The following is a 67,582-nucleotide window of genomic DNA, read 5'->3' on the forward strand; positions in this document are numbered from 1 at the left end:
TTGAAGGAGTTGCTGGATCCTCATAACGGGCCGAATGAAAACTGTGGCGTTTGTGAATATGTAAGATGAGCAGGCATCTTATCTTTGTTCACGTTGGAAATATGATTGGCCTTTCTACGATCTATGGCGGACTTTACAAAGTATCTGAATAATGACTCTCCATTAGTTTAATAACAGCTGAACCTAATGTGTTATAAGTGGAATTGATTGGATGGTGGGCAATCTTGAAGTGGGGTTCTCTGATGCTGTCCAAGGTGCTGAATATTTTTCTGTAGGCATACTTATTTAATCCATTTAATCCCTCAAGTTATTTGTACTTTTGAATTTGAATGGTTTAAAACAAAAAGTTTAGTATTACACGTATCTAAATGAAAGAGCAGAATGTGTTGATTTCATGTGAACATTTGTTACATGGCTGGTGGTGTAAATTGTCACTTGACCACTGGTTTAATTCCAGTTTGCCCCTCTGAGGATAATGTCATAAAACATGTCATAATACAGATATAACTACCAAGTTCAGTACATTATAATATTTAAAGGACCTATTATTAATGTATTAAATTGCTCTGTTCAAGATGTCAATGGTTACATTTGTGCCCCGGTGGGAAACCCAGCGTCCCATGTTGAATAATTAACTTTTTTGAATCACATTGAAGTGTAGCATTAAGTAATATTCACTCATTTTTACCTTTCTCTTTTAAAAACTGCCTGAGAACATATACAATATATGGATTTTATTGTTTGTAATGTTTTCTCACCGGCTACAATTGTGACCAAATTTGGAATCAAATGGGTTAATCCTGTCTAATCAGGAGGGGAATTATATAATACTATGAACTTTACTATTCTGCTGTTAGTAACTATTATTAGACTGTATATTTATTTGTAACTGAAGATGAAACAATATTGCAGAGGAACTCAGTCGACTTTGTTTATCCTATGCACTTGATTTTGCCATAACCAAGCATTTAGCAGAAGCATGTGTTCATCATGCCAATATCAAAGCACATTGATCTAAAAGATCATCATTAAGATGTTTCATTAAGATTTATACTTCTGATTAATTTATGTTATTAAAGGTACTCTTACAGTTGTGATGATTTTCTTGTACAAATAAAGCTTATTTACAGACACATCATGCAGACAAATTGAGCATTTTTGCCACATTTATTATTATTTAAACGTTTGTGCAAGATAAAGACTGTATTTCTGGAGTCATAGCAGAGTGATCACTAAGAAGACCACATGCGTGGATGGACACTCATGAAAGCTTTTTGTTTTTCCTCTGGCAAAGATTCAGCATAATCCATGCCAAACTGCAGATCATCATTTGCATTTTGTTATTGGAAAGCATGACAAAGCAGACCGTTTCCAGGCATAAATGTGTGATTTTCTTACCAGCCTGTGTATTGTCTTTAAATGAGACCACACTGCGTCTCTGATTCAGATTATGTGTTTATAAAGGTATGAATCTGTACAACTAATCCAACATTTCATCAGTAAATTGCATTATCTATACGTCTTACAATACTGGGTGAAACAATGATTAACAAAGAGTTTAATTTGAGAGGCTTGATAAAAATGCCCAATTAAAAGCCTGGAATCAGCTGACTGCTATTGTTTTTTTGCTATTGTCTTTTTGTTTTCTTGACTACTCTTTATTTTAAAGAAAAAGAGTTGATTTCTGTAACTAAGATACAGCTCAGCTGTTTAAGAGTTATAGCATATAGCATATAGACTGACCCATCATTACACTCTAGAATCTGTTACAGCACGCTGCATACCTGTCAGCAACTTTATTTGATCCTTTGGGGTAAAAAAAAAGAAAGTATTTCACCTGCCTCTCACTGTCACAGCCATTTTGATTTATGACAGACTCCTCTTGCAGACTTGTCAGCTCAGTTACATGAAATTCACAGTTTATCTCCCATGCGCGGATGAGTAAGACTACACCAATTTAAAATGTCAATAATGATGCTCTCTATGAATGTGCACAAACAAGGACATTAAATTGATCAAAAGTGACAGTAAAGACATGTTGCAGAGGAAATGCTGTCCTTTCAAACGTTCTATTCATCAAAGAATCCTGAAAAAATGTAGCACAAAAATATTGAGCTGCACAGCTGTTTTTAACATTGACAATAATAATAAAAAGACTATACGCAAGGCAAATCTGAACAGAATGAATGATGCAAATTTCATCAAATATAAGACAAATTCAAATTTTGCTCTAAAAACTGAAGTTAGTTCAGTGTTGATTCAGTTCAGTTCAGAAACTGAAAAGTTCATCAATTATGAAACTAATTCAATTTAGCTATAAGAAGGCATTCAGTTCAATAACAGTGTCGATGTTGCAAAATTCGTTAATAATGAAACTAATTGGCTATTAAGCAACTCTAGAGAAGACAATAGCGTTACCATCCAGCTCAATCCAGTTCAAGTTTTGTTCTCATCCAAAAGTGTCAGTGCAGTCAAATCGATAAAAAAAAAAAGTGTCTTACTCAAATATAAAATTACTTTCAAACTGTCAATCATATGAGACTCTCTTTAAAAGTGCACATAGTTACAGGGGTTTTGTTTCTCTCAATCTCACATACCAAGGCCGTTAAATTACTCAAACATGTTGGAGAGAAATCGGTGCCTGCAGGGGGGACGCTTGCCTGTCTGTCCGCCGGGATGTGACTTTCACTGACAGCAAACCTTTCTGGGCGGCCCTTCAAAGAGCTGGGTATTTAAAGCACAAAGTTGGAGCTGGGCATCCTGACTGAGCTCCTCGGCAAAGACCTGGACCCCAGCTCTGAGTGCAGATATGACAGATTCAAGCTTGCGTATCAGTGGGGGAGCCGTCAGATTTGGGGCCACCTATGGAGGCAACCGTCTGTTCTCCGGAGCTAGGAGTGGTGGGGGAGGTGTTAGCATGGCTCTGTCCCGTTCTCTCGGCTTGTCGAGGGGGGGTGGAGCAGGAGCTGGAGCTGGAGCCGGTTTTGGCCTGGGAGGAGGTCTGGGTTTAGGTTTTGGGGCTGGAGCTGGTGCAGGAGCAGGACTGGGCGCTCTCGGTGGGGGATTCGGCTTGGGTGCCGGAGGAGCCAGGGCAGCGGGGATGAGGGCTGGCGTGGCTCCTCTGAGAGCCCGTCTGGGGGGCAGAGTCTTCAAAATCGGAGGCTATGGTTTCAACCCGTCCTTCATCAGCTCTACCACTGCGGTGGACGCAGGAGCCGGGCCGGTGCTCAGCATCGATCCCACACTCCCGTCGTTGGACACGGTGCAGATCACACGCATGAAAGAGAAGGGGGAGCTGCAGGCCCTCAATGACAAATTTGCATCGTTCATTGATAAGGTGAGTGAAAGTTTCAGGTGGGTTTATTTACAAGCATTTTTACAAACATCATGGATTCATTTAGGATGAGTAAAAAAGAAAAGATTCATTGAATACAATGTCACTGCTTTTACAGATAAGGTTCTAATGACTATGACTTTGTGGTTTCACAGGCCCGGTCTCTGGAGCAGCACAACGCCGTACTAAAAGCTAAGATTTCTATGTTTACTAACCCAGAGCAGGGAGGACCTGCGAGCAGTTCAATCCTTCTGACCTCTGCCATCGGAACCTATAAATCTCAGATCGACAGCCTCACCGCTACTAAAGAGGCCATCATTGCTGAGATTGAGCACTATAAAGGCATTATTGAGGATGTTCAAGCCAGGTGAATCTCTCACTGCAGCAGAAGAAATGCACATTCATGTATAAAAATATACAATCGTTCAAAAGGTTGGGGTCAGTAATATTTTTTTTTCAGTAACAATGCATTAAAATATATCGAGAGTGACAGTAAAGACATTTATAATCTTGTAAAAAAAAAAAGTTTTATGTTCTTTTGAACTTTCTATCAAACAAAACTCTATCAGAAGAATATTAAGCAGCACAACTTTTTGTTTAGCATTGATAACATTAAGAAATATTTCTGGAGCATCAGATCATGTTTCTGAAGGATGACACTGAAATTCAGCAATAAATTACATTTGAAAATGTATTAAAATAGAAAACTGTTATTTTAAATTGTAAAAATATTACTGCTTTTTTTAACTGTATTTTTTACCCCAAACACCCCAAACTTTTGATCAGTAGTTTAAATACTGTGTTGAAAAAATATAATTGATTGCCCCAACATTAAAGCTAATTTTAGAAGCACTTTCACTCAATTTAAATTTTCATTACATTTCAGTGGACATTTTTGATTATATTCTGCTTAACTGTTATTCATTTCATTCTGCCTTCTTACTGGCACTTTGTGGTTTGATTTTAATACACTACATGATTGTACCATAATGAGTAAAGGCATTTAAAGTTTCTCAAATTAGTCTGTATATCTTTGACCACCTGTGATTGTCACAGCCTTTTGGGTAAGAAAGGTCCAGTCGAGAGGACATCTGCTAATATCCCTGCACATTCTCTCCTCCTTTACTCAGGTATGATGAGGAAACCTCTCAAACTAAAACTCTGGAGCTCGATTGGACTGCATTGAAAGAGGTACGAAACATACATCATCATACATCAGGTTGTTTCCCATAGATTTACAGATGAACGAGTCTGACAATTTCTCCTCCATCAGGAAGTGGATAATCTGTACCTTTCCATCTTTGAGTTGCAAACCATCATCGGTGGTTTGGAGGATCATATTGCTCTGTCCAAGCAGGTGTATGACGCTGTGAGTCTGCAGGATACCTCCATTTATTTCAACATATACCTCAGTTTATTTCAGCACTGTTAAAATACACTGAATTTTGAATTTCCCCAATGGCCTTAGCTTGTGTATATGTCTGTCTGCTAGAAAGTGAAAGAGGTGAGAAACATTGTGACTGGTGGTGTGAAGTCAGCAGTGTCTATCTCAGTGGATAACGCAGCCCAGGCCCAGGATCTGACCTCAGCGCTGACTGAAGTCAAAGCTCACTATGAAGCCCTGGCTCAACGCAGCAAGCAGGACGCCCTCCTCTCAGTGCAGGACAGTGTATGAAACCTTTGCTCTGTTATAAGCAAGCTATACTTGAAATATTAAAGCATAGTTTTGTCATTATTTACTCACCCTCATGTTGTTCCAAACCTATATGAATTTCTGTCTTCTAGAAGAAGATATTTTGAAGAATGTCAGTAACCAAACAGTTGATGGACCCCATTGATTCCATAGTATTTAAGTCAGTGGGGTACATCAACTGTCTGGTTACCCATATTCTTCAACATATGTTATATTGTGTTCGGCAGAAGAAAGAATTTCATACAGGTTTGGAACTACATGATTGTGAATAAATGATGACAGAACTGTCATTTTTGGGTGAATTATCCCTTTAAATAACCAGATTGTATAGGCCAATAACATTAGTTAACATTAAACACTATATTATAACACATTATAAATATTTAAAACATTTAAAATATAATATATACTTTTATAATGTGGTTCTAATAAATTAATATTTAACAATTAAACTAAATCTAATTAAGTACATTGAATATAAATGTATAAATATGAATGTAAATATTAAAGATAATTAATCCTGACAAAATGTAGTCATTTTTGATTTACCTAATGCATTATTAACATATAGAATCTTGATGCTTAATATTAATATGTACATAATATGAACCTTTGGTAATGACTAATGTAAGATGTAAGGGTGACCACCTGGTTATTGCTCTGTTGCAGGACAGTAGATGTGATTTTGCTGGTCAATTTTAGTATTAGATTATATTTCTTATTGTGGTATTGTCATTTCAAAAGTTCCCAATTTCAGTGGTCACCCTATCCTCACATGACTTTATAGTCTTATACTCGATTCATCTTTAAAAAACTGCCTCCCCCAAGCGGCGAGTCCTTGTATTGCAGGTGTAACGACATAAGCACATGTTTTGGGCCAGACTGAGATCCACTTACAGCCTCTTTTCGTTTGTTCGTCTATATAGCTCACCATGATGTCCGCATCCTCTCAGCCAAGTTCTCAGACACTCACCACAGCCAAAGAGGAGCTGCGCGTTTACAAACTACAGATTGACTCTGTGCAGAGGGAGATCGACAGGCTCAAAACTCTGGTGCGTATTACTCGGGAGATTAACGCTGGGTAAAAGATGTCAGATTGCCCCCTTTTTTGGCATTCCTGTGAATAACTGCTGCCCTCTCCAATGACAGAACTTACAGATGGAGTCTCAGGTGGAGGAGGCAGAGTGTCACTCCAACTCCCACACGGAGACATACCAGGATCAAGTTCTAATTCTCAGATCTCAGCTTGATGACCTCAGAAAGGTAAACTCACTTAAGAAGACTAAATGATAACCATTATTAATTAAAGGAATAGTTCACTTTTAAAATGAAAATTCTGTCATCATATACTCACCCTCAAGTTGTTTCAAACCTGTATGAATTTCTTTCTTCTGCTGAACAGAAAGGAAGATATTTAGAAGAATGTCAGTAACCAGACAGTTTTTGGGTCCCATTGACTTCCATAGTAGGAAAAAAATATACTATGGAAGTCAATGGGACCCAAAAACTGTCTGGTTACTAACATGAGGGTGAGTATATGATGACAGAATTTTCATTTTAAAAGTGAACTATTCCTTTAAATAAAGCTGTCACTCAGACTCCACTAAATCTAAATGGGCATTTTCTTCAGCAAATTACTCATTACGGTCAAGAATATCAGGAGCTTCTCGCCAGCAAGATGTCTCTGGATGTTGAAATCACAGCTTATAAGAAACTCCTGGACAGTGAAGAGAACAGGTGAGGAGGTTTAACTTGAGATTAATGTGAGGTTTTGTTCACTCAACGATCACATCGTATCTCGTGTCTCGTGGACCAGGTTGAGATCTGGAGGTGGTGTCACCGTGCACATGTCTAAGACTGTGATCGGAGGAGGAGGAGGAGGAGGAGGAGGTCTAGGTCTGGGTGCAGGAGGTGCAGGCCTGGGTGGAGGTGCCGGTCTGGGTCTCGGAGGTGGATATGGGTTGGGCGGAGGACTAGGAGGAGGTCTTGGGGGTCTAGGACTGGGACTCGGTGGAGGACTGGGCTTTGGAGCAGGAAGTTCCTTCGGTGCAGGGAGCAGTTACATGTCCTCCAGCCTGAGCAGCAGTGCCTGTAAGTATTCATAAATACTGTCATACGTGTACACCATAATGTTATATACAAACATGTGTAGTGCGCTCCAAAGGTCTGAGGCCACATTGAAAGCTGTAGATAAACTAAAAGTTTGTAAACATTAAGAACATTATAATGTAAAATGAATGAGTTCATCTTTTCACTTAAATTGTTCTGCTTATAATTCACTTATACACCATATTAAAATAGAAAAGCTATTTTTAGTTGTAGTCTCGGGCTTTAGAACCTCACTAGCTTAACTCAAACGGTAAAAAATTGCGTTTGCAAATTCTTTGATGTGAAATGTCAAGTTCGCTTGTAGTCACATTTTCCACTGTTTTCACCCAGTGTCATCCACTGTTTACTGAAGATTCACAACCTCCACTCATCAAGCCACAGAATGCTGAGCTTCAACATAACGGGGCATAGAAAGGAAGCCTACCATCACGCTTCATGAAGAACGCCTCCCAAAAGTTCACACATTTTGACCACCGTCACATAGCCTATGTAACATAACGATGAAAGATTGTATGTTCATTTTGTATGTTCATTTTTGACGAGGGTCCAAATCCTGTATTCATTTAAACACCATATCAAAATGTCAATATTGTTTTCACAAGATTTTGTTTATTTTCATGCATCACTTCCAGCTATGGTAATAAAAATTTTAAAAATCCATCCTGGTCATTACTGAGGAAAAAACACAGTGGTCTGTAATCTTTCCATGTAATAATTTCAATCAAATCTCAATTCTAATAATGATTCATTTAATAATAATAAAGTGTCTGTAAATATATTTATGCAAGAGTATATAAAATGCTCATACACATTCTTTAAAAAATATCTATAAAAATAAATAAATATAAAACAATGTCTATACTAATTTTTATATTTAGTTTGAAAATTCCATTTACATGAACTTTTAATGAACTGAACTAGACCATATCGTTAATCATGTTCTTATCATAAGAAATATCTTGAAATGAAGATTCTTGTCAAATTTAAGCCATTGTTGTAGTAAAAAAAACAATGTTACAAGATGCCTAAAAAGCGGAAAAAAACAGACCCACACACACCACCTACAGGCTTTTTCAAATGTCATAAAGCTTAAATAATGAAACATCGCCCTACGTCTTGCAAACATTTAAAAGCCTATATTAGCTCAAGACCCTCCAAAAATGTGAGTTCGTTATAAACTCAATCACATTCTGCCCTACTTCTACATGATTCTCTGTCTGGTTGCAGTAGCATGTTTTGGGTTTTTTTAAAAAAAAAATTCACCGAATGCTAATGAAGGGGCTGCATTTCAAAGGTTTGACATTTTGTATGACTGTGTTTTGTGTTGCTGTGGGTTTGTGGTGGTCTCTTTACCGGTGTCCGGCATGATTTTGCACGGATGTGGTTAGATTCAGTTTGAAACAGGAAACACTCAGGTTCATTCTTCTCTCTCATTAGTCCTTCATTCGACTTCAAACTAAATTCATCAGAATGGAGATCGGTACTTCAGAAAAGGTAACAGCTCACCAACTCATACTCTACTCATACTCTACATAATTCAGGGGGGATGGGGAGGAGGAGGGGGGGGAGAAGTTAGTTTTGAAAGTTGTCAGATACTTTTACCACTTCATCACATTAAATGACCTGTTATAAATTAAAGAAATAAACTATTGATGGTTACATAACTCATCCTGTGGTTCAGTTAGCTGCTGATAACAAACTTATGGCAGGCTAGTTCATCGAACACTATCAAGTTCAATCATCTCACATATGAATAATTCTCTTATCGTGATTTTTGCCATTGTGTCAGAGGGGTGAGAACTGTATTTGTGGTAATGAATAGATAAAACGCTGCAATTTGTTCTCATTTCCTCACTATATGCATGTAGAAGAACATCTGTAAACCTCTGAAAGAATTCAATTAGATTGAAGAGAATTATATTTATTTTATTTTATTTTTTATTATTATTGTTGTTTAAGGCATGATTGAAGTCCAAAGCCAGCAAGGAGTTGTCCTTGCCATCGTTTCTCTGGCTTGTCTTGGTTGTGTTTACGCTCTCTGTGTGTGCTGCAGAAAAAAATCTAGTAAGTGGTCTGATATCGCAACAGCTTTAGGAAAATGCATTATCATTTTTCTCAGCTGCTTTAACTTTATCTTACATACAATTGTCTTTGTCGTCTGATTAAGTTGTATTTTTATTTTGAGATATGGAGCAAGAGGACAATGACCTGTATGACCAAGATCCTTTGTAAGTTAAATGTTTTATCTATTTATAAATGTTCACTAAATATTAATTCAACTATGTAACATAATGTATATATTAAATAATATAAATTATATATATATATATACTGTAAAAAAAAATGTGGCTGCCTTAAATTTTTAAGTACAATCAACTTCTCAAATCGTTTCAAATCAAATCACATTAAAAGTATTATTTTAAAAATGAGTTGAATCTTGTATAACTATATATATATATATATATATATATATATATATATATATATATATATTCATATATATATATACATACAAGATTCAACTCATTTTTAAAATAATACTTTTAATGTGATTTGATACGATTTGAGAAGTTGATTGTACTTAAAAATTTAAGGCAGCCACACTTTTGTACAGTATACACATATGCATATATATATATATATATATATATATATATATTTATTTATTTATTTATTTTTGCTTTCAGCAGTCTAGATGGTAATTTTGATGACAATAGACGATTTAACACAGGTAAACTACGTCCTCTTTCATCACATTCTGAAGAGAAGAACGTTTTATTTAGGACTTGAACATTAGTGTTTTTCACACATTTTCTGTCACAGGAAAGCTGAAATTCAGAATGCGCTCTTCGTTATCCATGAATGAGATTTTATTCCTATCTTGTCTTTTTTTTAGTGATTAGACCAAACCAAAGAGAGATACCTTCAACCTCAAGGTGAGGTCTTTTGAACAATAACCAATGCACTACTTGCTGTTGAGTCGTGTAGTTTTATTTACTGTTATATTCACATCCACTTTACTCTTTATCTAAAATACCATATTATTGTATGGTATGGATTGTATGGATGTTGTTGTACATAACTGAAAGCCATCAGAGGCATTAATGATTAAATGAACAAAATGAACTGTCTTTTCTGATTAGTCATGATAGAAAGATCAAAATGAAGAAAACGTTACAGATGTGCTAAATGTATTTTCACAGGCAATCAATGGCGAACATGCCTGCGAATAGTAAGGATTTCCTATTTAAATTTGCAAAGTTTGAACTCATCTCTATGGGACCAATTATTTCAATATGTTGTTGATATGTAATCATTTGGGTTATTTCAACTGTTTTCCAGCAGGTGACATCCACTGCAGTTATCAGAACCTTACAGGTGGTAAGAGTTATTGTTAATGCGATCTTAAGACGTCACTTATAAATGAATGGCATTTTTAAATATGAACATGTAGCCTAAAGTAATGCGTGTTTTTGCTTCTGCAGCAGAACACGGCATCTTGGAACCAACATATGTGTGAGTGTTGTTTTTCATAATGGTTATGTGAGGAAAACAAGTCAGATACTAATCAAAGACTTCGGTTTACAAAAGCTTAGCTTGCTCAAAATTATGCTACAGTCTATATTTGATATGCTAACATGCCTTTTTGTTTTTATAGGGACCCAATTCCAAATTCAATTTATGCAAACGACGACAATGATGCAGGTAAATGTGTGCTGATAACCATTGAGCACTGTTCGCTTTCTTCAGAAAAATTAGGTCAAGTGACACATTTTAATCTGGATACCTCTGAACCGGTGGTGTCAAAAAGCAGTTGATGATAAATGAGACAAAAATGACTATTTCAAAAGAGGCCAGAAGTCACACACTGAAAAAAAATAGACCATAGGTGCATGATACACTGCACAAATGGATGACAAGATGCTTAAAGCAGTTATTTTAATAAAAGGTCACATCACGTTCCATACAGGAGAATACGGTAATGTTTTTCCAACAAAAGACGTACAACATGACTCAGGTTGGTGTTTTCAGCAAATAATAATGTTCAAAATCACAATGTCATCCAGGGCTCAACAATAATTATTTTTAGAATTTATTTTATTTGTTTATTATTCGCTAGCTTGACCGTACTTTGTAATTGCCCTGACTTTCAATGTATATGTATATATATATTAATGTACACGTATTACCTAAGCTTTTTGTGTGCCATTACATATTACTGTACCATTACAATAAAAAAAAAACATTGTTTCTTTGTTTATTGTTGTATTTGGAATTGTTTCACCAGACAGCTGTAGTTATGAAAACATAAAAAATGAAAGTGAGGAAGGTAATATGTTCATTTTTGGTTTGGTTGATAAAATATTTCTATTTATTCATGAGACGGCACCACTCACTTTGTTCTTTCCCTTTTATACAGATTCAGAATCAGAATACGTGAACGCACCCAAAAGAATAAGATTTGTATCAGAATGAAATGAGGTGAGAATCTTTTTAATTTTGATTTTCACATTAGATCTTATTTTTATGTTGATGTGCATTTACTGTTAAGTAAAAAAAAAAAAAAAAAAAAAAAAGAGTTCTATGTTCAAACTTTTAATGTCAAATAATGTTTTGCTCTGCTGATCGATAAACAATGTTTCAATTCAGCTTTAGTGAACAAATATGGACTAGTGTTGTACAACTATTACAAGACCGTTTAAAATACTTCATGCCACAGAGGAACTAAATGTGTTAATGCATATCAAGAGCTTTTTTTAAGCCTGCTTCATAAAGGTGTGACATGAGTCAGAAGAGTAACCTGTCCTTTGTCAAAAGTTAAAACAAAAGTACGTTTTAGTGGGGGAACATTAAATACAAACAAGTCTTAAGTCTAATTTGGTGTCTGCAACTTGATAATACTTTTTCCTCCTTGTCTAAAATTGTCATTGGCTATGTTGAAAATGAAACCTCTAAAAAAAACTATCACTTCTTCTGCTGTTCTATTTCTAACATATGTTACAACAAGGAAATGTTTTGTTGGAATGAAGTCATGATTTATAAATATAAATGTATAAAATTCTTATTAGGTAAATGGAATTAGTTCTACTATGTTGCACCTAAGACACCAAAAACAGGTCCGTGAATCATTCACAAGCATCAAAAGGATTTTTTTACATTTTTATTACTGCAACTTGTCGTATTTGTATAATTACTCAAAATATAAAAGTTCTGGAGATTAAGAAGAATGAGGAGAAGTGTGATTATTTGGTAACATCTTTTGTCTTTAGCTTGCATCAGGTGCAGCCGTCTTACTGCACAGTCGACCCAACAGACCAGCCATCTGTAACAGAGAGTTCACCCCTTCTGCCACTTTCATATGCGTGTAGCCGATTTCCTGGGGAATCAAATGTATGAAGGAAATTGCAGTGTGATTCAAATAAATATTGTTTTATCGAAACTAAATGACTGAGTGCCTCTTTAAAGTTTAAAGCTTCTCATGGAGACTCTACAAGGGCAATAAATACCTTAATATATTCCAGCTTCAAATATTCTGCCATCTGAAAGGTTTTACACACTCTAAAGATGTTTCCGATTATGTCCTCCGGTGAGTATCCTAGTGACCAAAGCTGCTCAATAACCTGTAGAAAGAAGCATTAGTTTTGTCTAGTGTCTTCTGAAAAGGATACGGAATATTTTCAAGGGCAAATGTTTAGTGATACCTTGTAGGCTTCATCAATGTTGGCGTTGACGCAGTGTTCTAGCATGCTTTTAACCAGCAGAGGATGTGGCTCGTCACACACCTGCACAAGAAACACTGTACTTCACCAACACATTTTTATACTGAAATGATTTCCATGCATTAGAAAGAAAACTCAAATAAAACCTATCCAAAAAAATACCTTGAACACATTTTCACTGTTGATGTAACCAAATCCAGAATTTGTTGACTGCAAGTTATTCAGAGCCTAGATAAAAAAATAAATAAATAAATAAAAAAAAGTAAAAAGTGTGTATACAATAATCATAATAATAGTACAAAATATTAAAATGGTAGGTAAATAGAAATATATAATAAAAATATTTTTTAACAGTATTAATATCTATTAGTATCATTATTAAAGTTAATCTAAAATGCAAATAATTGATGTTATGTATATTAATATATACGTAAAACGATAATTGACCTGACCTGTCTCATGTCCCCTTGAGCGGTGAAGATGATGGCCTCAAGGCCGTCGTTGGTGACATGCAAGTTCTCCTTCTCTACCACCTCCGTGAGACGCATCATGATCTGGTCGTCTCGGAGTTTGCTGTAACGCAGAACAGCGCAGCGGGACTGGATGGGCTCTGCAACACAATGATAGGATCATCTGAAAAACCTCTCTATTATGTGTGTGCTCCAATGTACTTTTTGGAACATGTTTAAATGACTATTATTATAAATAATGTGGCACTTCGCTCACCAATGATCTTATCTGATGCATTACATGCCAGAGCAAAGCGTGTGGTTTTAGAGTAAATCTCCATGGTTCTTCTGAGAGCTTGCTGAGCTCCATCTGTCATGCTGGTTTAGAAATACAAATACTTGCATAAAGCATTTTTATACATTTAAAAAATATTTATAATATTAACTTTTAATAGTGATGCACCAACATTTTGGTCAGTGAAAATTTTCATGCCGAAAATGTCGTTTAACATGCCATGCCGCCCCTCAGTATTTAGCACTCAGGTTTCAGTCAGTATATTGATATTTAATTGTTGCGAGGAGGACGTTCTCGCACGACCCTCGGCCTTGTCCTGCTTGCCACATTAATATTTTAATGTATAGTTAAGTTTTATTTAAAGTTTGAAAAGGCAGGATATTGCAGCACAAAACCCTGAAATGTGTCAAACATAAAACAATCTTATGAATCTGATTTAAAACAAATTTAAAAAGCAGGTGAAGTAAAATAATAATAATAATATCATCGATTTCTGTGAGGTAGTACAACACAGACGCACAGAAAAAAAACTCAAATACATCAGGATTCATAAAATCTTTTAATAAAACTATTTGATTTGCTTGAATGTTTGTTTTTTGATTCATTCAAATTACTGAGTTAAATTAAAAAATATATATTAATATAATTATACAAAGAAAAACTCATTTAAAATAAGAAATTAATAACTTTTATAAATTGGTAATTTTCAGTTTTCGGCCAAGTACATCAATAATTTTCGGTTTCGGCACAGAATTTTCATGTTGGTGCATCACTGATATTTTTTCCCCCCTTAAAAATCAATATTTTTAATAAAAATACTTCTATTACCTGTCAGCCTCATCCAAGATTATGATCTTGTGGCGACCTTTAGGGAGAGTGACCTTTTGCTGGGCAAACATTTTAATCTTGTTTCTTACAACATCAATACCGCTGGAATGAGTAATATACAAACAAATATAAAGAAACACGTTAAAAAAAGAATATGATCACCCAAAATATCTGCAGAAAAGCAGTTAGAAAACAGTCATTGCTCTCCACTTACAATCCCTTCACCTGAAGTGTTTCTTACCGGTCATTTGAGGCATTCAGCTCAAGAACAGCATCTTTCATGGCCGGGCCAAGAAGAGCTCTAGCCAAACACAAAATGCTGGTAGTTTTTCCAGTACCAGGAGGACCCTAAATACAAAAGTGGTTATTGTTTTAATGCATAGTGGCATATCAAATGTAAATTCAGATGCATAGTGACATATCAAATGTAAATTCAGATACATAGTGACATATCAAATGTAAATTCAGATACATAGTGGCATATCAAATGTAAATTCAGATGCATAGTGACATATCAAATGTAAATGCAGATGGCACCTGGACGTGAAAGCATATTTTAACTTACAGCAATGATGATGTTGGGCACATTTCCTTCTCTTGCAAACACCTGCAATAATGGAGCAAAAGAGTGAACACGTCAACATTTCCAGAAGTCTATTCACTAACGTTACATCAGGCAAATTATTACAGTACGTCGCACTAACCTCCAGTCTGCTGACAGTTTCCTCATTTCCAACTATTTCATTCAACTTCAGGGGTCTGTATTTTTCAACCCTGGAATCAATAACACACTTAAATCACAATTACGTATCACAATGAACATGAAACAGCAAAAAAAAAGACGAGCTTGGCAGTTCAGTTGTTGTAAAAAAAAAAATGCTGCAGGCTCGCTATCTTTTGCGACATGCAATTAATTTAAATGCCACGACAGCGCGCTTACAAATAGCCACAAACAGTACCATGGTAGTTCATAAGCAGTCGATGATGTTTTCTGTGCAGTATCGTCCTTTTTAGGCTGTCCGTCGACTTGACTTTGTTCACTGTCTGTCTCTTTCATCTCAACATCCATGTTGACCGTCAGTAGCGCGTATTCCCGCCACGACAGGAACAAAACAGATCTGACATGTCGTCACTTCCGGCAAAGGGAGCACAGTGACTTTTTATTTATAAATTAATAGTATTATAAAATATAGCCTGGTACTTAACAAGCTAGCAAAGAAAATGGAAAAACTGATACAAGTAATTAAATAAAATTGTTTAACTTCCTTTTTACGATAATAAGTGAAATCAAGAAGCACATTAGCTAAAACAATGAAATATGAACACTTATTAATATTTAAAATGAATAAATATTTGTATTTTACACCAAAATGTTACAGAACGAACTCATTACAAAAGAGACACACTTAATTGTTTATGATTTTACGTATAACAGCTTCTGTGATGTATACTTAGAGAACATTATTAAATACATTAAATCAGTATTTTTGTAATTTTTTTATTTATTTTTGTTGTTGTTGTTTGAGGTCTTTTGAAGTGTCTTGTATAAGTGTGTTGTCTTGTTTTTTGCAATAATGCCACATAGCGTGCCACTAAAAGACAAGACTTGATTACAATAACATATATATTTTTTCCAATAATCCAAATGTATAAAAATAGTTACCTTAAGAATAAAAAAGCAGATATGAACAGGAGTGAAGGGTGAAAACTCAATTACAGTGGTGTGTGTGTGTGTGTGTGTGTGTGTGTGTGTGATCATGTTCGTCCGCATTTGTGCTCTAATACCAGGCCTTCATTTAGGTGTGGACATTTTCAGATTTATGCTGGAAGTTTTTTTTTTCTCTTTTCCCATTCATTTTTTTGTATATATCTTCAGAACAACCGAATCAAGCAGTTTTGTGTGTGTGTGTGTGTGTGTGTGTGCAGAGATGGGCATAAATACATGGAAATGTATTTAAAATACAAATACAAAATACTGTGTGGAAAAATGTATTTAAATACAAATACAAAATACTGTGTGAAAAAAGGTATTTAAATACAAATACAGTATTTTGTATTTTGAAAATACACAAAATACATGTGAAATTGGCCATCCAGTGCAGGTATAGGTCACATTGAATGAAGAAACTACATAGGCCTACTGACTTTTCATTCCTAACCTCATCTCTGCCCTCTCTGTCATTCTGTCTGTCTTTCTTTCTTTCTTTCTTTCTTTCTTTCTTTCTTTCTGGCAATTACAAATACACTTATTTAAAATAGCAGCCATTTATATACTTATTTCTGGTTACAATGTAGTCTATTACTTGTGGTGAACACTATTAAAAAATTCATACTGTAAAACTGTGGAAACCTTTTCTGCTATCTAGCAAAGAATATGGATGGGCGATATGGACAAAATCTCAATTTTACTTCACAGTAACAATATCATGGTTTCACAATTCTCAATATCAGTTTTGATTCCACAGCATAAACTGAATTTCAAACTCTTTTGAGGTTTTTTTTGTTGTTGTTGTTGCTTTTTAAGTAATTCTATGTTTATTTTATGTCAAGTTTATTTGTTTCTATAAGTTTATTAAAATTAGAAAGCGTATTAGAATTACTTAGATTCATTTGACACTATTTACACTGAAAAAAAAATATGGTAAGTGGTTGCACACAATTGATTTAGCTACATTTAAAAAAAATGCATTAATTAACTAAAATTGATTAAGTTCAACTTAATGCCATCCAAGCATCTTCTTCCGCTTATCCGGGGCCAAGTCACGGGGGCAGCAGTCTAAGCAGGGATGCCCAGACCTCCCTCTCCCTGGACAACTTCCTCCAGCTCTTCTGGGGGGACACCGAGGCATTCCCATGCCAGCCGGGAGACATAGTCCCTCCAGCATGTCCTAGGTCTTCCCCGGGGCCTCCTCCCGGTGGGACATGCCCAGAACACCTTCCCGGGAAGGCGACCAGGAGGCATCCGGAACAGATGCCCAAGCCACCTCAGCTGGCCCCTCTCGATGTGGAGGAGCAGCGGCTCTACTCTGAGCTCCTCCCGAGTGACCGAGCTTCTCACCCTATCTCTGAGGGATCGCCCAGCCACCCTGCGGAGAAAGCTCATTTCGGCCGCCTGTATCCGGGATCTTGTCCTTTCAGTCATGACCCACAGCTCATGACCATAGGTGAGAGTAGGAAAGTAGATTGACCGGTAAATCGAGAGCTTGGCCTTGCAGCTCAGCTCTTTCTTCACCACGACAGACCAGTACATCGACCGCATTACTGCAGAAGCTGCACCGATCCGTCTGTCAATCTCCCGTTCCATCCTTCCCAAGACCCCAAGATACTTGAACTCCTCCACTTGAGGCAGGAACTCTCCACCAACCTGAAGTGGGCAAGCCACCCTTTTCCGACTGAGAACCATGGCCTCGGATTTGGAGGCGCTGATTCTCATCCCAGCCGCTTCACACTCGGCTGCAAACCGTCCCAGTGCATGCTGAAGGTCCTGGTCTGATGGAGCCAGCATGACAACATCATCCGCAAAGAGCAGAGATGAGATCATGTGGTCCCCAAACCTGACCCCCTCCGGCCCCTGGCTGTGCCTAGAAATTCTGTCCATACAAATTATGAACAGAACCGTTCTGTACGTAACCGTACGCTATTTTCCCACTTTCCCACAAAGGGCAGCCCTGCCGGAGTCCAACATGCACCGGGAACAAGTCTGACTTACTGTCGGCAATGCGAACCAAGCTCCTGCTTCGGTTGTACAGGGACCGGACAGCCCTTAGCAAGGGGCCCCGGACCCCATACTCCCAGAGCACCCTCCACAGGATGCCGCGAGGGACACAGTCGAATGCCTTCTCCAAGTCCACAAAGCACATGTGGATTGGTTGGGCAAACTCCCATGAACCCTCTAGCACCCTGGAGAGGGTATAGAGCTGGTCCAGTTTTCCACGACCGGGACAAAAACCACACTGTTCCTCCTGGATCAGCCGTGTTCTCCTCTCCAGTACCCTGGCACAGACTTTTCCGGGGAGGCTGAGAAGTGTGATCCCCCTGTAGTTGGAGCACACCCTCCGGTCCCCCTTCTTAAAAAGAGGGACCACCATCCCGGTCTGCCAGTCCAAAGCCAAGACAGCCCAAAAACATCCAGAGACTTGAGGTACTCAGGGCGGATCTCATCCACCCCCGGTGCCTTGCCACCGAGGAGTTTCTTGACTACCTCGGTGACTTCAGCTTAGGTGATGGACGAGTCCACCTCTGAGCCCTCAGCCTCTGCTTCCTCAATGGAAGACGTGATGGCGGGATTGAGGAGATCCTCGAAGTATTCCTTCCACCGTCCGATGACATCCCCAGTCGAGGTCAACAGCTGCCCACCTCCACTGAAAACAGCATTAGTAGGGCACTGCATCGCCCCCCCCCCCCCCCCCCCCCCCCCCCCCTCGCTGACAGGGGATTTGGCCAAACATTCCCAACAGACCCTCACAGTATGTTTGGGTCTGCCGAGTCTGTCCAGCTTCCTCCCCTGCCATCGGATCCAACTCACCCCCAGGTGGTGATCAGTTGACAGCTCCACCCCTCTCTTCACCCGAGTGTCCAAGACATCAACTTAATGCATTTGTTTAAATGTAGCTAAAATCAGTTGTGTGCAACCACTTATGATACATTTTTTTTATTAAATTCAACAAAACATTTTTTTCAGTGTACCCCTTTTTTTATTATTATTTTTTATGTACAATAAAACTAAAGCTGAAGATTTTTGTGGTGTATCATTCATAAGTGCTTCTTTTTCCACTCCAACGTTCCAATAATTCCTGCCCACTAAAAGCTGCATGGATATATTTGCTTATAATATACATAGATAAATCTATGTAAACAATTTAGAAAAAGTTCCATCAATTCACACTTTATATCATCACTAGTTCCATATAACCCAGCCCTAACATGCAGTAATGCTTTAAACACATTTGACAAGCTAGTTGATAAAAATCAACAACCAGTCAAGACTGGCTTACGCTATTTTCCCACTTGTCTGTGCTCTTTTATTCTTTCATGTTAACTTAAGTGAATAATACACTATTTTAACTTTAATCAACAAGTAGAATTGATCATGACATTCTCACCTTATTCAAAACAAACAAACAAAAAGTCACTGATCCAATGCTGAGCTAGTGAATGTATGAACTAGTTGATGCACAAAATCAATACCCTGATAAAGAGGTTGACTGGCAAAAAGTATTTTATGTATTTTGAAAATACTAAAATACTCATCTTAAATGTATTTAAATACAAATTACATTTGATTTTTTCCAAAGGCTTTAAAATACAAAATACAAAATAGTATTTTGTATTTCAAATACGTATTTTAAATACATGTATCTGAAATACTGCCCATCCCTGTGTGTGTGTATGTGTGTGTGTGTGTGTGTGTGTGTGTGTGTGTGTGTAGATAGATAATGTAAAAAACAAAACAAAAAAAAAACATGTTTTTTAACTAAAGAAAGTTTAAATGCAGTCACACTGACCCCCAAACACTATAAAATATTGACTTGCCGGTAAAACCTGTGAAGGTTTGTTGAAACTCTGAACCTTCAGAGCATCTGTTGGCAACCTAAAGTTTCTCACACTGACAAATGGATCAGATTATCTCTTTGCATTCAAATTTAGGACAATGACACCTGAAGAGACTAAAATATGAAGACGATAATACACAATGCCTGACCCAAAAACAAGTAGATACCGATCGCAACAAGATCTGTGTCTGCATGTAGCCTACAAATGAATGCTACAGATCTGTGGAGGACATTGCATGCCAAAAATGACACAGTTCTTGCCGTGGCGAGTGACATTTTTCACCGTAAAACAATAACATGATAACATATGAAACCAGAAAAGAAAATACAATTCTGATAAGAATAATTCAATAAAATTGTTTATCATCCTCTTTCACAAGGCACACATTTTTCTACAATACAGAAATATCAAGAACACTAACAATAGTTTGAAATGAATCATTATACCTACACCAATATGTTACAGAATGCACACGGTGCTGAAACAGCAGCAGATAACAAGCCTAAAAAGTATTGGAGGAAAAAGTAAGTATAAATAAATAACTGATGACTGCTTCTGACCCAGATTGTTGGATGCATAATCCAATATATAAAGTGGGCTAGGTGTCAGTTGTCAATCACACACAAATTACAGACTAGTAAAAATGTACTATTGAAACTCAGACTAGAGCCTCTTCTTGTCTCAAACTGCTAAACTCAAAGTTAAGAGATTAATTTAACTAAAATCTGTTTGAATTCCCAACCTTCAGAGCATCTGTCGGTAAACCAAAGGTTTCTCATTTAAGTTTGTTTTAGCTTGGTGTCAGGGTTCACTCAATATCGCTTTCTGCTCGCTACTCTGCGCTTTGAGGGGTTTGGATGGAAGGATCGAAAAGTGAAGAAACACTTGTCAGGAGACTAGAATTTAGAATAAAATACATGTATATGTATTGAGACAAGAGAACAGTTTTCAGAATCTCTGTGGACACATATAGTTTGTTAATTTTTTCTCTTTATTGATTATATTAAATGTGACATTAGTCTACACTTCTGGGCAAAAAATCAAATGGGCCTAGCCAAAAATGTCAAAATATTTAGTGGTCTACAAATGGTCTCAACCATTTTAATCACAATTCAGGAAAATATCAAGAATTGCACAATTACTTTTCTGATGTTTTTCAGAGACAGCAATGGCTTAAGTATCTCTCTATAAATTACAGAAACGTCTGTCTGTCTGTGTGTGTGTGTGTGTGTGTGTCTGTCTGTCTGTCTGTGTGTCTGTTAACCACATATCTCTCGAACCGTTAGTCCGATGGATTTCAAACTTGACAGGTGTCTCGCTACGGTCACGAGTAAGTGCAGTGCCAAGTTTGACGTTGTTTGGATGAGAAATGATAAAGATATCGTTAAATATATCATTTTTATAAGGTTGTGGTTTAAAAATAAACATTCTGACACTAGAGAGTTGTATCGGTCAAAGAAGCCCCAAGAAGGTTGTGGTTTAAAAATAAACATTCTGACAATCTGTCAGCTACACTGTTTACTTCTGAATATTATAGTTTGGTTCCAAAACGTGATAAATCCATTTTGATTAATTGGAGTAAAAATGTGTTTTCTTTACCAAGAAACCAACAATTACTAAAAACACACACAAAAACTGATTTTGCACGGGCACTTTGCACTGCTCCCTGAATCAACACGCTTATTCATTTGTGGATGTTGGATGTTAACTGAATCTATATGTCAGCTATGCTGTTTCTGAATATTATATTTCATTCTGGTGCGCTTAATGTTATTGCTACTGTGTAATAGTAGCCTATGCTATTCACCAACTAAACATATCCTATTCAATGCGTTCACAGTCTCTTTCACGGGCATCATTTGTTGATTTCAAACTTGACAGGTGTCTCGCTACGGTCACGAGTAAGTGCAGTGCCAAGTTTGACGTTGTTTGGATGAGAAATGATAAAGATATCGTTAAATATATCATTTTTATAAGGTTGTGGTTTAAAAATAAACATTCTGACACTAGAGAGTTGTATCGGTCAAAGAAGCCCCAAGAAGGTTGTGGTTTAAAAATAAACATTCTGACAATCTGTCAGCTACACTGTTTACTTCTGAATATTATAGTTTGGATCCAAAACGTGATAAATCCATTTTGATTAATTTGAGTAAAAATGTGTTTTCTTTACCAAGAAACCAACAATTACTAAAAACACACACAAAAACTGATTTTGCACGGGCATTTTGCACTGCTCCCTGAATCGACACGCTTATTCATTTGTGGATGTTAACTGAATCTGTAAGTCAGCTATGCTGTTTACTTCTGAATATTATATTTCATTCTGGTGCGCTTAACGTTATCGCTACTGTGTAATAGTAGCCTATGCTATTCACCAACTAAACATATCCTATTCAATGCGTTTACAGTCTCTTTCACGGGCATCATTTGTAGTGGCCTATACACAAACTGTTTACTCAAGCGCAGCGTTTTCTCAGAGTTCACTGTGTGCTTTCTACCATGCACAAAAAAAAAATGTCACTGAACTTTTGCTGTGTAATTGTAACAATGAGCACTCAAACACACCAAACCAACAATTACTAAAAACACACACAAAAACTGATTTTGCACGGGCATTTTTTGCACTAGTTTAAGCAATTTGCTTAAATTTAGCTGATTTCGTGCCCAATAATTTGTGCTTAAGACAATCAAAAGGGTGTGACAATCAAATGTCACGATCTTGATATGAATGAAATGCTTAACTTTTATTGTTGAAGATTTATCAGTAAATTTTACAAACTATTGAAAATTCCAAATGTTCTAAGAGATGAACATTTCCCCCACTTATATTCTAAATTTTGATTCGGTTATCACCATAAAGACACTATGGCTGGTTGGTTGTGAATATCTGTGATGTTTGTTTTTGTTAAAATTGCATGCATTTTCAGTTCACGAAAATGATCTAAAAGGACTATAAACATTTCTAAGAACACATTTGTGACCCTGGATCACAAAACCAGTCACATGTCACACGGGTATATTTTGTGGCAATAGCCAACAATACATTGTATGGGTCAAAATGGGTCATATTTTTTATGCCAAAAATCATTAGAATATTAGGTTAAGATCATGTTCCATGAAGATATTTTGTAAAACATTTGTGTGTGTGTGAGTGAATGCAGCAACATTGCAAAGATAAATGGACAACTTTAAAGGGGATTTTCTCAATGTTTCGATTTTTTTGCACCCTCAGATTCTAGATTTTCAGATTTTCTAATATTTCAATATTTTTAGGCCAAATACTGTCCTATCCTAACAAACCATACATCAATGGAAAGTTTATTTATTCAGCTTTCATATGATGTATAAATCTCAATTTAAAAAAATTTACCCTTGTGACTGGTTTTGTGGTCCAGGGTCACATTTCACAGAATTGCAAAGAACTTTGTGTGAATGCTGCAGCTGCAACCTTCACGGAGTCTGTTGGAAACCCTGACGTTTCTCACGCACGTCATTCGTATGCAGAAGCTCCATGTATATAGGTCAGGGCAAAAGATCTCCTTTTGCTCAACACGCTGAAAACATGAAGGTGGTCACCGCTCTTCTCCTGGCTGCTCTGTGCTTCGAGGGGCTCAATGCAAAGTGTCCCGAGCCAGCCACTCTGACAGATGATTATGGAAGCAAACTCTGCGCCCAGATGTTCGAAGACAGCAGCTACTACTATGATGACAGCTGTACTGGCAGTTTCCTTGATGTTTATCCTGATGAAGACACCCCCATCATGCCACAGGTTTGGGACAACCGTGTTTCCTCTTTGGTGGTGGGCCGAGGCTGCTCCCTGACAGTGTGGTCTAAAACCAAGAAGCAAGGATACAAGAAGAAGTTTTCTGCTGGAATCGTATATCACCTGAAGGAATTGAAGCAAGGCCTGTTTGGAAACTGGAACGATTCCATCTCTGGATACTACTGCACGTGTTAGATGCGAAGCAAGGCCGAAGACAGAGTCCTAAAAGACATTAACATATAATGTCAATGACACAAAAGAACAGCTGTAACACTCTGTTTTCAGACACAATATACATTCTGCTCATTGTAAATCTGCTCAATGCCTGCAAGTGAATTAAACACCATGTTACTGCAGGGAATCTCTGCAAGAACGTGATGCAGAAACATTCAAGACTTGGTGCATGATTATTTTTTATTGTTTTAAATAAGCAATGGTTTTGAAAGTATTCCCAAGTTACAGTCAAGTTTTGAAACTTAACCTTTAGTTGTAAGTCAAATAAGTTAACAAAATCAGTGCTTGAAATGTGAAATTGAAGCATAATTTCAATTTTATGATTTTTTTTTTTTATTACTGGTTTCACGTCAATGAACCGCTTTGTGAACATTTTCAAAAGCATGTAAATATCAAAACCATTATACTGCACAATTCTGTAATGAATGGTGCAAAGGGAAGATAATCCATTGAGTCGTTCATGAAAGACACGTCAGATTGCATCATGTTTTCATATGTTGTGTCCTACTGTATATGAAAATGCCCCCCCACCCATAATTCAAGGTTGGATTTAACTACATTTCTCACATCTGCACTATACTTGTAGATCAATAAATCATGTCTGAAAACAGCTGCTAATGAGCCAGTTGACATTAAAGCCCTAGAGGAGCTTTGAGCCACCTGCAGTGAGCTCAACAACCAATCCTTTCTCAGATAATAATCATGAGAACTGAAACACTTAACCACCGCTTCAGTTTCTCTGCTGGAGTCACTGTCCTTATCTGGTGCGCAATATTTATTTTCACAAAAAAAAAAAAAAAATTAAAAAAAAAAAAAAAAAAAAAAAAATTAAAATAATAATAATAAAAAATAATAATAATAGAAATAATAAAAAATAATAATAAAAAAATAAAAAAATAAAAACAAAAGAAAATTAAATAAAAGAAAAATAAAATAAAATAAAATAAAACAAAACAAAACAAAACAAAACAAAACAAAATAAAATAAAATAAAATCTCAAATCTACACATCAGCTTGTACAAACCTCAAACTTCTGCTTCAAATAATAAAAAATTAGTCAAAAACATATTCTCTTTTGACAGAATCAAACTTTGGCCTCAGATGACACGAAACCCAACAAATACAAAGACTACTCCACTGCCTAGAGAGCACTAGTGAGATCAGCACTAGTGAGATCAGTTCAGAACACTGTTACAAAAAGCACTTTTTGGCAATCAGGAATCATTACGTAATGTTTATTACAGTATACAACGTGCAGAGACAGTGAAATTCAACAGTAAGCTTTAAGAAAAGTTTATTTTCAGTACACTTTTATAAAGAGCACTGTAAAAGAAAAGTTGAAATACCAAAGAATTGAATATAAACTTGGTATCCAATACAATACAGTATACTGTCAGTAAAATAAAAATAAGTAATTCAGCATCCTTGGCCAAATTGCATTACAGTATTGGTGATCATATTTGCCATACTATAGTATAACATTTTTTTTTTTATCTTGTGACATGACTTACCCTCACTCCAGGCAGTTGTCTCTCTGTTATGCAAAAATACCAAGAAGTACATGGCTACAAATCAATTGACAATTATGAGTTTGAGGATGTACAACATGTGCTACAGTATTTACATAGAATAGTGAAAGTCTCCCATCTAAAGTGTGCACTGTAAAAACCCTGTAGGCCAACTTCCCATGCATGCTCAAGAACTTGGTCAATTATATATAGCTTTGTATTTTATCAGGAACAAATGTCCTTTGACCCTGTCCCCTTAATTTTCCTTCCCCCCTTCTCTTCCTCTTTGTCTTCAAAATTAGGATTAATTTTCCTGTAGCCCAAATTATATTATCCTGAGATTCTGAGTGCATGGTGTGTCATCAGTTTACACATGGATAAATGTGTGCTATTTGAGTTCATGACACTTGAGGTAACTGTGTATTTGTGTTTTCTGAATGAGAACGGGGTTAAACCTGTGCAAAATGAGGACATTTGTGTAGAGTTTTGCAGAAAACATTGAGAAAATTGTGTGAAATGCAGGTGAAATGTGTTATTTCGAGAACTGAATGGATGGTTTGGGAAATTGGGCCAACTGAGTGTGTTAGCAATCAAGAAAAACTGTAATAGTCTCTGATCTTCACAGATTGTAAACTTTTGTTATAGGAGGGTATGGAAAACATCACTGTACCCCATACCCAAGACAAACAAAAAAAAAAGGTTGTTTCAACTTAAAAAAAGTAAGTGTTCATGCTGCCTTAAAATATTAAGTTTAGTCAACTTGAAATGTGAAGTTGTACTAAGTGACAAATTGGATACACACACACACACACACACACACACACACACACACACACACACACATATATATATATATATTCCGTGTTTACACTGGATGCGAGTGGCACAATGCGAAAGCCACTTGATGATAGACACCAGTGGCCGCGTCTACTGATCTGCTCGGTCCGCGTGGCAGCATGCAGTTTCAAATATTGAAGATTCATCATGTAGAGCAGTGCTCGAAGTGGGGCGGTACTCACCGGCATAGATATCATATAAAGGCTAGATGTCTTAAGGCGGAGTCACTTCCGGCATCACTGGCGGCCATCTTAGGACAGGACTCTGTGAATTAAGGTGAGTGAGCAGCACGCACACAAATCCTCTTATCTCGCTGAAATCTGGACAGATTTACAAACGGTTTGGTTTCTTACAAACGTTATTAACGTGGCTATAATTCTGAATGCTTAAACATTTTGAACATAATTATTCATATGTATGCAGTATAATAGCTACATCTCTGACGTTTATAACAAACCAAACCGTTTGAAAATCGGTAGAAAATTGAGCAAGTTATGGTTATTTAAAAGTACATGCACCATGTTATGAGTGAGCGAGCATCCTGTCGTAAGATGGCCGCCGTGTGCGGATGTCGAGCTCCATTGGCCAGCAGCGCGGACGAGACATCTAGCCTTTATATGATATCTATGCTCACCGGTACGCAGTACAGGTGTTGTGCCGAATTTCGACCCCCTGCCAAATTATTACCCCCCTCGTTGAAGTCAGTTCCTGATTGCCTAATCCTAACCCCACCCCTAATCCTAACCCCTCCCCCACAACTAATCCTACCAATACTAGGGGGGTAATAATTTGGCGGGGGTCAAAATTCGGCACAACAACGGCACCTTTTTCCCCCCACTTCAAGCACTGGTGTAGAGGTAAGGAATACGGCTCTCATTTACTATTAAAAACGATGTTTACCAGATGCTACGATCTTTCACAGAAGTCTCTGCGATGTACGTTTGCTATCTGGGCATACATTTTGAGACCCTTGAAACCGGAGACTGACCCCGTCAGTCAAGTCCGAAGCAAGACACACGCAAGTGCAACGCGTTATGGCAACGAAGTCTCAGACTGACAGATACATAAAAATAAAGGTGAATTTAGGCTACTATAGTTTTGCACACGTTGTCATGTCTTTTTATAATCAAATTGATTTGATTTTATTGACCACAATATTATCACTAATATTTGTTTAAAAGGGGCACTTTTGATTAATTTTGCTAAAAATAAATAAATTCACAGCTAGCCGTGGATTATCCCTTACATATAAGTTTATAAAGATATATATTTTCTGTCAAACCAATAGCTGCTAGCAGTTATCTTTGCAAGTTTCTCCGCTGACAAAAACATTTGAAAAATAACCTTGGTCGCTCACTTGTGACGTCACAGAAGGTTTTGGTTCAGTTTTCTAGCAGCACAAGCGATCTGAACAGTATTTCAAACAGAGCTGCCAACTCTCACGCACGCCACACATCCATTTTCTCACGCACAGAAAAATCGCGGAGCAAAGACGACATGGAGACCAACAGAGTAGACAGAGCAGGTTAGTTATGATATAAAAAAAATCTCAGCTCTCAGATTCTGTCACTTTTATTACGAAATTCAAACAATAAATACCGTTTTGGCGTTTGTAAATGTGACGCAACAGATCCCTGGCGGCACGTGAACCGACCATCTCTAGCTAATAGTAAATAAACACTAATGAACACTGTTGAAAGATACAGTACAACTTTACGAAATGTATATTCCTCATACATAATATTGACCAATCAATCAAACAAAGAGGTCAATAAAACAGCTGGAAAACAATTATGTCACATAACATTTACCTCATGAAAGCCATTTGATGATCATAATATAGGCTAACTGTTATAGCACGTTAGTTGGCTAGAAAAAAAGAGCTATAGAGTATTTTTCTAAATCATGTGTACTATAGGCTATTACATATTTATTATATTTTTACTTATATCATTAAATAAAGTTGTTATAAAAAAAAAACGCATTCTATTTAATTAGAGTTATTTTTAAGATTAAATAATACTGCCAGTTGATAGGGCTCTCTGTATGTTTACAGCATTAGGTGAGATGTTTTTTTCTTGAGAAAAATTAATTCCTAATATATCTTGTGTAGCCTACCTAATATTTATCCAAATGAGTCAATATTAAATCACAATAATTGAATTGACTTGAAATAATAAAAAAGCGTAGCTTACCAGAAATTGTACCATGTAAACATTGTACCATGTTGTCACTAAACCTAATAAAATTCAGTTTAGTTACTAAAATTGTTTGACAATCACAATACACTTATTGTGATGCAATCATTTTTTTTACATTTTGATTTAATGATTTAATTTGGCTGGTAACAGTGGAATTGTGTATTATTCCAATAGAATTTAATTTGAATGTTAGAATTTGACATAAAAGGTGATGCATGCATCTACAAATGCCCATATAGGTGAAAATGCCCCTGGAAATCAATTTAAGATGGCAAATATTACCCCTTAAAGGGATAGTTCGGCCGAAAATGATATTAAACCCATGATTTACTCACCCTCAAGCATTTTCGAGATGCATATGTCAATCATTTTTCAGACGAACACATTTTCAGTTATTTTAGAAAATGTCTTAGATCTTTCAGTGGTTATAATGTCAAGTTATGGGGTCCACCTCCTTCAAGTCCCAAAAATGTGCATGCATCCTTCACAAAAGTAAACAATCCGGCTCCAGGGGGATAAACGAAGGCCTTCTGAGGGTAATCCGTGCGGTTTTGTCTTAAAAATATACATATTTTAAAACTTTATAAATGAAAATAACTGGCTTCCGACAACGGTCGACACGTGTTCACGGGATGGATGCCGGCGTATGACGTAGCGTAGGAAGCGTCGTGACGTAGAACGTAGGGCTGTGCCAAAAACTCAATATCCTCTTCTCTAATATCAAAATCCTCCGACATTTTCTTTTAAATACACGTTTTTTAAATCGCAGAAATCCTGAGTGAAGTTTTGTTTTGCTCTGCTCTCTGGCTGCGCTTTCGCATTCGTTCTACGTCACGACGCTTCCTACGCTACGTCCTATGTCATACGCCGGCATCCATCCCGTGAACGCGCGTCGACCGTTGCCGGAAGCCAGTTATTTTCATTTATAAAGTTTTAAATATGTATATTTTTAAGACAAAACCGCACGGATTACCCTCAGAAGGCCTTTGTTTATCCCCCTGGAGCCGGATGGATTACTTTTGTGAAGGATGCATGCACATTTTTGGGACTTGAAGGAGGTGGACCCCATAACTTGACATTATAACCACTGAAAGATCTAAGACATTTTCTAAAATAACTGAAAATGTGTTAGTCTGAAAAATGATTGACATATGCATCTCGAAAGGCTTGAGGGTGAGTAAATCATGGGTTTAATATCATTTTTGGCTGAACTATCCCTTTAATAAAAAAAAATGTTAATTTCTGTCACTGCTGTGAACTGACCACTGCATAGAATATGAAAAATATGAATATCTTCATTAGTCAGCTGTCAACATCAGGCCTAAACCAGCCATGGCACCAAGCACAAAACAGAATCAGTAAAATGTTATCTAATTATTATCAACAAAACTTTGAAAATATTGTTCGAGACATTTTGTCATTATTGCACACCCCTAATGCATGGTCTTAAAAAAGCCTTAAATTTGACTTTAAAAATGTGCAGAAACCCTGGAAATTGCTCAAATTGTTTTATATCTCTCGATCTGTGTTTTATCTCGCAGTTACATTGTAGAGGAAGATGCTGCGCCAAGGCCTGTCCCAGAGAGAGTAGAGAAGAAAGGGAGGTTCTTTAGATGGGCTTTGTCTTGGAAATCCAAGAAAACTTCCAAAGAAGCCCAACAGAGTCAGTGCAGAAATGACAGCAGCCAACAGCCTGAGAGATGCTCTGATGGGGAAGCTGAACAGAACCGCAACACTGAACTGTACAACTCAGTGTACAGCAGGCACAGCTGTGAGTCTTCTCTCACCAGAGTGCCGGATGATGATAAAGACATTTCCAGGCAAGAGCAAAGGGGCATCAGCACTCACAACAGCAATCCTTCTCTGACTGTGCAATCTATGACTGAGGAGAGCACCAACTCCGCTTCGACATCGGATGACATTTCTTGGAAGAATGAGGATGAATTTATCCATATAAGTTCAAAGGGAAAGACAGGTCAGTTTATAGAACAAGCCCCAAAACGACTCATAAAATGTCAAAAAGTACCTCAGTTTTAACATCTTTTTCTGGACATTGTCTTTATTATCCAAATGAAAATGTGAACTGAGGATGGATTTTGGTTGTGTGAGGCACCACAATAATGTGTCCATTCTACAGCTATCTTTAATCTGCAATTTTTTTGTGGTTTATACTGTAAATGTATTATGTCCCTTTTTTTAACAGGGGACGTCTTGCAGCATTATGCAATTATGAAAAAACTGGGTAAAGGATCATTTGGATGTGTCAACGAAGGGATCCGTTTGTCTGATTCACGAAAGGTTGTTTTTTTGCACTCTTGGAAGTGGGAATTTAAATTCATTAAAAGTTACATCAAGGTTAATTACTGGAATCATGTGACCTCTGCACATATAGTTAATTAATTGTAAAACATTCTTACAAAAAAATCTTATTTTTTCTTTCCCTTGGAGAACAGGTGGCACTCAAACATGTGCTGAAGACAAACGCCATGGAAAATGTCCGTATTGTAAGTAAGCAATTCCTCTCTTCATTTTATTACTCTAATAATAGTACACAGTCACATTAATAATAGGACATTTTAACAAAATTTTGCAGTCAAAAAAGGACCATTGTCAATAGCGTACGAACTTTCGAACCAAGCAGCTTTCTGTTAGTCAGCACAGTTAATTCGCGTGACTTTACCCTCACGCAAAAATTCCCATTAAAATGACAAAATTTTGCCCTGAAAAATTTTGCCCTGAAAAACTTTGCCGGTCGACAGTAAAAGTGACCGAAACTTTAATAACTATTTCAGGGTAGCCGCGGGGTCTTAAAAGTCTTAAAAAGGTCTTAAATGTCATGTTCCTAAATTAAGGCCTTAAAAAGTCTTAAATTCCGTTGTCCAAGTCTTAATTTTTTAAACTAAGGTCTTAAATTTCATTATACTAGCCTATTTATTCAAAGTCAACCAGACTGCAATGCAATGTGAAATGGGGGAAAAAACAACAACAACGTGAAAATTCAACAGGGCTCGCATTTCGCCTCGGTATTGCGCATAATTTTAATAATTCCCGCAGGTCTGCCATTTACAATGCGGGAAATTCCCGCAAACATTGATTCACTTTAGCATGTAGGTTGTATTAGTAAATTAATCCACACAGATTATAAAATCAAATCAGTCATTTTAAAACTGTCTGCGAGACACAATTTCACAAACAGCGTGAGTGATTCAGCGGGGCTGCGTCTTCTATCTCTCGTCTCTCAAAATGGGTTGGACAAGGCAATCGTTAAGCGCGCTGCAGGCGGCGATATACACTCTCGCGTTTCGGGAGTCGGGATATGGCAAGCCGTTTTAACATTTAATCATTTCAACCGACTAGTATCTATTTTCATGCTACTAGTACTTATTTTTTAGATACTAGTATCTATTCCATTAAGTACTAGTACTTATTCATTAGCTACTAGTGCTTTTTCTTTAGGTACTAGTGCCTATTCTTTAGATACTAGTGCTTATTCTTTAGGTACTAGTACTTATTCAATAGATAATAGTACTTATTCATTAGATACTAGTACTTATTCATTAGATACTAGTAGGGGTGGGCGATATCTCGATATTTACGATATATCGAGATATTTTTTAAACTCGATATGGATTTTGACATATCGTATATATCGATATATTGTTTATATTTAATTCTGATTTCGCCACTTTGCTTGTTTGCCTTCTATGTGCTGTGCTCGCCGTTGCCGTCCTCCGCCTTCTTGCTTTTGTTCCCTCTCCCCTCGCGTGTTGTCTCATTCAACCAAGTCACATCAATCTTTCCCCGCCCAGCGAGTGCTTGAAGTGCGTCCGAAACAGCGCGCGCGCGATCAGTTGTTGTTGGTAATTTTTTGTGTAGCGTCGCCTCTCGCCGCATTGCTTTTGTTTGAGGGCGCTTAACACACTCACACTTAACATGCTCCCCTGTAGAAACGGGCCTGGCAGCTCGCGCCAGGTCTAGACACGGTGAAAGTTTCCTGATTGTGACGGATGGCCGAATTTACATGACACATTATAAATTAGCATTAGCCTACCTATTCTGCTATAGATACAGTGCCAAAAAGAAGAGAAGAGGATAAAGACAGAGGTAAAGTGATGTAATGAATGAGCAGTTTATCTAATTGCATAGTAGTAAGATACTGTAATTTAATGGCAGTTATTTTTACCTTAAACTTTATGCTAGCAGTTGTTCTGAGTTCTCCAGAGGCCTAAGACAGTGTGATTTTGTAACAATCATGTCAGTTTTTAGACGCATTTTTATAACTTTTTTTTAAATTAATGTTTTACTCTACAGTTGTGCAGTTTTTGGGGGATATATGGCATTTTTTAAATTTATTTGCCAAAATTTGTAATATTTATATACAGGTTTATTAAAAATAGTGCAATATGTATTATTTCTTTATTTTACAGTTAAATTATTATTTTTGTATACAGGGATTTTTTTTTTTTTTTAAATGTCGCAGAAACATTTTTTTCATACATGAACTGCCTACCTATTTGCACTTCAATAAATTTGGCATAATTTGGCATATTTGTTTTTGCAGTAGTTTTTGGGGGGTTATTTTTCCTGTAAAGATATCGAGATATATATCGTATATCGAGATATAGCAAAATATATCGAGATATATTTTTTGCTCCATATCGCCCAGCCCTAGATACTAGTACTTATTCATTAGATACTAGTACTTATTCATTAGATACTAGTTCTTATTTATTAGATACTAGTTCTTATTTATTAGATACTAGTACTTATTCATTAGATACTAGTTCTTATTTATTAGATACTAGTTCTTATTTATTAGATAAGAGTACTTATTCATTAGTTACTAGTACTTATTATTAGATACTAGTAAGTATTCATTAGATACTAGTGTTATGGGGGTGTGTGGAGATGAACCCAATTGCAGACAGTAGTCACAGCAACAGTTTATTGTACAAATAACAGGAAAAACAAAGCCCACGAGGGGGCAAAACAAGACAAGACAGGACTACGAGTGACTAAACTAGACTATGACTCTGACAATTAACTAGACTATAAACAAACAGCAAAAACAGAACTTTCTCTTTATACTCTTGACAGGATACTCACAAGGTTTCACAATGAATAACACGCAATGTTAGACAATGTACCGACACAGGACAGAAAACATGAGGGGATTAAATAGGGAGCAAACTAATGAGGGAAACAGGTGACAAGGGTAAAGCAATGATGACTAAACGAGGGTAAAGCAATGATGACTAAACGACGGTAACAAGTGGGCGGGGTTACGTGACGAGACAACGCAAGCACACAGCCCAAACAAATGGCCATGTGCTTACACATAAAACATGGGTCTGTCATGATCCTGCCTCAAGACGAGAAGAACTGGTACACGAAGGCAGAATCATGACAGAACCCCTCCCTTAAGGAGCGGCTTCCAGACGCTCCCTAAGGGAACATTAAACACAGGACAAGACCGACTGTGACAAAGACACAAACCAACAATACATGACAAAAACTATCAAAGGCAGACACAAATACACAATGACAGGATTAGGGTGACATAATAAAAATAATAAACAAGGAAGAGGAGGCGGAGACAACACAGAGTTCATGGGGGATTGTCCAGGGTGAATAGGAGGACTGGTGGTCTTGGGTTTACGGGGCGAGGGCTTAGGACAGGGGTTATGGGCAGGCATTGACGAAGAAACACGAGGTACAGTCTTGGTGAAAACAGTCCGGGGCTGGACAGCGACAGGGGTGACAGGGGAAACACATGGCAACTTGGCAGGAGACTTGATGGGGACAACAGGGTGCGACGACACGGGAGACAAAGCAGGGGATGAAGCGGGTGACTGTGGGACAGGACCCTGTTTGAGAGGACAGACGGACCGGAATGGTCCCTCTGGGCCGATGACTCCAGGCTGCGCTTGACTCAGAACAGGACTCGGGACAGGACTCGGGACATCAGAATCATTCATGCTTGACGCGTCAGATTCCCTTGAATCCTTCAAACCAAACCCACTTGACTCAGGGGAAGCACTGTCTGATGTCGAGGGTTTGTGACTTGAAAGTAACTTGGGTCTGGGTGGCATTTCAAGGATCTGTAAGATAGTCAGATACGGCTCGAGCAGCTAAGACAACAGGCATCTCCTTTTGGGCAGAAACTGCTTGCAGAACCTCTTTTGCGGCTAGATCGGCCACAACTCTCTCAGCAGACCCGGGCATAGCGCCTTCAGCAGCGGACTCTGGGACAACGCTTGCCGTAGCGGGCTCTGGGACAGCGTTTGTAGTCGCGGGCTCTGGGACAGCGCTTGCAGTCGCGGGCTCTGGGACAGCGCTTGCAGTCGCGGGCTCTGGGACAGCGCTTGCAGTCGCGGGCTCTGGGACAGCGCTTGGGACAGCGCTTGCAGTGGCAGGCTCTGGGACAGCGCTTGCAGTGGCGGACTCTGGGACAGCGCTTGCAGTCGCGGGCTCTGGGACAGCGCTTGCAGTAGCGGGCTCTGGGACAGCGCTTGCAGAAGCGGGCTCTGGGACAGCGCTTGCAGAAGCGGGCTCTGGGACAGCGCTTGCAGTAGCGGGCTCTGGGACAGCGGCTGGGACGCCGCTTGCAGTTGCGGGCTCTGGGACAGCGCTCTTGACTTCAGCGGCGGGTTGGAGAGCCATCGCGGACTCAGGGGGAGACAGAGACGGAGGACCAGAAGCTCCCCTCCTCCTGGGTCGCGGAGCAGAGACGGTAGCCAGACTGGTGACAGGAGAGGGAGGTGAAGCAGGAAACGTTACAGGAACTGGGGAGCTCAGCGCAGGCGAGGACGACTCCGGGCAGGAAGACTCCGATGCTGACTCCCACGACAGGTGCCTTCCACGCTTACCATGAAGATTGAAGGACGTGGAAGGTGACTTAGGAGTCGCGGCGGGACTGGGTTGGTCCCCATGTGTAGCGACGGCTAACAGACGACCCTCAGGGATCACAGGAAGTGAAGCAGAAGGTGGAGACCTCGAGGAAGAAACCTGCAGCTCCTCCCGAGAGAAACGATCCCAGAGCTGGGCATAATTCTTCAAGATCCACCCACCCTGGGACGAGAATGGAAGGTTGACCTTTCTGTCGGTGGGAGCTGACAACCAGCATTGTTCACGGAATTCCGATTGTCGCTGGAGCTGGGAGGACATACCGTCTGCTGGGTTCTTTCTTGGTCGGTACATTCTGTTATGGGGGTGTGTGGAGATGAACCCAATTGCAGACAGTAGTCACAGCAACAGTTTATTGTACAAATTAGGGCTGAACGATATGGACAAAATTTCATATCTCGATTTTCATGCCAGATATCTCGATATCGATACAATACGATATGACTACGTAAGTACTAAAAAAACAATACATTTAGAGTTTGTAAAATACACGATGATGTCTATGGAAGAGGTAATAATAATCCTTTCCATTATAATTCGACACGTTTTATTCATATCAGATACACATTGTGTAAGTAACTTCAATGTTTACTCTATTCTATTCCCAGCTCACCAGCCACTTACTTTTAAGTATTTCGGGAGAAGTGGATGAATTCACGTGTTGTAAACATAGAGGTTGTAAATCCAACAGATCCGATTCTCTGAACTGCGTCTGCGGCACAAACTAACACGGCGGCGCCCATCGCGCATACAGCTCAACTAACGCGATCGTTATAATGGTGTTTAAACAACAATATACTTCCACTTGCATGTATTTGACAATCGGAATATCAGATATTTCATGCCATAGCTAACACATTTGTGAATATTCTGAATAAAAAAGGAAAAATGACATAAAGGAAGATCATCATTCATTCAGCGCTGTTGCTGCTGCGGTGTGTCACGTGACAAGCAATGACGCGTCACCATGGAAACGCCGCCCCCCCTCTCACAATATAGTTCCCACGTCCCTGGTAGTGTGCGCGCGCTGGCTTTAGCGGTGCATTCAAGGGCTCTCGTAAAACTGATGTTTGTTGTGACTGCCAGAGTTGTATGCAGGGCGAGCGCGGAGAGGGAAAATCTATATCGTCTATATCGTTGCTTTTTTCGATAGTAATATCTTGAAAGTTCATATCTCGATATAGATACGATAACGATATATCGTTCAGCCCTAGTACAAATAACAGGAAAAACAAAGCCCACGAGGGGGCAAAACAAGACAAGACAGGACTACGAGTGACTAAACTAGACTATGACTCTGACAATTAACTAGACTATAAACAAACAGCAAAAACAGAACTTTCTCTTTATACTCTTGACAGGATACTCACAAGGTTTCACAATGAATAACATGCAATGTTAGACAATGTACCGACACAGGACAGAAAACATGAGGGGATTAAATAGGGAGCAAACTAATGAGGGAAACAGGTGACAAGGGTAAAGCAATGATGACTAAATGAGGGTAAAGCAATGATGACTAAACGAGGGTAACAAGTGGGCGGGGTTACGTGACGAGACAACGCAAGCACACAGCCCAAACAAATGGCCATGTGCTTACACATAAAACATGGGTCTGTCATGATCCTGTCTCAAGACAAGAGAAGAACTGGTACACGAAGGCAGAATCATGACAACTAGTTCTTATTTATTAGATACTAGTACTTATTCATTAGTTACTAGTACTTATTATTAGATACTAGTACTTATTCATTAGATACTAGTACCTATTAAATAGATACTAGTACTTATTCATTAGATACTAGTACTTATTCCAATAGTGACTAGTAACTATTCTTTTGTTACTAGTAACAAATAAAAAAAAATGCCATTGACTTCTATGGGGATCTGCCATTCAGATATCAACTATTCAGTTCTGACTAGTATGTATTCCAATTGTGACTAGTACATATATATTAGATACTAGTAGTTATTTATTAGGTACTAGTACTTATTTTTTAGATACTAGTACCTATTAAATAGATACTAGTACTTATTCATTAGATACTAGTACTTATTTATTAGATACTAGTACTTATTACTTAGATACTAGTATTTATAAATTAGCTACTAGTACTTATTCAATAGATACTAGTACCTATTTATTAGATACTAGTATTTATTCCGAATGTTACTAGTAAGATTTTTTATTTTACTAGTAAGATTTTTAATTGAACTCTCCAGTGGCCGTTCTGACTAGTCATAACATAAGACGAGTAAAAAAGCAGTTGTGACTAGTAAAATAAAAAATCTTACTAGTAACATTCGGAATAAATACTAGTATCTAATAAATAGGTACTAGTATCTATTGAATAAGTACTAGTAGCTAATTTATAAATACTAGTATCTAAGTAATAAGTACTAGTATCTAATAAATAAGTACTAGTATCTAATGAATAAGTACTAGTATCTAATAAATAGGTACTAGTATCTATTGAATAAGTACTAGTAGCTAATTTATAAGTACTAGTATCTAATTAATAGGTACTAGTATCTAATGAATAAGTACTAGTATCTATTGAATAAGTACTAGTATCTAATGAATAAGTACTAGTATCTATTTAATAGGTACTAGTATCTATTTAATAGGTACTAGTATCTAATGACTTAGTACTAGTATTTATTGAATACATACTAGTATCTAGTAATATGTACTAGTATCTAAAAAATAAGTACTAGTACCTAATAAATAACTACTAGTATCTAATATATATGTACTAGTCACAACTGGAATACATACTAGTCAGAACTGAATAGTTGATATCTGAATGACAGATCCCCATAGAAGTCAATGGCATTTTTTTTTTATTTGTTACTAGTAACAAAAGAATAGTTACTAGTCACTATTGGAATAAGTACTAGTATCTAATGAATAAGTACTAGTATCTATTTAATAGGTACTAGTATCTAATGAATAAGTACTAGTATCTAATAATACGTACTAGTAACTAATGAATAAGTACTAGTATCTAATAAATAAGTACTAGTATCTAATGAATAAGTACTAGTATCTATTTAATAGGTACTAGTATCTAATGAATAAGTACTAGTATCTATTGAATAAGTACTAGTATCTATTGAATAAGTACTAGTACCTAAACACTGGCGGAGCTAGGGAGCCACCCTTGGTCTAAGCTTGGCCACCCCTTTGGCCACCCCTCTCACAACTGCTGTTTCTGTCTCTTTTTTTATTGACAAAAATTGTGTTTTTTAAAACGCTGAACCGTCTCTTTAAGACCACAAAAAACGTGAGACTTTTCAGATGCACACTCCAACTTCACCTCAGAATGAGCTTCAGCAGAACATCAGACAGTGATATGCACATAGTAAATATAGAGTCAGTCTTTCTCAACTGTTTGGTTACAAGAACGTTTTGAGTAAGTCGAATAGTGTGCAGTCAACAACAAACGTAGTTCTCTTTTTTTCTCATGCTACTTTTATTTTAGAAGGTGTGTGTGAAAGCTTGTGACACTTATGTCAGATGCTGATAAAAGGGCGTTGTCCTTATTCAGTTGGCTATCTTCGGTAAAATGAGATGTTATCAGGCCAAATGTCAGTAAAACTAACTTTTCTGTCATACGGCTGACAGCCGTTGTAGGCTACTGTGCTTGCACATTACGCGCAAATGCGGCGTGCTGTAGCCGTAGTTGTCGTTAATTAACTCATGTAAGAATCAAAAAGGCGATTAAAGCTGTCAAAACTGCATGCATGTATTTGTTATACTATGCGTCACATGTGTCTGGATTAAAATATTCTGTATGTGAGATCACAATATAAGGCACAAACTGATGTAATATTTTAATGTCCAAATAAATGTGAGCACTGTGCATTGTAGAAGATATGCATTCATTTTGCGTTAATTTGTAAAGGACAAACAAAACTGGATAATTTTTAAATCCATAAAATAACTAATTTTACATTCTGGTTACATTACATTATGAAAAACATAACATTTTACATTATGTGCTGTTGACTTCCGCCTTGTTCACATTCATGGGGATTCAAAAGAGAACTTTTGTTTTCCTTTTTAATTTAGGTATGATAGAACTGTTGCAATTATTTATTTTGACAACTAATATAGAAAGTTAAACTTTTTTTGACAAACTCGGAATTGGTTGAAGAGTTCATTGATTATAAAAAACGCATTGAAGGTTGAATAATCTTTGGACTACAGTATTTATCTGCATGCTATCTCATCCATGAAGATGCAACAATGTAGAACAAGCAAGTTGAACTTTAGCTATAGTGTGTGCCCTTTTATTACTATTTAATTCATTTTAATATGAGGTGGTGGGTAATAATAAAAAATAAAAAAAAATACTCAGTATTCCATGATTCCTAATTCACTATTAACTCAATTACAATTAAGTACAAATTAACTTTATTCAGTTGTGTAGGCACTAAAACAGTCCAATACATTATAGTCAAATTATTTTTAATGAAAAAATAATTAAGATTTCTGTGCCACCCCAAACTCGTTGCTGGCCCTTGCCTGGCCACCCCTATGAAAAAATCCTGGCTCCGCCACTGTAAAACCTAAAGAATAAGCACTAGTATCTAAAGAATAGGCACTAGTACCTAAAGAAAAAGCACTAGTAGCTAATGAATAAGTACTAGTACTTAATGGAAAAGATACTAGTATCTAAAAAATAAGTACTAGTAGCATGAAAATAGAGACTAGTCGGTTGAAATGATTAAATGTTAAAACGGCTTGCCATAGTCGGGATAGACGGAATTGTCACTTGCATAATCGGGCCAGCCTTGCATCATGAGTAAGTAAAGTTTACCATTAGCACGTCTTTTTAAGTCTTACCAGTTTAAACATTCACGCGATTTTAAACTCTTCGGTACTTGCGCGCTGTCTGAGAAGTGTTTTTTTTCTCTGCACACATACATAGAGTAAAGCCGCCTCACAAACAGCTCGTGGGTAACAGAAGTTATTTTTCGTGGATTATATCGCTTTAACAGTCAAAAACATGCGAAAATCATGTCAATTTCGGTCTGGGTGAGTATCCTCGTCTAAACACAGTCGGTTATGTCTTAAATAAGCATAAATCGCACGTGACCGTATAATGAAAACAGGTTTCATTTTAAGGAATCAGGATTAATAGCCTATGTATTTAATTTAGTCAGGACTAAAATACTACCCAGGGTTATTTTACATTTGATTACTTTATTCAGTCTCTGGTATTTCTGAATACTAGTGTTAGACCTAAGCAAAAACTTTTCTCTTTATTGGTATCTTTATTCTATTGTATTTATTTGTGCTACTTTTTTCAAAGTAATTCAAAGATTGAAATCAAGCTTCCTTGAGTTGTGTAAATTCTTGAGAACAAAATTACCCCATTGTAAAAATGCAATGAGTAAGCATACATTTAGGCGAGATAAATGTATGCTTTTACCCCCCCCCCCCCCCCCCCCCCCATAAGAATCACCTTAGGGGGGATTTCCCCCCCATTTTCCAAAATGAAATTCAGGCCCTGAACAGGGTTTAGCGTAACGTCAGAGAACGTCTAATTTCTTGGAGTATTTATTTACCAAAAACATCACTTTGCAGTGTATTGTTGAATGAGTTTTTTTATAATAAATGTATTTTTAATTAAAAGATTTGTTAGTAATAGTCATTATTGGGATTTGATCTGGTGTTTTACGACTGCATAATGGGTGCGATGTAGGTCTTAATTTTCATTAAAGTGGTCTTAAAAAGGTCTTAAAAAAGTCTTAAATTGGGTTAAATTTGATCAAACCTGGGGAAACCCTGTATTTCCAGTATTTCAATTACTTAACTCTTCAAACCTAATACTTACCCAAATGCAGGACATAATTCTGTAGTAATTCATTTAAATTTAACCATGTCCCCTAATTATCTCACTTTTGTATAACTATTATCTTTCCTGTAGGGTCTATTTGGCAAATCCCTTCCAAGTGAGGTCGCTATGATGACTCTTATGAACAAAGGTCCCAGTGTTCCTCAAATAATAAAGCTGCTGGACTGGTACGCGACACCAGAGGAATATGTACTGGTCTTAGAGCAGCCCACGTCATGTGAAGATCTGAGGCACTTTATAATACAAAATGGCATACTCAAGGAATCGACGGCACGAGATGTGATGCGTCAGGTTGTCACTGCTGCAAAAATATGCAGTGAGAGGGGCGTCTTCCACAGCGACATCAAGCTGGAAAACCTGCTCATCAACCCAAACACCTTGCAGGTCAAATTAATAGACTTCGGTTGTAGCAGACGCTTGAAGAAGTCTTCTTATTCGATATTCTATGGTATGTATTATTCACAAATCTATGGTGAATAAATTGACAAAAAGCTATAAAAATACAAATTCATTGCAATGGACGAAATCTTGTTCTTTCTTCCAGGTACAGAAGATTATGCTCCCCCTGAGTTCTTCGAACATGGAAGGTATCATTGCAACCCTGCAACAGTCTATTCTTTAGGCGTACTGATGTTCGCGATGCTGTCTGGGACGTATCCTGAAAGGAACCTCCCTCAGATGTTTGATGAGCCCTGGTACACAGAAAACATTTCCAAAGGTGAGAGCATGTGGACGGGTCATACAGGAACGTTTGTTACAGCTTAAAATAATATGATCAGTTACACAAAGTATAACACTCACAATAATAACTGGACATCTCTCCCCTCTTCACAGAATGCAGGGATCTGATCTCTTCATGCATGGAGAGGGATCCAGCCAAGCGGATTAAAATGGAAAAGATCCTCCTCCACGACTGGTTCCAGGTATCGATCCTCAACTAAAAATGTTTGGAAATAAGATACCGTCATGAGAACCAGAACAAGAAACAGAAGAAACCCAGAGAGTAGGTAAAGAAAAAACCTTATGTGCCTAAAAGAAAAAAGGTAAGGAAAGGAAGTATATATGTGTATATGTATACAGGACTACACTGCAATGCATTCTGGGTAAAATAAGACATTTTCAAAACCAAAAACATGGCGGATCGAGTAAACGCATTCAACCACTCAGTGCAGTTTACCCCAGCGGGAAATATGTGTTTGTTGGAGGAGTATAACAGTTACAAGGACATTTTACTTGGGAAATTTAGCGGAGAATGTAGTAACAGGAAGAAATGTTTAGTTTGGAAAAAGATTGCTTCGACAGTTAACAGCGTTAATCCGATCGTTGAGCGGAGCGTTAAAGACGTACAGAAAAGATACAAAAACATACCATGACACAGAAGCTTTGCTGAGACCAACTGTGTCACCAACGGCATTCAGAAAAGTTCCCGTTGCATAAAATCTCAACGCAGTGCAAACCTGCGCCATTCGGCGTCTGTCCATCAACGGCTCAGGACCTTGTTCAAAATCCTGCCGCGCCACAGAGCGCCATTTACATTTTTGTCTCATATTTGTCTCAATTCGTCGTTAATGTATACTGACTTCACCCTGTCCTGCAATATACATTTAGTTTTACATTCATTTACAGAAATCAGCTGCATGGATGAAAACTGCTGATGTTATCGGATTTTCAGGTGATATTCTCAATTCATTCAGTTAACGGACAGTCAGAGGTAAAGTGTTCAGACTGCAGACTTTAGTTTGCAACAATTGTATTTAATTGAACAGTACAATCATAACATAGTACAGACATTATCTTAATTCCATAATGTCCTTAAAAAAACGCAACTTGATCCTACAGAATTAGTCAATTACAGGCCGATCTCGAATCTACCCTTTCTGTCAAAGATACCAGAAAAGGCAGTATCTTCACAACTATGTTCCTTTTTAGAAAGAAATGATATCTGCGAGGATTTCCAGTAAGGATTTAGACCGTACCATAGTACTGAGACAGCTCTCATTAGAGTCACAAATTATTTGCTCCTATCATCCGATCGTGCTTGTATCTCGCTATAAGTGTTACTCGATCTTAGTGCTGCATTTGACACTATCGACCACAACATTTTTAATTAGACTCAGAAATGATGTTGGCATTAGTGGAATTGCATTAGCATGGTTTAAGTCATACTTATCTGGCCATTATCAGTTTGTAGCAGTAAATGAAGAGATGTCTTATCGATCACAAGTTCAGTATGGCGTACCACAAAGCTCAGTCCTAGGACCTTTGCTGTTCACTCTGTACATGCTACCCTTGGGATATATCATTAATGTGCGATACCTCGAGTTGTCCTAGACGCGGCGCGGCGCTGCGCTTCTCGTCCGGTGTGCGACCTCCTTTAGACCTAAGTTAGCCTGGGGGTAAGGTGTCTTTAGAAGAAAATAAACAAAACCCTAGGTGTTTATTTGAAATAGTGGCTAAACTAACGAAAAATAAATCTTCAACCCCAGACGTTTCCAAGCAGCACAGCAGTAACTTCTTTACTAACAAGATTGATAATATCAGGCAGAAAATTATAACTATGTAACTGTCTACTACTGTATCGCATCAGGCAGTGCATTGTAGTCTCCTTGAAGAAAAAATGTCTTCATTCGTTGCTATAGGAGAGGAAGAATTTACTAATCTCGTTAAATCCTCTAAATCGACAACATGCATATTAGACCCTATACCGCTTAAGCTACTGAAAGAGATGCTTCCAGAGGTCACAGATCCTCTTCTTAATATCATTAATTCATCTTTGTCACTAGGATATGTACCGAAAACTTTTAAGCTGGCTATGATTAAACGCTTGTTAAAAAAACGCAACTTGATCCTACAGAATTAAAGGAGACATATCATGTTTTTAAATCGTTCCTTTTTACATATAAATCATACATTTGTAGTCTATTTAAAGCGGAACTGCAATGCTTGGGTCTGAATTCCTCATTATTATAGCTCCACAGGACCCTTTTTTACCCCTTTTCTGATGTGCGTCTGAGAGCAACTCGTTTTGGTGCGGTCTCTTTAAATACAATTGAGACACTTCATACCCCGCCCCCTCTCCAGGATGTAGAGGTTCAACTCCACCCCGTTCGGCCATTTTTGTAGTTTGATAGCAGAGATACGATTATCTAGAGGCACAGAAACTTTTTATTCACACGTTATTAACAAAATGTCAACAACGGAAGACTTGTCCAGCCAGCCTTACATATTCTAGCCAGAGTCGGAGCCGGAGCGAGATGAAAATGAAGACGACGAACCTGCAGAACGACGTCTTCATATCGATGTATCGCAATGGTGTGTTACTGTATTTACACATGAAACTTTGGTATTCCGACCTTTTACCACCGTGTCGATTTATTTTGATTAATATGTGCGAGGGAGAGAGAGCAAGACAGCGTCTAGTTTGGAGACGGTGTCTTGTTTACATTTTCGCCTGGCTCCGAAGAGAGAGAGTGCGTGCGCGCGACCAGGTCTCTCTCTCTCTCTCTGCTCGTTCTTTCAGTTAAACATGCCTGTCACAAGCGCGGCAGTTCATCTACATTAGACGGTGTAATGAAGCGTGTGGGTTACTACATCAAACAACCGAACATTTTAACTTACCCTCTCGTAACGTCTGCATCTTTTAGCTTGGACTACAAAATTGCAGCGAGAAATAAAAATGGCGGATTGCTCGAAGTGTTGGGCTGGAAGTCAATGTCCTTATTTGGCAGTTCCGCTGCAAATACTGTGACGTAATAGTTCACAAAACGTCATAGATAACAGAAAAATCGGAACAGGTTTAAAAATAAGGCCAAAACAGAATATAAAGATATCAACGAAGCACCTGAAGAGAATAATTTCAACTTTTCTGTACTTCTAAACACTCCAAATATACAACAAAATGCATTTAAGGGCTAAAAAAGTGGATTTAGCATGATATGTCCCCTTTAAACAATTACAGGCCGATCTTGAATCTACCCTTTCTGTCAAAGATACCAGAAAAGGCAGTATCTTCACAACTATGTTCCTTTTTAGAAAGAAATGACATCTGCGAGGATTTCCAGTAAGGATTTAGACCGTACCATAGTACTGAGACAGCTCTCATTAGAGTCACAAATGATTTTCTCCTATCATCCGATCGTGCTTGTATCTCGCTATTAGTGTTACTTGATCTTAGTGCTGCATTTGACACTATCGACCACAACATTTTTAAATAGACTCAGAAATGATGTTGGCATTAGTGGAATTGCATTAGCATGGTTTAAGTCATACTTATCTGACCATTATCAGTTTGTAGCAGTAAATGAAGAGATGTCTTATCGATCACAAGTTCAGTATGGCGTACCACAAGGCTCAGTCCTAGGACCGTTGCTGTTCACTCTGTACATGCTACCCTTGGGATATATCATTAGTGTGCGATACCTCGAGTTGTCCTAGACGCGGCGCTGCGCTTTTCGTCCGGTGTGCGACCTCCTTTAGACCTAAGTTAGCCTGGGGGTAAGGTGTCTTTAGAAGAAAATAAATAAATCCCTAGGGGCCCTATTTTAACGATCTGAACCGCAAGTGTCAAAGCGCAAGTAACTTTGTGGGCGGGTCTTGGCGCTGTTGCTATTTTCCCGGCGGGATAAATTACTCTTGCGCCAGGCGCAAATCTAAAATGGGTTGGTCTGAAGTAGCTTCATTATTCATAGGTGTGGTTTGGGCGTAACGTGAAATAAACCAATCAGAGCGTCATCTCACATTCCCGTTAAGAGCAGGCGCGCTTGTTCTAAAGCGGATTCCTATCATAACGGCGGATTTGCCAGGCGCTCGCCAGGAGCGGTTCACAGCCAAGGAGAGCAACGCTCTCGTCAGGGACGTTGGGGATGGAGAAACCCACCCAAATTAACTTCGGTTAAAAAGGCGTATGATAATTTGGGTAAATGTGTAAGCTAGATGTATGCTTTTATAATAAATTGTCTATCTATCTATCGTAATAATGTATGATTTGCAAAAATGAAAACTGCTGCTTCTGTGTAGATGAGAGAATCAAAGTGTATGCGCGTTGTGCACACGCTACATTGATTATGGCCAAGCATGCGCCCTTAAAATAGCATATGAATAACATGCGCAACGCGCCACTGACTTTAAACTATTTTTTCCTGGTTAGTGGCGCAATTGTTTTCTAAACCTGCAAAATAGCATGAAGGAACGTTTGCGCCGGAACACGCCTCCTTTTTTGCGCTGAACCGCCCAGGGAGCGCAAGTTCATTCCCTAGTTTAGCGACGTGCTTCTGTGGAGGGAAAAGCTCGCTTTGCGCTGGATGCAAGATAGGGCCCTAGGTGTTTATTTGAAATAGTGGCTAAACTAATGAAAAATAAATTTTCAACCCCAGACGTTTCCAAGCAGCACAGCAGTAACTTCTTTACTAACAAGATTGATAATATCAGGCAAAAAATGACAACTATGCAACCGTCTACTACTGTATCGCATCAGGCAGTGCATTGTAGTCTCCTTGAAGAAAAAATTTCTTCATTCGTTGCTATAGGAGAGGAAGAATTTACTAATCTCGTTAAAGGGGCGGTTCAGGATTTTCGACATCGGACCTCATTTTCAAGTGAGCCTGGTTGTTTTTCATCAGTGGAGACAGTTTTAAAAAAAATTCATCCAGTCCTTACTTTTGGATAGTTCGCCTATGCTAGGCTAGCGCGAGTCAACGGTGCACGCGTTAGCCTGCCATTAAAACAGTTTTACCCACTCCACAGTACACCAAAAGCAAATAAATTATAACGCCAGACTATCGCTGTAAATATCTGTTGAGAGAATAATGTTAGAAATCAAACTACCCTTTCATCACATTGTCAGCGGCAGGTAAATACACTTGCGTGATTGTTATGTGGACCGGCTCTCTCGGTTTCCTAGGTAACCAAATATAACTCCACCGCTGCTGTAGACTGCTTATAAATACAGGGAACAAATTATAACTAATGCAATGTGATGAAAGGGTAGATGACTAGCCTACTGTTATAGTGCCATTAGCTACTGTAGATGTAATGTAAGTGACACTATTACATGAAAAGGGTGCTCACTACTATTACAGTTGTTCCCGGGCTCCATGTATCCCCTGTAATGTTAGTATTGTGTTGTCAAAAACGCACTGTCACTGAGAAACACGGAGTTTGAGCTCCCTCCAAAGATTCTCTATTGGGTTTAGGTCTGGAGACTGGCTAGGCCACGCCAGAACCTTGATATGCTTCTTACAGAGCCACTCCTTGGTTATCCTGGCTGTGTGCTTCGGGTCATTTCATGTTGGAAGACCCAGCCTCGACCCATCTTCAATGCTCTAACTGAGGGAAGGAGGTTGTTCCCCAAAATCTCGCAATACATGGCCCCGGTCATCCTCTCCTTAATACAGTGCGGTCGCCTTGTCCCATGTGCAGAAAAACACCCCCAAAGCATGATGCTACCACCCCCATGCTTCACAGTAGGGATGGTGTTCTTGGGATGGTACTCATCATTCTTCTTCCTCCAAACACGTTTAGTGGAATTATGACCAAAAAGTTCTATTTTGGTCTCATCTGACCACATGACTTTCTCCCATGACTCCTCTGGATCATCCAAATGGTCATTGGCAAACTTAAGACGGGCCTTGACATGTGCTGGTTTAAGCAGGTGAACCTTCCGTGCCATGCATGATTTCAAACTATGACGTCTTAGTGTATTACCAACAGTAACCTTGGAAACGGTGGTCCCAGCTCTTTTCAGGTCATTGACCAGCTCCTTCCGTGTAGTTCTGGGCTCATTTCTCACCTTTCTTAGGATCATTGAGACCCCACGAGGTGAGATCTTGCATGGAGCCCCAGTCCGAGGGAGATTGACAGTCATGTTTAGCTTCTTCCATTTTCTAATGATTGCTCCAACAGTGGACCTTTTTTCACCAAGTTGCTTGGCAATTTCCCCGTAGCCCTTTCCAGCCTTGTGGAGGTGTACAATTTTGTCTGCTCTTTGGTCTTGGCCATGTTAGTAGTTGGATTCTTACTGATTGTATGGGGTGGACAGGTGTCTTTATCCAGCTAACGACCTCAAACAGGTGCATCTAATTTAGGATAATAAATGGAGTGGAGGTGGACATTTTAAAGGCAGACTACCCAGCAAACACATTTACGTTGTGGCAACGTCTCTGGCACGTTGCATTTCTTCTATGGCAACGTCGCTGTCTACGTGCTCGCAACATTGTAACAACGTAGAATTGTAAGACGTGACAGGGCTGTAGCAACGTTGTTGCGCGACATTCAGCAACTGAGGGACGACGTTCTGACAATATTTTTATATGGTGCATTTTGTTAGATAATTATATACTTTTATCGTTTATTGTTTATCTATATTTTTATTTAATAGGGCTATCAACACCTGCAAGTGTAGCCTACACTTTGAAGAGTAAAAATGACAGAAGGTTTCGTTAATTCAACTTTATTAAAACTGCATTTAATCAAATTGCACTTCCAAAAGTCATACATTTGTAAAAAAAAAAAAAAAAAAAAACCAATATACAAATTTATTTTAAGTATAATAAATAAAACATAAAAAGCAAAGGCAGATCAGAACATTTAATGAACAAAACCGGGTCTGTATGGTGGACAGTAGCCGAAAGCCGGTGTCACCGGGGAAATATCCACAAATCCAGAGGAGCAAAGAAACGAATGAGACTAAATAGCGGAAAAATCAAATGACAAACTAAACAGTGCGAGCGATGCTACATTAATCACATTAGAAATTAAAGTTGTAGGTTGTGTTTGATAGCTGAGGTAGGATAAATTAAACGCAATACTCACGTATCCTTGCTCGATGATGAATGAGAACACAATGAGCCCAACAGGTGGTTGGAATTAAAAAGTCTGATTTTCGCGCTTCAGGGCAGTGACGAGTACATTATGTAGTCCAGTGGTTGTCCTGACACCCTAGGCACAACCTTAAGCAATGGCCCTGAACGATGGTTTAATGTCAACATTGTGACAACGCTGTAACAACCTTCACTACACAACGTAGTTATAGCAACCTTTTGGCCATGTTGTTAAAACGTTGTTAGAAGGTTGGCTACGTTGCGCCAACGTGGATTTTTTATTTTTTTTAGATTATGTCTCTCACAGTGGACATGCACCTACGATGACAATTTCAGACCCCTCCATGATTTCCAAGTGGGAGAACTTGCAAAATAGCAGGGTGTTCAAATATTTATTTTCCTCACTGTATCTCGACAACGCTTTATCTGTAGATAGGTAAAGGAAGGGGAGGGAGGCCTTCACAGGGAAGAGCCTAGTTGACACTTTGGAACTGTGCTTTTGCCGCGTCCAGGCGCAGGTCCTTCATCAAATCTGGATACAGCCTGGACTGCGGTAAACCTCTGGATAAACAGAGAGACTAAAATTAGCGTAGATGCCATTCTTCTTATGATGTAAGTCAAGTCAAGTCAAGTTTATTTATATAGCGCTTTTCACAATACAGATTGTATCAAAGCAGCTTCACAGTATTAAATTAAAATAATACATCAATGTTTGTTTCTAGTGTAAAACGTCCACGTTTGGTAATGCTGATCAATAGTATTGTTGATTGATTAATTAAATTAAGTATCCCCAAATATCCCCAACTGAGCAAGCCAAAGGCAACAGTGGCAAGGAACTGAAAAACTCCATCAGGTGACCTAATGGAGAAAAAAAAAACCTTGGGAGAACCCAGGCTCAGTTGGGGGCCAGTTCTCCTCTGGCGTTTATGAACTAGAGGTCGGATTTAACTGTAAGATTAAAAGTATTATATGAATGCCTGGCTGAAGAGATGTGTCTTTAATCTAGTTTTAAACTGGGAGAGCGAGTCTGAGCAACGAACAGTATCAGGAAGACTATTCCAGAGTTTTGGAGCTAAATATGAAAATGCTCTCCCTCCTTTTGTGGACCTAGATATCCTAGGTATGACCAAAAGCCTCAAATTTAGTGATCTTAAAGAGCGCGATGGATTATAGGGCGATAGAAGATCCATTAAATAGACTGGAGCTAAGCTGTTTAGGGCTTTATAAGTCAGTAGCAATACCTTATAATTAATACAGAACTTTATAGGTAACCAATGTAGTGATGATAAAATTGGTGTTATATGATCATATTTTCTTGATCTAGTAAAATCTCTAGCGGCGGCATTTTGGACTAACTGTAGCTTGTTTATTGAGGATGCAGGACAACCAGCTAATAAAGCATTACAGTAATCTAGTCTCGAGGTCATGAATGCATGAACTAACTTTTCTGCATCAGAGACTGATAGCATGTTACGTAGCTTAGCAATGTTTCTAAGGTGGAAAAAGGCTGTTCTTGTAACATATGAAATATGATTTTCAAAAGACAGGTTGCAGTCAAGTATAACACCCAGGTCTTTTACTGTAGAGGATAAAGTAACAGGACATCCTACTATGTTAAAGTTGTATTGTGAGAGGTTTTGTGGGCGGTTTTTTGAACCGATAAGTAGTACCTCTGTCTTGTCTGGATTTAATAAAAGAAAATTGCGCGTCATCCAATCTTTTATATCTTTAACACACTCTGTCAATTTGGATAATTTAGCGTTTTCATCTGGCCGTGATGAAATATAGATTTGAGTGTCATCAGTAAGGAGTACATCAGTATTTATGGGAAGTTTTCCCGGTTCCGGCTGACCTAATCTATGCAGCCTAACATTGAATTATAAAAGTCTATAATGCGTTATGTGTATGCTAGGTCAAAGAGATGTGTTTTTAGTCTAGCTTTGAACTGACAGAGTGTGTCTGCTTCAAGGACAATGTAAGGAAGACTGTGGTGCTAAATAGGAAAAGGATCTACCGCCAGCAGTTGATTTTGATATTCTAGGTATTATCAACTGGCCGGAATTTTGAGATCGCAATAGACGGGAAGGACTATAATGCGTTAAAGTACTGGGGAGCTAAACCATTTAGTGCTTTGTAAGTATAAAGCAATATTAAAAAAATTATACGATGTTTAATAGGGAGCCAGTGCAGTGTTGACAGAACTGGGCGAATATGGTCATTCTTCCTGGTTCTGGTAAGAACTTGAGCTGCTGCGTTTTGGACCAGCTGTAATTTGTTTATTAAGCGTGCATTACAATAATCTAGCCTTGATGTCATGAACGCATGGACTAATTGTTCCGCATTTGTCAATGAGAGCATATGACGTAATTTAGATGTATTTTTAAGATGGAAAAATGCAGTTTTACAGATACTAGTCACGTGACTTTTAAATGAAAGATTGGTATCAAAGAGCACATCCAGGTTCCTAAATGACGACGAAGACTTGACAGAGCAGCCATCAATTGTTAGACAGTATTCTAGATTATTACGTGAGGAAGATTATTGTCAAATAATTAGAATCTTTGTTTTTTTCATAATTAAGTAGTAGGAAATTACTAGTCATCCAATTTTTTATATCACCTATATATTCCGTTAATTTTGTGAATTGGTAAGTTTCGTCAGGGCGTGAGGAAATATAGAGCCGAGTATCATCGGCATAACAGTGAAAACTAATTCCATGCTTCCTAATGATATTTCCCAAGGGTAGAATGTACAGAGTGAAAAGCAACGGTCCTAGTACTGAGCCTTGTGGTACTCCATACTGAACTTGTGATCGATGAGACACCTCTTCATTTACTGCTACAAACTGATAACGGTCAGATAAGTATGATTTAAACCATGTTAATGTAATTCCACTAATGCCAACATAGTTTTCAAGTCTATTTAAAAGAATGTTGTGGTCGATAGTGTCAAATGCAACACTAAGATCGAGTAACACTAATAGAGAGTTACAACCACGATCGGATGATAAGAGCAAATCATTTGTGACTCTAATGAGAGCAGTCTCAGTACTATGGTACAGTCTTAATCCTGACTGAAAATCCTCGCAGATATCATTTCTTTCTAAAAAGCAACATTGACGATACCGCCTTTTCTAGTATCTTTGACAGAAAAGGTAGATTCGAGATCGGCCTGTAATTGACTAATTCTGTAGGATCAAGTTGCGTTATTTAACAAGCGTTTTAATCATAGCCAGCTTAAAAGTTTTTGGTACGTATCTTAATGACAAAGATAAATTAATGATATTAAGAAGAGGATCTATGACCTCTAGAAGCATCTCTTTCAGTAGCTTAGTCGGTATAGGGTCTAACATACATGTTGTCGATAAGGATGATTTAACAAGTTTAACGAATTCTTCCTCTTCTATAGCAATCTATGAATAAAAAAAAACAAAACTCTATGAATCAAATTTTTCCTTAGGGACCCTAAAATTTTTCTTCAAGGAGACTACAATGCACTGCCTGATGCGATACTGTAGTAGACGGTTGCATAGTTATAATTTTCTCACTGATATTATCAATCTTGTAAGTAAAGAAGTTCATAAAGTCATTACTGCTGTGTTGCTTGGAAACGTCTGGGGTTGAAGCTTTATTTTTCGTTAGTTTAGCCACTATTTCAAATAAATACCTAGGGTGTTGTTTATTTTCTTCTAATAGGTTTGAAAAATAAGCAGATCTAGCAGCTTTTAAAGGAACACTTCGACTTTTCGGGACTTTAGCTTATTCACCGTATCCCCCAGAGTTAGATAAGTCCATACATACCTTTTTCATCTCCGTGCGTGCTTTAAGTCTGTTTGACGCACCCACCGCTAGCCTAGCTTAGCACAAAGACTGGATGTAAATGGCTACAGCTAGCATACTAATCCCAATAATTTTGGTGGTTGCTAGGTTGTTCTGGGTGGTTGCATTATAGTTTATTGTTTATGTTCCTCTATTGTACGTTGCTTTCCATAAAAGTGTCTTCTATGTAAATGTACAGAAAATATCATCAAGACAGGATTTTTATTTCTGTGCCCTATACAATATTATAGTCAGGCTAATGAAGCCTATAGGCTACAACTGACTCCCATAGTTAAAGGGTTAGTTCACCCAAAAATGAAAATTCTGTCAGTAATTACTCACCCTCATGTTGTTCCAACCCCGTAAGACCTTCGTTCATCTTCGGAACACAAATTAAGATATTTTTGATGAAATCTGAAAGCTGGGTCACTCCTCCATAGGCTTCTAAGGGACTGAAACTTGCTGGCCCAGAAAAGTTATTAAAGACATCGTTAATATAGTCCAAGTGACTACAGTGGCTCATTCTTAAGTATATCAAGCGACGAGAATACTTTTTGTGGGCAAAAAAACCCCAAAATAACGACTTTATTCCACTATTCATTTCCTTCTCTCTGGGCCTCGAGTTGGTTCACATAGTGTTTTTTGCGCAGCGCGTCTGTGTTGTACGTCACACACATGACCAGCGTCGGCCAATAGTGAGCCTACGTGGTGACGTGTAACACAGACGCGCTGCGCAAAAACACTACGTGAACCAACTCGGTAGATGTGTATAGACACTGTTTATAATATCTTCTGTAAATATAAGCTCTATCTGCATATGTGCATAAACCTGACATGTGAATGAAGTTGAGGTTTAGGTTAATCAGTGGCTTGGGTTGAATCGTATCACATCACAGCTGGGTGAAAACACTGGAGCTTGGAGCGATGATCATGACATCACTGTGAATTGTTCACTACGTCCTGCAGCGATCACTAAGTAATTTCACAATGAACTGGTCAACAAAACACATTATCATATGCTAGAAAAGTAACGACCACGAACTGCACTGAGAAACAAGAGAGAACTTTAACAGACTGTACATTTCAGGTGAACAAGCCTGCAAGAGTGCCTTGAACAGCAGCTGCAGACTGTGCTGCGTACCAGCCAATGCACCCAGGGTAAAGGTGACTGCTATTAATCTTCTGTTACCAAGCATAATTCCAACTAAATTAAGGTTTTTCCCACCTGCAGTTTATGATGTCCTATTGGATGTTTATAAAATGCATTTCAAAACTACATGGTATAATTCAGTTAAGTTAATGTTTTTTTGTTGTTGTTGTTTTTTTTAAAGGTGTGTGCATTCATTATTATGAGGATATTGTTCTTTTGTAATTTTCTACATCATCTGATACAGTAAAAAAGTACATTGGTTTAGAGGAAAACTGTTTTCAAAATTGTAATGCGGTCAAGTGATCTTTTGAATAGAAGAATCTAATTTTACAATGAATGAAATGAGCTAAATCAGAGGTCTTCAATCCTGCTTCTGGAGGGCCACTATCCTGCAGAGTTTAGTTCCAACCTGCTTCAGCACACCTCCCTTTGTATTTTCAAGCGATCCTGAAGAGATTGATGAACTGATTCAGGTGTGTTTGATTAGGGTTGGAACTAAACTCTGTAGGACAGTGGCCCTCCAGGAGCAGGATTGAAGACCTCTCAGCCCAATGATCTCCGCTGGCGCGGTCATCTGTGGTTACTGCACAATCTTATAGCACAATGCCATCTTTTTGATCTCAATGCTACTGTTTTTCCTTAATAATGCTAATATTTGACTGTCTAGACTAGTTCGGAAGACACTGACTGATGCTTTGCAACATTTAAAATCTATACTTAAACTTACAAATGTTCTGTAGAAAGACCCATGATGAAGTACTGAAACCTGGCAAAATCTGCTCATATACACTTTCTATACTTGTACAACAAATTATTAAAACAGGTTAATTTTTTTTAAATGGTGTTATATATTTGGAAGACTTAAGTGACATTAGGTCTCATCTTGCGCTAAGCAGAGGTGTAGGCAGGTCATTGTTTTTGTCATGGTAAATGGTGCTCTAATGTAGCCTATAAGTCTTTATACACTTTCCTCAAAGTAAACAACCGTAAAGCTAGTGTTTTGTTTGCTAGGTTAATCCACAGGACAAAACGAGAAGTGCCATGCACCGGGCATAGAAAAGTTGTATGCCTACATACATTTGAATGCTTTCATTTGTTTTCTAGAGTAGAAGGATATCTGGAAGACAACCAGGTAGTTGCTTATATCTATCGCCTCGATGCAAAGCAAGTATTTCAGTCGCTTCTCTTCATAACATAAGGATCACGCCCAGCATAGTGATTCTCTGTTTATATGGAAGGCATTTTCTGCCAAATTTAAATAAATAAATTAAATGATTAAAATGAAAATTAAAACCAGATTAACGATTTCAGAAAACAGTAGGCTACGCAAAATATGTGACAAAATTGAGAATGAAATTAAATCATTTCATTTTCACGTTGACAGTGCATCATCCCTGTCAAATTGAAAAATAAAATGCAATTGGTGATTTCACATTTCATTTCCACTACAGTCTCGAGGCAAGACTGCCGGTCCGTGTAACGCTTTGAATCCGTGTATCATTCGTTCAATCGTTTTTTGATTTAATATTGAAAGTAGAAAAATGAGAAAACAGTTCCTTTTTCGATTTTTCATTTTTTCCAAAAAAACGAAAAACAAGAATTCAGCTTGATTTTTCGTTTTTTCGTTCTGAGGTAGCAAAATTAATAAACAGCTGGAAAATTCGATTTCTACACGTGGGCGGGAATGAAATGCCCCTTTCCTCTGATTTGTCAGCCGAAGATCAAACTGTCCCGTCATCAGCTCTTCCTCAGTTCTGCACTGCAGAATAAGAGTCCTCCGTTGTGTGGATTCTTAACGCGTTTATTGCAACTTTTTCATGTTTTCCATCAACGAGACTATGAATGGCTCGACACAACCCGTACTGGGGAATAGACTAGACGGGGCTTTCTTCTTTGTAGACCAGAGTTCTCAAGTGCCAGGGGTTTTGCTATTTTCATATTTTCCGAACTGTAAAGTTTTTTTTTTTTTTTTATCATGAACCACGCTGAGTTTTATTCCTAAGTGACTATATAATGCATTTTACTTCAAATAATCTAAATGTTGACTTTGAAAAGTAGGCGCGTCCGAAGGCTATGCACTCTATTTTGGTTCATTTTTGGTGTGCGCCAGAAAGATGTTCAAGGAGACTGAGACGCACTAAAGTAGAACTCATGTTGTTTTCTTTATTTTTCAAAGGCATGACATTTTGTAGTCATTTTGAATGTACACAAATAAAAATATAAATTTTTACTGTTTCGAATGACAGAGTAACGAATAACGAAGTTATTTCCCCCTGCTGAGCAACAAATCCAAGTGATGGCGCCGACGCATCGCTCGCTCTCACAACATAGGCTATCAGTTCACTTCTGGCATTGCTAACTTGACATCGCAGGCTGTTCATTATTAAAATAAAACACAGTCAACCAAATATATAAAAAGTTATTCTGCTTAATTTAATTCGTCTGTTGTACAATAAAGGCTGTGCCGCACAGCAGTTATTCCAAACTCATTTCCCATGCTGTGAAGATGATGATTTAGCCTATACGTGTAGGCCTATATTGGGACTCGACTGAAGTTTAAAGCCTTCTTTACATTACTAGTTAGCATCCAAATTTTGCATTGCAAATATGGAAACTTGGGACCGAGATGCGCGAAACCAACACCGGTACAGTTTCAGTTTCGATTCAAATAGCCTAAATTTGTTTAGGCTTGGCGTTTAAAATAGGCTAAATGTTGTTTATAATAAAGGACACAGGCTATTATTATAAGCTATTAGGTTATATTTTTATTATACGTGGCTACTTATTTTTTTATTCTTGTTGTTTTCTGAATACCATTCATTTAAGGATTTGACATAGGCAAATGTCAAAGGGGAAGTAATGGTAAGGGGAAGTAAAATACGCATAGAAATAGCCTATATGTTATTAATAGTGTTTATAATGTTAATGTTGAATTTTATTTACCGGTCTTTTTCTGAATAGGCTAATAATAAAATGCGTTTGTTTCCCTCTCAACATGACCCAGTGCACTGCGCACAAGCGCACATCTTTGAGATATAAATTAATACATTTTAATAAAACACAATAAGGCCTACATTATAAAACTCAGAAGAGTATGTATTTTAATATCTCTGTTGTTCTCTGTTCTCCGGTTGTTAGATAGTCAGTCTGAATGACAGTTCATACGTTTACGTTAATATAGGCTTATATATAGTAAATGCATTATTCTTTTCTTTTTCTATAAGTGTTAAAATATTTAATTTACAACTAATTATATTGATTATCTATATCTACATTTATTATTTAAAAAAAAATTACTGGGCGATCGAGGGCGACCATGTTAGGCTAACAGCCGTCATTTACCCTGCATACCGAGCTGATGCAAAGCATAAAGTTAGGTGAATTTATATCTACACAGAAGAAAGCCCTGTCTAGTTTATTTCCCAGTACGGGTTGTGTCGAACCATTCGTTAGTCTGGTTGTTTGATGAAAAAAAAAGATTAAATGTAGTTGCAATAAACGCGTTAAGAATCCACACAACGGAGGACTCTTATTCTGCAGTGCAGAACTGAGGAAGAACTGATGACGGGACAGTTTAATCTTCGGCTGACAAATCAGAGGAAAGGGGCGTTTCATTCCCGCCCACGTGTAGAAATCGAATTTTCCAGCTGTTTATTAATTTTGCTACCTCAGAACGAAAAACGAAAAATCAAGCTGAATTCTTGTTTTTCGTTTTTTTGGAAAAAATGAAAAATCGAAAAAGGAACTGTTTTCTCATTTTTCTACTTTCAATATTAAATCAAAAAACGATTGAACGAATGATACACGGATTGCTTTGCAGTTCTTTGTTCAATTTGAAATTTAATAATCAGAAATGAGAAAACGGCCCCTTTATTCGTTTTTTCGTTTTTTCAAAAAAACGAAAAAACGAGATTTCGGCTTGATTTTTCGTTTTTTGGTTCACAGGCAAAAAACGAATAAATGACTTCAAAATTCGTTTTCCACATCTGGGCGGCCTGACACGCCCCCTTCCGCCGATTGGTCAAGCAAATCTGAGCATGTGACGTCATCAGTTGTCGCTCAGGTCAGGTCTGTTCAACAAAATAATAGTCCTCTACTATGGCTACAGATTCTTAAACTGTACAGGGCAGGTCCGGGCTTTCTTCTGTGCAACTTTACACGTTTCACAGAAATCATTACATCAGAAATATTAATTATTAGTCTGCCACCAGCCTGTTTTATTTAGCTGTGTGTGGTGAAGCTGCGCTTGACAGCGCCGAGCGGGAGAGGCTCACTGACCAATGTCCAGTCAGCAGTCAGAACTTTTCTTTTAGACGCTCCGTTTTGCCACGGGATGGTGATTGCAAATACTGTAATGCCAATCGGCTGATGGTGAAATACATTTTTACTGAAACTGTAATCATAGCCGCGACCCGTGAGAATGAGACAGATGATTGACAGGACGATAGCGGAGGCAATTAAAGGCGCAAGATAACTTATGTTAACAAAAACATAAATAAAAAAAGTGTTTAATATAAGTGACTTTGTCTTTGTTTTATTGTTTTTGTTGTTTTTAATCAAATAATTGTGAACCACAAACTGAGCCTTCGTTTTAAAGGGCAATTTCCAAATATATTTTATTTATTTGTTATAATATGCATTTTATAATACAGCATAAATAAAAACAAACACACGTAATATGTATGCCTATAGGCAAAACACCACAGTTTTTTGGTTTTGTTTGTGTGAACTTTCATCCCCAACCATATTTCTTCATGCTCCACGCTCAGCACCCCTACTTCCCATGGTAGGCCTACTAACTGTAATTAACATGTAAAATCTTTGGTATATCTATATGTAATATTTAAAAACACTTTACAGTGTGATGGAAATAAACTTTTCTTAAAGCGTGTTGTATACTGTAATAGACAATTGTCCTGCAGAATGATGAGGTTTTTTGTAAGAAAAACATTGCGAGCAAATGTCGAATTGTTGTTTAAAATATAAATCAACAACATAAGAGGCTTTAGGCTGTCTGATGAACTCTGTATGAACAAACACACAGCTTTGCAGTATACGTGGCACAGAAGCAGCATCTGACCCTGCATTTTTAGATGTACATTACACACTGTCTAATGCAGCTCAAAGGAGGCACTGTGAATTTGCATAGCAATTTCATTCTAAGCGGCCATTAAATGTGAAGTGACAACATGAAACACTATTTTCAATAGGCCTATATAAAAAAGCAAGTCAGCCTGATAATGATTGAATACCAATTTACTCATTTAGGCTCACAATAAGCAGATTACATAATTATACCATGAAAAAAAAAAAAAAAAAAAGGCTATATATATGTGTGTGTGTGTGTGTGTGTGTGTGTGTGTGTGTGTGTGTGTGTGTGTGTGTAAAGGTATGTCACTTACTGGTGGAACCCAAACAGAAGTCCAGTTCTGGCTGTATAATCAAACAATAAAAACGAGAAACAATGCATGCCATCAAGAACATTTATTGATTCCACAGGAACTTGATCCAGTTTCCCCCATTTTTACTAATAACTACTTTGTGTTAATTCAGAGGACAGTAAGGCAAACTATTAAGCATGAACTCGATGAACAGGATCAATTAACATTTTCAAAGCATTTTGGAACTCTTCTTGGTGGAAATTGACAGCACGTTCAAAAAGAGATGAAATGTCAGGATACTGCATAGAAAACGTATGGAGTTCAATTGCCTTTGCAATATTTTGCATTTATATATTTTTGTATAGGCTATATTTTATAGTTTTCAGATGATTTGATATAATTTAATTGATTAGTTTGTTAAATACACATACTTTATCTGTTTGATTATTGTATTATATTTAATACAATATCTCTTCAGTTTAAACCATAAACGCCTGAAAATCTGAAAATCTCTTTGAAAAATTTGTAAAATGAAAAATGAAAAATAAAATCTTGTTTTCCATGCCCTAAGAGCAATAAAAACACATAGGAAAAAAAAATCCTGACTTAGGTTATCATAATTCATGCATGAAATGGTTAAACACTTTTTTTATTTATGTTTTTGTTAACATAAGTTATCTTGCGCCTTTAATTGCCTCCGCTATCGTCCTGTCAATCATCTGTCTCATTCTCACGGGTCGCGGCTATGATTACAGTTTCAGTAAAAATGTATTTCACCATCAGCCGATTGGCATTACAGTATTTGCAATCACCATCCCGTGGCAAAACGGAGCGAGCGTCTAAAAGAAAAGTTCTGACTGCTGACTGGACATTGGTCAGTGAGCCTCTCCCGCTCGGCGCTGTCAAGCGCAGCTTCACCACACACAGCTAAATAAAACAGGCTGGTGGCAGATTAATAATTAATATTTCTGATGTAATGATTTCTGTGAAACGTGTAAAGTTGCACAGAAGAAAGCCCGGACCTGCCCTGTACAGTTTAAGAATCTGTAGCCATAGTAGAGGACTATTATTTTGTTGAACAGACCTGACCTGAGCGACAACTGATGACGTCACATGCTCAGATTTGCTTGACCAATCTGCGGAAGGGGGCGTGTCAGGCCGCCCAGATGTGGAAAACGAATTTTGAAGTCATTTATTCGTTTTTTTGCCTGTGTGAACCAAAAAAAAAAGGGGCCGTTTTCTCATTTCTGATTATTAAATTTCAAATTGAACAAAGAACTGCAAAGCGTTACACGGACCACTGCCAATATTAAAATTAAAAGCCAAACGTGAAAAAGAAACTACAAATACAGTTTTTACAATGTTCTTTATTAACGCTCACGCAATAATAGTGACACAATTCAAATTCAAATGTAAATTTTAGTTTTCATTTTAATTCCTCTTATTTCACAGTTTTCATTTTCAAAGACAACCTGCATACAAATTTTATGTTAATGAGTGGGTGTGGCTTATTCAAGTAACGGCGCTAGAGACACGCCTTCTGTAAAGCGAAGTGTGCACGAGTTCAATGTGTGAAGCGAAATTATTTAAATGTGATTAGATTGTAATCGAGACGACGAGATATGGCGAAATCTGTTAGTGAGCTTTTGCGGCAAGTTGCCGCAGCATTAGAATGTGGAAACAACCAGCCTGACCATAATGATGATAGACTACTAGACCATAATCGATGAGGTTCATTCATGTATTAGGCTGTTTTGGAAATTCAACTATTTGGGTGTACAAAAGTCTTATATCTAATATTTATTTATGAAATATTTATTAAACTGCATTAACCAATGCAAAATCTCTTAAAGGTAAAACTGTGCTGTTTTTGTTTTCACATGTACTGCAGGGAAAAATGCAACAATGGTTTTAATGCTTGTCAAATTGGATGCAGATCAACTTCGAACAATGAGCCATCAATGTATGTATTTGAGATATATATATATATATATATATATATATATATATATATATATATATATATACAGTGAGGAAAATAAGTATTTGAACACCCTGCTCTTTTGCAAGTTCTCCCACTTAGAAATCATGGAGGGGTCTGAAATTGTCATAGGTACATGTCCACTGTGAGAGACATAATCAAAAAAAAAAAAAAATACAGAAATCACAATGTATGATTTTTTAACTATTTATTTGTATGATACAGCTGCAAATAAGTATTTGAACACCTGAGAAAATCCATGTTAATATTTGGTACAATAGCCTTTGTTTGCAATTACAGAGGTCAAACGTTTCCTGTAGTTTTTCACCAGGTTTGCACACACTGCAGGAGGGATTTTGGCCCACTCCTCCACACAGATCTTCTCTAGATCAGTCAGGTTTCTGGGCTGTCGCTGAGAAACACGGAGTTTGAGCTCCCTCCAAAGATTCTCTATTGGGTTTAGGTCTGGAGACTGGCTAGGCCACGCCAGAACCTTGATATGCTTCTTACAGAGCCACTCCTTGGTTATCCTGGCTGTGTGCTTCGGGTCATTGTCATGTTGGAAGACCCAGCCTCGACCCATCTTCAATGCTCTAACTGAGGGAAGGAGGTTGTTCCCCAAAATCTCGCAATACATGGCCCCGGTCATCCTCTCCTTAATACAGTGCAGTCGCCCTGTCCCATGTGCAGAAAAACACCCCCAAAGCATGATGCTACCACCCCCATGCTTCACAGTAGGGATGGTGTTCTTGGGATGGTACTCATCATTCTTCTTCCTCCAAACACGTTTAGTGGAATTATGACCAAAAAGTTCTATTTTGGTCTCATCTGACCACATGACTTTCTCCCATGACTCCTCTGGATCATGCAAATGGTCATTGGCAAACTTAAGACGGGCCTTGACATGTGCTGGTTTAAGCAGGGGAACCTTCCGTGCCATGCATGATTTCAAACCATGACGTCTTAGTGTATTACCAACAGTAACCTTGGAAACGGTGGTCCCAGCTCTTTTCAGGTCATTGACCAGCTCCTCCCGTGTAGTTCTGGGCTGATTTCTCACCTTTCTTAGGATCATTGAGACCCCACGAGGTGAGATCTTGCATGGAGCCCCAGTCCGAGGGAGATTGACAGTCATGTTTAGCATCTTCCATTTTCTAATGATTGCTCCAACAGTGGACCTTTTTTCACCAAGCTGCTTGGCAATTTCCCCATAGCCCTTTCCAGCCTTGTGGAGGTGTACAATTTTGTCTCTAGTGTCTTTGGACAGCTCTTTGGTCTTGGCCATGTTAGTAGTTGGATTCTTACCATAGACTGTAAAAAAAGATGGACGACGCCCCTTCGCTCTCTTCCATTGATGAGAACTGAAGCTGCCAGTGTCCCGATGTTTAAAAATTGATTGCAGTACGACAAGAGGCTTGTCAAAATAAAGTAAATACAATCTCCTCAGTCCTCTGAAGATCCCGAAAAAAATGTCCGTTGGTGCTTCAATGACTACTTCGCTCAGAGAACCTGTCAATCACAGCTGTCAATCATGACGTTAAACCACCGCATCACGTAACTAACTAAAAAACAACTTATTTTTTAAACAGACACTTGAACTTACATCAGCATGATAAAAACGACAGCAAATGAAAGAAACCACCTTTGGAAAAAAGATATTTGAAGTGTATTTAATTGTTTAGTTGGTCTCACGTCCCGTTGAATAACACGGGGAGGCGGGACTTATGACCTATACTAGGACCAGTCACCGGGGGGCGATCGAGACGTTTTGGCTTCACTTTTCAGGGCTTGTGCGGCACGCTTGATTCTTACTGATTGTATGGGGTGGACAGGTGTCTTTATGCAGCTAACAACCTCAAACAGGTGCATCTAATTTAGGATAATAAATGGAGTGGAGGTGGACATTTTAAAGGCAGACTAACAGGTCTTTGAGGGTCAGAATTCTAGCTGATAGACAGGTGTTCAAATACTTATTTGCAGCTGTATCATACAAATAAATAGTTAAAAAATCATATATTGTGATTTCTGGATTTTTTTTTTAGATTATGTCTTTCACAGTGGACATGCACCTACGATGACAATTTCAGACCCCTCCATGATTTCCAAGTGGGAGAACTTGCAAAATAGCAGGGTGTTCAAATACTTATTTTCCTCACTGTATATATATATATATATTGTATATATGTATATGTATATATATATGTATATATATATATATATATATATATATATATATATATATATATATATATATATATATACATATACATATACATATACATATACATATACATACATACACACACACACACACACACACACGGGCTGTCAAAAGATTAATCGCGATTAATCGCATCCAAAATAAAAGTTTGTGTTTACATAATATATGTGTGTGTGTACTGTGTATAATTATTTTGTATATATCAATACACACACATGCTTGTATATATTTAAGAAAAATGTGTATAAATATTATATATAAAAAAATTATATTTATATATAATATAAATTATATATAAATATATACAGTATATGTATGCAAATATTTCTTTAATATATACATGCATGTGTGTGTATTTATATATACAAAATAAGTATACACAGTACACACACATATATTATGTAAACACAAACTTTTATTTTGGATGCGATTAATCGCGATTAATCTTTTGACAGCCCTAATATATACATACATACATACATACATACATACATATAAGTTGACTAAACTTAAAATTTTAATCAGCAAGAACACTTACTTTTTTAAGTTGAAACAACAACAATTTATTTTACAAATAATAAACATTTTTAGATTTTATTGAAAACATCTTGCATTAATTAATTTCTTCTGACCAATCATTTATTGATGATTTATCTGTCTGTTGAAATGGCACTTTTTCACAAAACATAAAAGCTCAGTGCAGCTCATTGTGTTGGCAGGCAGGTATCACTCATACACTATTATGCATGACTGAGATATTCAGCTGAAGGTCACACCCCATGATGCCTGTGACTTGCCTCTTCAGCCCAATATGGGGGAGGAATAAAAGCTAATTATGAGAGGAGGCAGCCTTTCCCATCCCTCCATTCCTTACTATCTCTTCATTCAGTCCTGCAGGTCGTAATGTGTACAACAAACAATCAACGATAACAAGACGTTTCTTCGACCAGCATCACGGATAAATTCGGATAAACTGTGGTAAGCCATTTGAATATATAAGCAGCATGCTGTGAATTTTTTTCAAAAGGGTGGATTTATTTCTTTTAATTATCTGCAAAGTACTTGAAATCTTTAAAAAGGAAGATTTGTATTAGCAATAGTATGCACTGAAACTGTAATATACTATGACGAATGGTTATACCACATTTATATTGCATTGTAAGATTTACATATGAAGAGTTCAGATGCAAAAGCCTCTAAGTGCCATCTGAAATTTTCTTCTAGAATGATCATTTTTATCAAGCTCGTATATTTAAGTTCAGTAATTTCACTTAAATGACAATGAATTGGTAATTTTCATTGCCATTTAAGTGAAATTACTGAACTTAAATATACGAGCTTGATAAAAATGATCATTCTAGAAGAAAATTTCAGATGGCACTTCAAATCACAATGATTTCCATTGTGTTCAATCTATGAAAAAAATACTTTTCAACATTTTGCAAAACTAATAAACCGTTCCTTCAAAAGAACATCTGAAAACAACGGAAACGTATCGTTTGGGTTTTTAAGCTAACAGTAAATTAAGAAGAACGACAGTGTGAACGTGTCAAGTGACTATATTAATAAGTGAGCAGATTATTTGTGCTCTCTGGAGGATATCTGCACTCCTCTCTCCCACTGAGCCTCATCCAAAACACGACCAGCTGAGACCCAGCAAAACAATTACTTCAACTCTGCAACAGAGATGTCTTTAATAGCCTAGAGGAGCCAATAGCACTGTCTGTTTAGGGAACTAAAACATCAGACATCTGTAGAACTGGTGTTAAGCTGTTATCCACCAGATGCATTTAGCTGGACTCACCTGGGGTTTGTTTTGCTATATTCCTGCAGGGTTAATTTGGTGTCTACAGGAGTGCAGAATGTCTAATAACATGGCCAAGATTGCAGATGCACGAAAAACAGTGGAACAATTGAAACTGGAGGTTAATATTGACAGGATGATGGTAAGACACATGCCAAGAGTTTGTATAGATTTAATTGCAAAAGCTATTTAAAATGAAAGAGAAAGATTTATGGGATGTTATTCCTGGATGTGTAGTGTTGTCTTGTCTCTCTTATACCTGCCACAGGTATCTAAAGCAGCAGCTGAGCTGATGGCTTACTGTGAGAGCCATGCAAAAGAAGACCCCCTGGTGGCCCCCGTACCATCCTCAGAAAACCCCTTCAGAGAGAAAAAGATTTTTTGTGAAATTTTGTAGTGTTTCATTTTAATCCACAAGGTTTATTGTATTATTTTCTAGGATATTCCCAAGATATTTTTCGCTGATTCCCTAAATGTCACTTACATGTTAACAAGTGTGAATAGGCTACTCTCTCGATCTCCCTATATGTCGTAGGCTTCAAGAACGCCGATATTTCAGGATTCTATATGTTTTGGAATATTAATTTATCCAGGTCACTGTTTACATTAGAATTTAGATTTCATTGATATATAATTTTTTCCTCATGGAGGCGCTACAGTTTTCAAATATCTATCAGTCGTCATTCCCCCAAACAGCTGCTATGAGTGTTTGGTGAGGTTGCTTAGTCGCAGAACAGCAAATAAAAGAAGAGAGAGCAAAGTTCATTCTGCTTAAGCTTTGTGTGTTGTATGTCTTTGTGTGGCAGCTTCCGTGAACGGTTTATACATTAACTTACAATACATTCCCTGGACAAAATAATCAATACCTGCATACCTAAATATTTATTTATTTTATTTTTGTGTGAACTATCTTATGTATTTTACAAATTCTATAATTATCTTAATTAAAAAGTACTGCCTATTAAACTATATGACAGTGTATAAAAGCCAATAATTAAATACAATTAAGTTGTAATTAATAAATCTGAAAGCACCACCTTATAAAAAAGTCTCGGTTGGCACTGCAGGAGCAGATGGGCGGGGTCATCTTTTCTAGAGTTGCCTGTTGCTGTCAGTCAAGCGCAGGAGGGGCGTGGTCATATTTTATCACGTAAGGCAGGTGAGCAGGTGCGCTTTTTGCAGACAGGTACATGTAACTAGGATATTCCCATTACAAGATCCGCACAGGAGCACTGGGAACCCCGCCGGGACAACACAGGCCAGCGTTCAGGTAGAGTACACAAACAAGCTACACTTTCAACTCTACATCTTCATTTTTCGGTAGCCTACACAATAAAAATAATAATAATAATAAAATCGTACCACAGAATAATGATTTATTTTATGGACTACATGAATACTAATACAGCACAATCTCAAATTATTAATTTGTCTATTAATTAGGCGATTTTTTTCTTATAGGCTAACACTTTTTGTAACATTTTACAACATTAGTTAACTACTTTTGTTAACATGAACTAAGAATGAACACTAGTCTTTACATTGTTAGTTCATATTAGTTAATAAACTAATGTTAACAAATGAGACCTTTTGTAAAGTGTTACCGAATTATATTGTAACATAAATTACAAATCTCCTTGAAACAAGCAAGAGATTTTTTTAAAATGTCTTTAATAACAGGGTTTTATTTATATTGTTTTTGGAAAAAAACAACAACTATTTTTATTTCACATTTTTCTATTTCTAAGTGGCACATTTTAAACAGTAACAATAACTAACCATTGTAGGTATATGTTATCCAATACCGTGGTTACCAAGGAGAGACAAAAGTCAACTTGATTTGTAAGACAATAAAACTCTCCCACACACACGCAAGTAAATAAAAGTGCTACTTGCCTACCGAGAAAAACTTGATTTCATCTCACTGACAGTATACTCATGAGCAAAAAACAAACAAAAAAAGGGCCAGGCCAAAACCGGCAAAATATTTACCGGTCTTATAATCTTTTGATCATTCCTCTTTAGATAAAATCTTTTCACTTGTAGGAAGCACGCCTTTCTGCAATATTCGTCTGTATTCCGAAACATTGAATGACATTTTACAGTGAAGTTC

At 37.6% G+C, this 67,582-nt stretch overlaps 7 protein-coding genes across 9 annotated transcripts in view; 6 read left to right on the forward strand and 1 right to left on the reverse strand.

The window, feature by feature from the left end:
- Positions 1–2,768: 2,768 nt before the first annotated feature.
- LOC307144666 (thread biopolymer filament subunit alpha) lies at positions 2,769–7,787 on the forward strand. Its single transcript, XM_079847220.1, has 10 exons — positions 2,769–3,337; positions 3,490–3,701; positions 4,465–4,525; positions 4,608–4,703; positions 4,827–5,003; positions 5,954–6,079; positions 6,177–6,290; positions 6,658–6,764; positions 6,844–7,118; positions 7,467–7,787. The coding sequence occupies exons 1-10, from the start codon at positions 2,810–2,812 to the stop codon at positions 7,484–7,486; spliced, it is 1,716 nt and encodes a 571-aa protein (XP_079703346.1). The 5' UTR covers positions 2,769–2,809; the 3' UTR covers positions 7,487–7,787.
- Positions 7,788–8,522: 735 nt separating this feature from the next.
- Positions 8,523–12,506, forward strand: LOC307174438 (uncharacterized protein). Of its 3 annotated transcripts, none has more exons than XM_079898251.1 (13): positions 8,523–8,630; positions 9,096–9,200; positions 9,322–9,364; positions 9,824–9,867; positions 10,033–10,072; positions 10,340–10,368; positions 10,479–10,517; positions 10,622–10,652; positions 10,795–10,841; positions 11,107–11,154; positions 11,425–11,466; positions 11,557–11,618; positions 12,407–12,506. In XM_079898251.1, exons 2-12 carry the CDS (start codon positions 9,098–9,100, stop codon positions 11,610–11,612), a joined length of 522 nt encoding a protein of 173 aa, XP_079754377.1. In that variant the 5' UTR covers positions 8,523–8,630; positions 9,096–9,097; the 3' UTR covers positions 11,613–11,618; positions 12,407–12,506. The 3 variants fall into 3 exon arrangements, with proteins under 3 accessions (XP_079754377.1, XP_079754375.1, XP_079754376.1); XM_079898249.1 differs by having other exon boundaries at positions 10,625–10,652; positions 11,086–11,154; XM_079898250.1 differs by having other exon boundaries at positions 10,482–10,517; positions 10,625–10,652; positions 11,086–11,154.
- rfc2 (replication factor C (activator 1) 2) lies at positions 11,383–15,577 on the reverse strand. Its single transcript, XM_079898248.1, has 11 exons — positions 15,388–15,577; positions 15,133–15,202; positions 14,994–15,035; positions 14,670–14,776; positions 14,429–14,530; positions 13,583–13,683; positions 13,309–13,466; positions 13,019–13,084; positions 12,839–12,919; positions 12,644–12,757; positions 11,383–12,513 (listed from the first exon to the last, which is right to left on the reverse strand). The coding sequence occupies exons 1-11, from the start codon at positions 15,495–15,497 to the stop codon at positions 12,403–12,405; spliced, it is 1,062 nt and encodes a 353-aa protein (XP_079754374.1). The 5' UTR covers positions 15,498–15,577; the 3' UTR covers positions 11,383–12,402.
- Positions 15,578–23,512: 7,935 nt separating this feature from the next.
- On the forward strand, positions 23,513–24,636 carry LOC307145092 (syncollin-like). Its single transcript, XM_079847917.1, has one exon. The coding sequence runs from the start codon at positions 23,544–23,546 to the stop codon at positions 23,937–23,939; it is 396 nt and encodes a 131-aa protein (XP_079704043.1). The 5' UTR covers positions 23,513–23,543; the 3' UTR covers positions 23,940–24,636.
- A 16,772-nt stretch (positions 24,637–41,408) lies between these two features.
- On the forward strand, positions 41,409–42,238 carry LOC307144782 (serine/threonine-protein kinase pim-2-like; the record flags this gene model as incomplete). Its single annotated transcript, XM_079847343.1, has 3 exons — positions 41,409–41,745; positions 41,842–42,015; positions 42,132–42,238. The coding sequence occupies 3 exons, from the start codon at positions 41,409–41,411 to the stop codon at positions 42,236–42,238; spliced, it is 618 nt and encodes a 205-aa protein (XP_079703469.1).
- Positions 42,239–64,567: 22,329 nt separating this feature from the next.
- gng8 (guanine nucleotide binding protein (G protein), gamma 8) lies at positions 64,568–66,220 on the forward strand. The gene is made up of 3 exons (XM_079847286.1): positions 64,568–64,643; positions 65,499–65,611; positions 65,738–66,220. Exons 2-3 carry the CDS (start codon positions 65,528–65,530, stop codon positions 65,864–65,866), a joined length of 213 nt encoding a protein of 70 aa, XP_079703412.1. The 5' UTR covers positions 64,568–64,643; positions 65,499–65,527; the 3' UTR covers positions 65,867–66,220.
- A 427-nt stretch (positions 66,221–66,647) lies between these two features.
- The window catches only part of tmem45b (transmembrane protein 45B), a 2,900-nt gene continuing 1,965 nt past the window's right edge, over positions 66,648–67,582 (forward strand). The window contains exon 1 of the mRNA XM_079898569.1: positions 66,648–66,861. The gene's annotated coding sequence lies outside the window, so the exon portion shown is untranslated. The remainder of the gene's footprint in view (positions 66,862–67,582) is intronic.

Source organism: Squalius cephalus, assembly GCF_949319135.1.
Source record: "Squalius cephalus genome assembly, chromosome: 17".
NCBI lineage: Eukaryota > Metazoa > Chordata > Actinopteri > Cypriniformes > Leuciscidae > Squalius > Squalius cephalus.

Coding starts and splice junctions, on each gene's coding strand:
- LOC307144666 (XM_079847220.1), top strand. CDS start 2,810: ATGACAGATTCAAGCTTGCGTATCAGTGGGGGAGCCGTCAGATTTGGG. Junction 6,291..6,657: donor AGCTTGATGACCTCAGAAAG/GTAAACTCACTT, acceptor CATTTTCTTCAG/CAAATTACTCATTACGGTCA. Junction 7,119..7,466: donor CAGCCTGAGCAGCAGTGCCT/GTAAGTATTCAT, acceptor GTTTTCACCCAG/TGTCATCCACTGTTTACTGA.
- LOC307174438 (XM_079898249.1), top strand. CDS start 9,098: ATGATTGAAGTCCAAAGCCAGCAAGGAGTTGTCCTTGCCATCGTTTCT. Junction 9,365..9,823: donor CTGTATGACCAAGATCCTTT/GTAAGTTAAATG, acceptor TTTTGCTTTCAG/CAGTCTAGATGGTAATTTTG. Junction 10,842..11,085: donor AAACGACGACAATGATGCAG/GTAAATGTGTGC, acceptor TTTTAATAAAAG/GTCACATCACGTTCCATACA.
- rfc2 (XM_079898248.1), bottom strand. CDS start 15,497: ATGGATGTTGAGATGAAAGAGACAGACAGTGAACAAAGTCAAGTCGAC. Junction 15,203..15,387: donor ACTGCTTATGAACTACCATG/GTACTGTTTGTG, acceptor TATTGATTCCAG/GGTTGAAAAATACAGACCCC. Junction 13,467..13,582: donor TGCATCAGATAAGATCATTG/GTGAGCGAAGTG, acceptor ATTGTGTTGCAG/AGCCCATCCAGTCCCGCTGC.
- LOC307145092 (XM_079847917.1), top strand. CDS start 23,544: ATGAAGGTGGTCACCGCTCTTCTCCTGGCTGCTCTGTGCTTCGAGGGG.
- gng8 (XM_079847286.1), top strand. CDS start 65,528: ATGTCTAATAACATGGCCAAGATTGCAGATGCACGAAAAACAGTGGAA. Junction 65,612..65,737: donor TTAATATTGACAGGATGATG/GTAAGACACATG, acceptor TACCTGCCACAG/GTATCTAAAGCAGCAGCTGA.